A 72,089-nucleotide genomic window follows, 5' to 3' on the forward strand; every position below is an offset into this window, starting at 1 on the left:
GACTCGTTCGCCTGGCCTTTGTTTTTTCCTCTAGCCGCTGTGGCTTTCTCTGTTGGCTGATGGCTGATTTCCCCGCATTCTTCTGCTTCCCCATTTTTTTCCTCCGTGCACTTTGTCCTTTTGACTTGGCTGGAAGCAGCGAGACCGATGGTGCCGCGCAACCCTTGGACAGGGACAGGACAGGAGTGGGTCCGACCGAGAGACAGTGCCGGATGTCACGTGCGCATCATTTTCCAACAGCTTTGTTGCTGCTCGCTGTAATTATAACAAGGCGCAGCTTAGATTAGTTGGATGTGCTCCTGGCTGGAGTGGGAGAAGGGAAGGGAAGAGAAGAGAAGCTACATGAGCAACCTGAACTCTTGGCAACCTTTCGACCTGCGAACCTTCCGACCTGCCAACCTGTGTGCTGGTTCCGTTTCGGACCTGGTCCTGGACCTGGACCTGGGCTTTCATTAAACCAGCTCGCTCGCCTGCCCGCATGCGATTTTTATAGCTCCCGTTCACATTGTTTGGCGTGGCCGTGTTCTGGCCCTGTTCGTATTCGGGCCCTGCTGCTCCCTCTCACGACGCTACGAGTATGTGTTGGCTGGTTAGTTGGTTCGGGGTTGTGTTTATTTGGCTCTTTGTTTAGTGTATTTTCTGTCAACGTCAGCGTGATTAGTTGTGCCACATTGTGCAGGCTTTGTTCTCGCTCACTCTGGCCTGGCCTGGCATTGTCATCGGTCCATTGGGGTTACGGGCACACAGCGCACAAATACAAATAAAAACACAAATTTCCATACTCGTACCACACGGGGAGAAGACCGACCCAGTATCAGGTAATAAAAATTAACAAAACGCCGTGCGACACGAACTCGACCCCAAAAATTACATACAGAGCAGAGCCCGCCACTTGACTTGATTCTGGTGGCGGCAGCGGATGCTTACATCATTAACGGCATCGTTCTTCACACACGGCAACACATTAGAACACTTTAAGTTGCAACTAATGAGACTCCAAAACATAATTGTTGGCATTTAGTTAGATGAGCGGCGCCAAGTTGACAGACACCAGTGCAACACATCCACACATCCCTCCACACACACACACACATGGATACAGCCCCACTCTGGCACTCGAAAAGTGACACGGCATGAAGATGAAGCAAATAAACAGCAACAACAAAAGCACAAGAGGCAGCAAATACGCCATGTTGCGGCGAGCAGGGGACGCGACAGGGACAGAGCTGGACTGCATTAGGGAAAAAGCGGGACAGCAGGGGTGTTGGTATGGGTATGAAGCACAAGGTGGACAGGACAACGAAAACAAATGCACCTAATGACACAATTTCACACTCACACAGGCACATTCGGGTGAAATACGCACCCACACACTAACACCGAGGCAAACTGGAGCAGCCAAACGATGGAAACTGTTATACAAGAGCTAAGAGAGAGCCGAGATGCTCTCTCTTTTCGCAGCACTCGCTTCGTTTCGTTTCCGCCAAGGCAGCCGAGGCAGCAGGCGATGCCGATGCCGATGCTCTTGCGGCGAATCCGGCAAATGGCAATAGTCGCCGTCGGTGGCCAGCGCATCGTGCCAGTTGCCAGCAGCCAACAAAGTGAAGCAGTTCTGGCCCAGACCCAGAGCCTCGTCTGCGAAAGCCGGCAAGTGGCAAGTGACGCGAATCCTCTGTTTGTGCTCCTCCGAATCCCGGCTAATGTGATAATCAAAAGGGAACCAGGATTCACAGAAAAAAGTCCCGCATCTGGGACTTGCTCATCGAAAGATTGTTGTCTACTGTGTCGGGTATGTTGCACATGAATTTCATTTTACATTTGGGATTTGTTGACGCTGGAGCAGGAGCCGGAGGAGGCGGCATCTCAGCAGCAGCTTTTGGAGGATGGCTGGTGGCAGGAACCGGCACTAAAAGTAACGCCATCAAGTTTCAAGTTTCAACTTGTAACCTAGTTTTTTGTAATGCCAGACTCTAGACTCTGTACGTTCCCCTATATACGTAGTACGTATTACGTATACATGTTGCTGGGTGCAAAAGTGTGCGTGCTCGTGTTCATCCTGGCGCGCTTTTCTTGCACTTTACGTTGGCGCGCTGTTTTCCGCCAGTTTTCTCGGTGTATTTGTGTGTGCATTACATTTTCTTGGATTTTTCCGTATATTATTCATGCCGCCACCCAAAAAAGCACAGAAAACAAGAAAACAACTCGGAAAAGTGCAATGGCAGCCAGGAAACGACGGGCGGGCGAGCAACTCTGTGATTTGTATGAATGCTGCCATTAAGCTGACGGCGGCACAAGCACAACGACAGCGATTCCCTGGCACGGTCCTCCATTACGTGCCGCGGCAGGAGCAACAGCAGCCTGACTGTTTCTATAACGGCAACGGGGCGAATGCGTAACGTGAGACCAGCAATTGCCGGGCGAATGGCGCACGAGGCGTATGCGTGCTGTGCATGGGCCAAAAGTTTTAATCTGTACGCGTATTACACAAAAGTTGTACGCCTTCCTCCAATGTATTCAATTGCCTTGAGTTTTATTTAAAAAGAAATGGTGGCAGGTTCTCCTCGCTTATTTTGGTGTTTTTGTTTTAAATGACAAGAATTAAGATAACAAATTCGCAGAACAGAGCCGATCTGAGCCAAAGCGAGAAACATAAGCACGAAAACAAAGTAAAACAGCGTTAGGAAAATGCTGCGAAACTTTTTCTGTGCCGAAACAAAAGCCCGTCAGAGCACAGAACACGAGCGGGAAATTGTAGCGGAGCGCAAATAGAAAAGCCCCAACAACAATTGGAAATGCTTAAGCCAAAGTCGCGAGACGCTGTCAAAGTCAGGAAGCCGCGTGGCGCGGGCGGAAGTACCAGACAGGGCTCAGGGCTCAGGGCTAAGGCGCAGGCCGAGCTGCCTCTGAAAAAGTCTAATAAATTAAGCAATTTACATGAATTGTCGTTTGCTATGCAGCAGAACCCAACCCATCCACCTTTCTCCAGTACAACTCATTTGTACAGGGGGCCGGGGTTGGGGTTGGGCGTGTCGCAGGGCGACCAGGGATTTGTCAGAAGGGCAAAACTTTGCCACTCGTTGACAATGATTCGGGCCCCGGCAGCAAGAGTTTCCCAGTAGCAGCAGAAGCAGAAGCAGCAGCATCAGCATCAGCAGCCAAGGTAAATCCAAGCAATTTGTTTAATTTCATTATATTTCACTGTCGCTGATGTTGTTTTGCAGTTGCCATTGCCTTGTATGCGCTTATCTCTGCACATTTGCAACTTTTTCTGCTCTTCTCCCATTTTGGGTGCCCCACCAGTTGTTGCCTGTTATTTTGCCAACTTTTGGCCATGAAATTTATGTGCATATTTTGGCCATTCTGACTTTGAGTTGTTTTCCTTGTTGCACACGCAGTGCTAAATGTCAACTCGAGTGCTTGGGGCAGTAACCATATGTAGCCGGTGCCACTCCAGCTCCAGCTCCAGTAACTGTAGTTGTATCTGTATCTCTGGCTGTTGTCAAAGTTTTCTACGAGATAGCCAGCAACAGTTCAAAGTTTCGTTTTTGTTTATTTGTTGCTGGGGGAAGGCAACTTTGGGAGCTTAGAGCTAATTTTTTGCTTAAAGTCAACATGTGGCACAGAGACCTAATCAAACTATTGATGGTTTGACTGATTGTGGCAGCAGATGCCAGTGTTTTTATTGCGAAAGCGACAGGTAAAAGTTATACCCACACGAGGCACGAAAAGAAGAAAAAGTTTCCAAGACTTTCATTCCTTCATTTTGGCTTTAACTTTTCGGCAAAGTTTTCGCTTTCTATTTTCTGCCACAGGAAATTGATTTCTGATGGGCCCAACTCTCTCTCCGTTCCTCTAAGAAATGGAACCCTTTCAGGGAGAGCGTTTGACAACACACTTTGTACTGCTTTTGTTTTCGTTTCGATTGCGTCACGGCCTTGCCTTAGTAGGGGTCCTGGCCCGGAGCCCGGAGACCTGGCCCCTGTTAGGTGTTGTAACCCCTTTGACATGCGTAAATATTTTTCTTGCACTCTGTTTCCTCACAGTTTCCTCTCGCTCATGCTCCTTATTGATTTTGCATAAGCAGCAAGCAAGCTGCGGCGCAAAGTGTATGAAATTGAATCTCACATAAAACGCTGCAAGTACTTTGCATATCAAATCAAGTGTACGACACGTTGTGTGTCTTCTACAAGCATCTGACAGGGGGACTCTGCCCCGTGGAGTTGGGCCGCCTTGTGGCGAAAACTTCAAACGGAAGACCCAGCAAGATGCGAGATTAAGCTACACATCTTGTTTTCATTGGAAACTATTCGTCCGGGCTCTGTCTTGACCATGGCCTGGCAAGGGCAAAGTTTCCCTAGCCGCAACTTGCACTCTAGCACTTAATCAACAACAAAACTAAATGCGGTCGGTCAGTGGTGTTTCTGACCCAGGGCTTTGTTCAGAAATGCCAGCCCCAGCCCCAGTCCCAGCCCCAGTCCCAGCCCCAGCCCCAGCCCCGGCCCCTGACGGATGTGTAAATACTCGTTGCTGATGCCAAAGTTGCCAAAGGCCACATGCAAATGCTGCTGAAAACATTTTCCAATTGCATAAAGTTTCATTTTGTCCAAAGTACTCGAGCACCTGCTTTTGGTTTCTGCTTCTGGTTTTCTCTGCTTCTTGGGAAATGATTCTCTCCTCTCTTCCACCTCACCCAAATATTTCGTTGCATAATTATTTTTTTATGCCCAACGAAACACACATTTTGTCACTTGCTGAGGGTAAAATGGCATTTTTTGCGCTTATTTAAGCCATTGCATAAATTTCATCCGGAAATGAATGCCAAGCCACCCACACACACACACACACACACACATACACACGCGTATGTATGGGTATGCAAATTTACTTTGCGGCTGGAGAATGGTGACCGAGCCTGGGGCAAGTGCAGGAGCTGCTGGTCCAGACCATAATGTGTGCTGGCCCTTAGCGAAAAGAGACAGACGTGTTTCAGACATTTAGCATACTCGTATAGCCGCACACACATGCCGCCCCGCCACGCCACGCCCCCAATGTCAAAGTTGTCCAAAGAATGTGAGCAAAATATTTTGCGAAATAAGGCGCGAATGAAAAATTTATAAAATATTCAAATAAGCATTTTACATTTTAGCACCACGATAAGGAAATACTCATACGAGTACTCGCATGCCCTCTACCCGCCCTGGACTCATAAAAAATATCTGCGGCTGTGTGGGAGAGTGTCTCGCAAAAAATTACGGAAATATGCAAAATTTTAATAAAATTAAGCAAAATGCAGAAAGCATTCAGGGCGGGGCGGGATCAGAGCGGTGCGGTGTTGAAATTTCATCCAAACTTTTTTCCTAATGGAAAACCAAACCCTCAAACTTGATCCATAAAAGCCAGAACGTTTCAGCAGTGACTGCAAAATAAAACAATAAAAAATAACGAAGCAACAAGAAGAGCGGAAAAAATAACTATTTAAGTTTTAAGCGTTTGACGCTTTACAACCGCAAAATGTGGACACAAAGTTTCACACGCATTCCCGGTACCCCGCGCCCCTCCCCTCGTAGAAGTAGCAAGAAACAAGACGTCCCACGCATTGCCATGTTAACCCCGAGTTATAAAGTCAAGGATAAAATGCGAAAGTGCCGAAGTTTTAATTTAAATTTGAGCAGCTACGCACAGAACAGATAAAAAATATGATCTCGCGCGGGGAGCGAGCTCTCGCCTCTCTCTTTCTATGTCCCTCTGCCCCCAGTTGCCAATAACTCAGGGCGGGTCGCAGAACAGATACAGAAATTGAAGTTCTTTCCGGGAAAGATGCTAACCAGGAGAGAGAGTCAGAAAGAAAGCGCCGCTCCGCGCCGCGCAAGAGTTACGATGCCTTTGAGTAAAACACTTTCTGCGGTCGCCCGCACTCCCGCCCGCCAGCCCGCCAGCCACAGTCGAGCTGCGCCGGGCGTTATCTACATAACTCATACGCACTGTGGCACGCCCAGGCCAGGACAGGACTGGCTGGCAGTCGAGTGGCGGCACTTTCGCCCGCCACCGCTGCATAGTTTATTCGTGCAGGGAGCAAGAGCAAGAAGCGGGAGCAGCTAAGGGCTGCAAAAATTTGCAACACATGGCGGACGAAGCGTCCTCCTCCAAGCACTCGTACGAAAATACCCCACAGACACTCCCAGTTAGACACATGGTGCGATTTAAGCTTACGTAAATATGGCCACGGTTTCAGCTCTCCCCGTTCCCCTACACTCGTATTTTTTCTCATCTTGCCAACATCCTCAGCTCCAGCTGGCTTATCGACTTGCGCTGGTGGCAGGTAAACTCTTTGGCTTCTACCTGGGGGGCCGGGGGGTGCACTGCAGCACGATTCCGGTATTATCTATGCATGAGTGTTTTTAATTTCTCTTCTGGCTCCTATGCGGATACTACCCGCCCTGATGCTCTGATTAAGCTTCATCCGCCAAGTTATTTAAGGCCACTTTTTGGGTATGGTATATCCCCTTGCAGTATTTACCGCTTAAAAACTTTACCAAATTCCTCACTTTAGTTTTATTATTGGGCAAAATTCAACTCTTTTCCAAGTCTTAATCCATCAGTGTCTGGAGATGCTGCGCCTCCAAACAGTAGGCTCTCCATTTCATGTAGCTCACTCATCTCATTCACGCCCACGCAATCGACCGCTAAGAAGTGGCAAAGGGAGAGAAAGAAAATAACAACAAGGACCAGACTCTACTCCACCCATCATTTACACTAGTTTCCATGACACTAGCAGAGAGCTGGCGGGAGGGCGGCAGGGCGGCAGGGTGGTAGTTTTCCCAGCCATGAATGGCTGAATGACAGGCGCAATGAATGGCTGGACCAAGGACTGCCTACTGCGGACTGGACTGGGTAATGGGTAAACCGAAGCAGCCAGGTGGTGGTGGTGCCAGAACGAGTTGTGTGACTAATACAGAGGCATTCAATTGACACGCTGCTTGCCCCAACTAGCCGAAGACAATAGGCAATAAAGCAGCAAAATCAACCACAGCATGATGTGCATACTTTGCCACTAGCTCGAGAATCGAAGAGCGCACAACAGAGGCGAATACTTTGCCTACTTTGTGGCACAGAAACCACATGGGAGTCGTAAAACATCCGATCTGTAAGAGCGAACCAAAGAAAAAGTCGCACAAAAGTCACAAATCATTTAATTTTCCATACGAAAAAGTATTTTAAGAGCAGGGTTGACAGTCGCATAGGAATGCCTGGGTCAGTGCATACAGAGCTAAACTTTTCGATGGGTGCTGCGTAATTCCATTAACTTGGCAATTTTCAACCTGAGTCTGAGTCTAAGTTAATAAGAAGACCGCCAGGAGTTTCCTTATGTGGTCCTCCGCCACGAACTCATTTATTTTCTCGTTCATTTGTGTATGCGGAATTATAAAAAACGCAATAAAGAGGAAAACCTGAGCTTCAGACAATGAATGCCATGGGTAGTGGGTGCTTGGAGCTGCTGACAGCCAGAGCTGTCTGCTGAGCGGAGAGATGTGGCACATGAAATGAAAGTTTCACTACTGATTGAGTCAATGATGATGCCATTAAAAGTCGCAAATTGATGTTTTTGTTTCAAATGTGTCAGCCATCGTGGGCATCGTGTGTGTGTGTGTGTGTGTGTGTGTGTTTGTCTTTGCATGTGTGCTGGGTGTGTCCCTGTGTTTGTGTGTGTGCCAATTACAAGCGTTAGACGCTGTTGTTCGCATTCTAACAACGGAAACAAGCCAGAGATTTATTTTTGATATTTCCGCTTTGGTGAAGCAGCAGCAGCAGCAGCAGCGACAACAACATAAGGGAGAAACTTTTTCGATAAAAATGTAAATTTATTGGATATGTGTGACAAACAAGCTACCGTATATACATACATACAGAGACATTCGATTCAAATGCGAATGACAATAATGCTCATGTTGTCGTCGTTGATGAAGCAACCAACTGGGAAGGAGATATCGATGGAGCGGTGGAGCGGTGGCAAGGGCCTGGGGATTGGGGCTCTGCTCATCATGCACGACTTGAATCATATTTTTATGGTTTTTTATCGACGGATTTTGATATGCCAGCTAACAATTCATTTATTCATTTGGCTAAGACTCTGGCCCCGTCATTGGTTTTGTTAGTTAGTTGTTGTTCATTTCGGTGACATGTGAACTGACTTTTTAGTAGTTTCCGAGTGTTTTTCTTCTTAGCATTCCATCCGTTTTATGTAGCGTTACATGAGAATGTTAGAAGTAACAAAAAACTTTTGGCATAACATAAAAAATTTATCGCATAAGCACATAATTCCTTTGTGAGGCGATTTGTAAAGAAATAAACAATCTCGGACATCATAGCAGAACTCGAGACGAGACGAGACAAGACTTTGACTTTGACTTAGACATACACGTAGGTGGAATAGACAATAGACGGTATAAAAAACATGGTTTAATGGCCAAATTAAGTTTGGCTCAGACGTAAAAAGTTGCCTCAAGTGATGATGGCTAACATGGGTTTTATTGCCTCTGCTGGGATGTGTTGGTGTGTGTTCCAAAGAGTTTTTAGAGCTTCATGATATGTGAGACATTGCAGAGGATACACTCGTATTTCCCATTAGATAACTTACTCCAAAGCAGAACTTTATATTCACCTCATATACATTTTTTATGATTAATTATTTGCTTATTGAATAAGCAAAAATGGGCTAAAATTATCAGCAGACTACGCCATTTATTTCATCAATTAATCAGAAATGACATGCAGGGCAGCCAAACAAATGGCAATTAATACGAAATAGTTGTGTGTTCAACTTTTGAAATAAAGAGTAAATAAATTACGGAATGGAAATGCTATTTTTATAGCGAAAGGTAAAAATTAACACTGTTAAATGTAATTTGCAATGTAAACAACGGCCTTCGCATTCGGCTTGAAGTGCTGAAAGCCCGTGTTGCACGCTGGCTACAGACATCTCGAATCGCAGCGGTCATGACAAGGGAAGTGCAAACAAAGGACCAAGGACACCCAACACGAAGACAACGTTATTATGTTGAAATTATGCGCTACAAAGTCAGGCGACAAACAGAGAAGGGACAAAATGAGACAAGGAAGGGCTTTAAATGTCCGATCGGAGAGACCAATGTGGGGATAAAACATATTTTTAAATCAAAGCAAAGGGCGCACAAGGGGGAGGGGGGACCAAACCTTAACAAACCTAACCGCTATTAGGCCATATTGAGTGCGGAGTGGTAAGAGTGACGGCGGTGGCAAATCCAAAAAGGTTACAAATAGCTATCATAAAAACTTTATTTGTCCAAAGGATTGAAAACAAGAGTCGGCCAAAGGACAAAGACGACGACGCCCTATGCATGCGAAAGTCGATGTCCCATCCACAAGTACCCTGGGTTGCCATATCCTTTTTCCAATATAATATGGTCAATAGAAGGGGGTGCACGGACCGGGGGGGACGGACATGCGTGTTTATTGTTGTTTATGTGCCATGATGCTTTCCCCACAATTTCCAATCCTCAGACTCCTTTGATTTCGTTTTCGGGGCTTTTCGATTGCCTTTGTTTGCTGTTGTTAAAAAACATTTATGCGCCATTATCAAAAGCAATGCGACACCCACACTGATACGGCCAAAGAGAGACACGCTCACACACACAACCGTGTTGCTTATGGCGTTGGTCCTGGTCCTGGTCCTGGTCCTGGTGCCATTCACCCAGCTGATCTGGCCGGGGCTATTCGTATAGCATCTGATTATTGCCAGGGATTAAGCTATAATTGCGTATCGCATTTCGGTTATTTGTTTCCATTCCACGTCCACAGTGACTCCGGGCTACCCGCTAATGGGGAATAGGCTATATGTATTCCGGAATGGCAAATGCTTCGGATATCATTAGCGGCACCCCTGATGTTGCAATATGTTTTGATGAGCTTCTGAGCCCTTGAGCCTCTGCATTTGCTGCGCTTCATAATGTATAATCTTGATTTACCCTCCAAAAGTGTGCAGTCTTAAAGTTACCCCCACTCGAATGGGCCAGAGGCAGGGGTTGGGGGTGAACTCAATCAGGAAACCACATACACCCACACACACACACTAACACTCTCAGTGGAGCGTGTCGAGGGGTAAAACGGCAGCAGAGCAGGCAGCCAGCAGCTGGAATCGGTTTGAAAATTTCAGGCATATTTGGCAACGGGTCATTAAATGCGGAAATTGAGTCAACAAAAGCCAAAGACGCCAGGAAAGAGGCAGGAAGGATATACACAAGCCACCAATACAAACGCACTTCCCACACACACACACACACTCTCACACGTGAATAGAAAGCTCCAAAAGTCGGAAGTTTTTTTGGCATTGCTTTGCTGCTTGGCCTGGTTGGGGTCGCTTGCAAAAGTCAAGCCACATAAAAGATGCCTCGAATTGGTTACTCGTTTTTGTTGCTACTGCCGCTGCTACTGCTTGCCCTGCCTGGGCCTTGATTATGTAACCTTTGGCTGGGAAACGACCAAAGCACAACACATGCAAACCTCACGAATAATTGCTGCCCCAGAGAGCTCTGGGAACTGCCTTCGATTGGCTGCCAATAACAGAGAAACATAGCAACGCTGCCCTGTCCCTTTCCGGTCTGTTTTGTACATGTGTGTATGTATAACTGAGTGTGTGTGAGCGTGTGCTTGAGTCAAAGGTTAAACTGGGGAGAATGTGTTGATTGTGGGTCAAGCGTGAAAGCGGTCAAAACGTACTTCGCATTACTATATTTAAATTGTTGATTTTGTGCAAATGTTTCTGTTGCTGCACTGGGAATAAAAATGGGTTCAAATGTTGCTTTCAACACAGAGAAAAGACAAAAGAAATAAAAGAAAACTTAAAATTTTAGATCTATAATTCAAGCTTGTCAAATTCTCTCAAACTATTCTTTTGTAGCATTCTTTCGCTGAGTGTGATTTTTGTGGGACCATCCTCTCTGTGGTAGCCTTCCTTTATATGAATTCCTCCAGGGAGCATTTCGCTTGCTGCCTTCCCATTCCTACGAGTTCCTTATTTAACAGAAAAACCTCCTGCTATTGTGATGTTCATTGGAACGAGGGATAACAGACATTGGAATGAGATTGAGTTATAATTGAAATAATTGTTTGATATTTGGAACAATCATCGCAGCAGGTGAGCAGCTGTTCTGTGGAAGCCCCTGCTGTGCTCATTAAACTTTGGGCAACAGTTACACGTCTGTTGCCAAAGAAATGATTATAAATTATAACGAGCACACACTGGGAACATAAGCCACACCGCGCAGTCATAGTGCTACTTGTAGAATTGTAAAAGGAAATATATGTACATATCTGTGGCTAGTCGAAGGTGGATACAAGACAACCCCATCTCGCAAACGACAATTCCGCTGAATTGATTGGAATTGGGACTTGACCAGCGTGAACTAATAATTGGGTTAATTAGATGGTCAGGTGAGCAATGCGGATATGGATGAGTATTCCATTGAAGTCCATGGCCCACGGGAAATTCGCGACTGCTTCTGTTGTTGGTGTTGCCATTGACTACAGGGCCCCTGGATGGGGCAACAAAGAAGCCGCATGGCAACTGTGGTCGGCCTTAACCAAGTCCTGACAAAGGCATAGTCTCAGGCACAATCACGAGCCCAGGGCCGGGGTCCAGAAGCATGCAATAAACATAATTAAAACGCCTTAAATTTACGCTACAGAATGCCAAGAAAATTAACTTTTCAGCATTGTTGGCGACAATTTCAAGCAAGGCTGGAGGCTGCTGCAGCAGATACTTGCCGCCAGGCTGGTCCGCCGACACACAAGACACAACAAGTGCAATTAACATATTTTATCAATCTTTTTGTTCTGGCCGGGCCTTAAAACAACCCCGCTGCTGCCATCGCCACTTACGCAATTTAAATAACTCAAGTGGCAAACGACGCAAAAGAGCAAAGGACACTCGAAGCAGGCACAGGATGGCAGGGGCTGTTGCTCTTACTGGGCCAGTGGCAGTGGTAGAGGCAGTCAGCCAGGAGCAGCCACATGGACGTATGGTGGAGTCATCGCCATCGCCATCCACATAAACACATTAACACTTTGCGTATGGGCTGGGGTGGCGGGGTGGCAGGTGAAGAGCCGTCGGGGCGGGTCAAAGTTGGCCAGGCAACATTAAGCCCGCCAAGTATTTTCATTTTTTCGCATACATCGCTGATTCGGTGTGACTCTGTGAGTGGAGGGAAAGGAGGTGTGCAGCAAGGTCGCCTAGCAGCAGGCTCACGCACTTGGCGGATAAACAGGATCCGGAGGATATGCAGAGTCTGCCGGCGAGCCTGCCCCATAAATTACACTTTAATTTTGCAGCAATTTTTGGCCACGGCTTATAAATCAGCAGAGTTCCGCCGAAGGGGCGGACGACAGCTGCCGACTGCCTTCTGGCCGTCCGCTGCCTGCTGCCCCTCCAGCACTCATTTTGGCATCCTCTGAGCCACTCGCAATATTGAAATTTCAATTTAATTACATAGAGCGGGCCATACTCGAAAGGCACGACCCGACCCCAGGCCCATGTGCTCGAGAGCTGCCCGCAAAATGAGCTGTCGTTTTGGGTCAAAGAGCCTACAACAGCAGCAGCAGGGGCATGGGGCAGGAGTAGCAGCAACACCCTCAACAGCACCAGCAACAACAAGGTTAGATCTGCTCACTTGAACTGAACTGCTCGGCGGTTTGGCTTAATTTGTTGAGATAATTGTGCCGAAATTATATTATTATTAAATTCGCATCCGTTATCCTCTTTTTTTTGGCGCTTGCCTTTCATGCTTATTATGAAAATTGGATTTCAAGTGCTCTCTGTGGGTGGGAATGAGTGGGAGAGTGAGTGAGTGCTTGGGTAGGTGGGCAGAGGTCGAGCTGTGACCTTCGCTGGGGTTCTTCCTCTTTACGTAATTGGATTTTGTGTGAGATTTGGGCACAGAATAGAAGCAAAGGAAAATGCCAAATGTTATTAGCTGGGGGTCAGAGATTGTTCCGCAGAAGGAGAAGCATCTTTGAGGCCTTGGTATCTCCATCAGCGACTGCAATCCCTTTTTCTGAACCCAATGCCGATACAACACACTGTTTCTGTTCTGACCCTTAATCTTCATCTTATTTCTCTTGCCTCATTTATAAATTTCGCACGCTCGGCGAATCGCAGCTCGCATTAATTTTTCCCAAGATTAAATGCAAATGGGCGTGGCGGCAATACCAGCATGAAAAACGGAGCTACACCAACAATGCACATCATTCTCTAAGCTTCTGCGAAAGGCTTTTAATTAATTCGCGGCATTAAAAGTGGAAACAGAAGCCAGAAGTGGCACCAAAGATTCAAAGTCAAGTTGCCTCGCGGCATGCAATAAACGAAATCAGCAAAACGCTCGGAAAAGAACAGAGAGTGAGAGAGAGACAGACAGAGAGAGAGAGAGAGAGAGAAAATGTACATGAATTCACAAAATATGATTATGAATAAAAGCCATTCATGCAAAAGGCTCAGAGCAGAACCAACCGCAAATGTGGGAAAGTGCCGGGATGTGGGGCAGGGCTGTGCAACCACATGCCGATCGTGGGGCGTGCAAAATCAATTTTAAAGCGAATTTAATAAAAACGCATTTATGTGCATTTTGTGGCAATTAAGTGCAGCAAATTGGAGCCAACGAGCTGCTGAAGCCACAGCTACAGCCCTCATCTCATGTTGCTCTTCCGTGTGTGTGTCCGTGTGTGAATGTCTGAATTTAAATGCTGATGGAATGGGACTGATGGGGAATGCTGCACGGATAGCACGTGGTCCGTGCCGTAATTAAGCTGATGTGAAAATCTTTGACTTGGTGCGAACATTGCGAGCGGGCAATTAAATTTCAGCCCCCAAATACAGGAAGCTTAACCGACTGCACTCCGCAGATCAATGCCGAAAATGTCATCGACTGCGGCGACAGATTTATGACAATCCGAGGGTCTCACCTGACAGCTGGAAGGCCTGTCGATGCAGCGCGAAGATCCGAAACTTTGAAATCAACATTTCAATTTGTTGTCGACGCATCGCGTGGCTGTGCAGCAAGGCTGCCTCTCGGGCAATTTGGTGTGAAAAACTTGTAGCTATTTTTAACTCATCAACAACGGTGGCAGCAGCAGCGGCGGCAGCAACATCCACCCCGCAGTAGCAACAACGGCAACTTTTATTGCCCATGTGCTGGGCATGTCTCGGTGCCAATTGCATCATGGCAGGCGAAATGTGTCAAGTGAGCGGTGACTGATGTGGCGAGTAACAAGGCGAGGCCCTGAAGGCAGAGACACCCTCTTGCCCCCTGTTGTCGGCCCCAGGAGTGGCTCCTCCCAGGGAGCAGTAGCAGTAGCAGTGCATCCAAGAAGTATGCATAAAAATATTTCATTCAAGCACTCGAATTAAAAGTAACGACAGAAGTGGAAAGAGCTGGGGCTGGAGTGCGGCGTGGAGTGTGGCACTCCAAATGGCGTTGGCTTTATTCCCGCAGTTGTCTGAGACAGTTAACCCCACACACACACAGAGGCTCAGAGACACTGATACACAGATACACACGACATTCAGTCAGAGCTACTCTTGAGCTGCTGTCATTGTCAATGTCTCCAGACAAATGCGCCTGGAATGGTAGAAGAAAGCGTTCTTACTGGTTGGGGTAGCAGTGGGGGCAATACTTTTCCTGGGGAGGGGGTGACCTGGGTTCCCCCCACCCCCCCACAATAATACGTTGCACGCGCAATTCTAATCTGCTTTTAATTAAAAGCAACGCGGAATGAAAGGACTCTAAGCGGCTTTCTCCCGCTCGCTCCGTCTCCATTTGGCTAATTGTCTTTCGTTGGCGGCTTTTGTCATTTGTCTCTGGCCCAAAATATGCCAAAGACAAGCATGCAGATACATATGTGACAATTTTCTGCCAAGAAGAATGGCAGGAATGACAATTACAATACGAATGTTTTGCCACACTGACAGTGACACATTAGGAATGGCTGGGGCTGAGGGGCAAATGTTAAGACCAATAATTATGTCAAGGAAAGCCGCAATTGGCTAATTAAAATGAATAGAATTGAGTACGGTTGGCAAGTAATTCTATGCGCATTCATTTTGGAGTTTTTATAAATATTTCCAGCTTTTGTTGCATCTCAATCTGCTCTGCTCCAAACTACGATACACAATGATGATAAATGGCAAAATATCATGTAGAATCAATCAAAATGTAAAAATGGTTGGTCGTTGTAAAAACACTAGGTCCCTGTCAAACACAATTAATTATGAAATTCATAAAACAAAGCCACAGGCATACAAAAAACCAACAATGGCAGCCATAAAAGCGTCAGAGGATGGAAAAATGTATGAAAAATGCGACAGACAAAATTATCATTCATAATAATTTGTACAAACAAACAAGACCAGGGGGCTGGGCTGGGCTGAGTGGCGAGGGGCGCAGATATGGGGGCCGGGCCTAGAGGCTAGGTGAACAAAGGACAGACTGGGGATGGGTCTGGGGTCTGGGAATGGGTCGACAGATGAGTGCTGGGGCAATAGAATGTTTCACGCAGAGGCAACAATTACAAAAAATGATGTTTTATTTAAAATACCAGACAGCGGCAGTGGGTAGCGGGTAGCGGGTATAGCGGGTGAAGGTGGAGCCGGGACAGACGGGGAATAAAAATAACAATGCTGCAACAGCAGTGATAATGTTGCTGGCAACACATGTTTTCGGCAGCAGCAGCAACAGTGGCAGCATCAGCGGCGAAAGAAGCATTGCCACCGCAGAAACAGCAAGTAGAGCGCTACAGATGGCATTACGACTATGAGATACCCAGTGCTTTAATATTTTTCTTGTTACCTATAGTTTAATGGAAATTTACCAGTAGAAAAGACCCTAAAAACCCTCTTAGAATAAGTACCAAAGCGATGGATATTCTGCCTTGTAATTTCTAGGCGTAATTCGAATAAAGGGTTATTGATGAATTTATATATAATATGTGCATATATGTATACTTATAATTGAGGTAAAATTCCGACAAATTTCATACTTAAAAGTACATTCTTCTATCTCAAAGTCCATACATCATACCAACAGGAATACAATACACCCTAGGCTTAACGAGTACAGGGTATAACAACGGCTGGCAGCATACATTACACACCCGTCCCCCACCTTTAAAAATCCCCTCTTTTCAGCCGCCTGTGCGCACATTTTAATCAATAAACAAACGTGAAAATATGACAAACAAATTAATAATAAAATGCAACAACAGCAACCCACAGACACAGACACAGACCCCGACAATGACAAAATATTATAAATGAATCGGAGAGAGGTTCGACAATGCAACAGAGGCATATAGTAGGGTGAAAGAGGAATAGGGAAAGAGGGACAGGGACTAAATATAGATGCAACGCTGTTGCCCTTCTGGGGCGCCTTCGTCGCCCCGCCCTCCTTCCTGCCGACTAATTGTGACAATTTGGTCTCACACAAATGGCATAATAAATGTTGAGCAGAGGAAATGATGTGTGAAGTGCAGCAGATCCCATGCAAGGGGTTGAGGATGAGTCTCCCCCTCCCCCAATTGATGACCAAGCGGAAGTGATTTTTGGTTTCAGTGCACGATTTTCCATCAGAAAATAGGATGATGGGCTGATGCCAGGATGGGTGGGATCAGACAATGGCGGTGCTCCCACCCTCAGCAATTAGCCAAACTTTCTATGGGGCCAGAACCAATGCCGAATCTTTGTTCAGGCAGCAGTGAATGTGTGCGGGCTGCAATTGAGATACAATGGGAGGCAGGAAGCGTGCAACTCTTTTTTCCAGCGCTGGGGATCGCAGAGAGCGACTGAAGGATTGGAAATAGTGTATTTCCGGCAGTGAAGCGCGCATAATGGAGCAGCACGGGAATCGGGAATGCCATAAATAATGCAAACCCCATTGATAGCCCCCCGGCGCAATATCCAAATTCAAATTGGATGCCATTGTTGCGGATGACAGTGGCAGACTGTGAGACTGGCGGACGACTGACTGGCTGCTAATTAGCCAGCACTCTCCAGTTTGGGTCGCATTCTTGGCCGCGGGGCACGTTCCGCCACGGCGATTGAGTAAGGTCAATGGGCAGGCCAGGCCTAATCGCGGGCGACAGACACTGCCTCATAAATCAGTCCGGAGCGGCAAGGTCTCGGCACGTGACGATCGCTAGAATGTGCTGCCGAGTTCTTCGACCGACTCCCTGGTGCATTTGCCGAGTAGTCGTATATTATTTATCAGGAACTTTGTACACTTTACGACGAGCAATAAAATTAATATTTTGCCTGCCCCCCGCTTTGTCAACAACTAATTGAAACATTTCTCCTCTCTCTCTCCCGTTGCAGGGCAGGAAGAAGCCAAAGAACTGGTCGGGCGTGTGCGAGTACGTTGCAGCAGATGAGGCATATGAAGCAATTAGGGGCAACACTAAAAACGCCTATAAATGTCGAGTGACAAACAATTTCGCGGAAAGGCCGAGGCCCAGGCCCAAGCAGGCGACTGACTGCCACCGACACTTTCCAGGCAACATGTTGCTGAGAGGCATCCGCGGCAATTGACAACAGCAACATTTGCGGCATTGCCCCGCTCGGCAGCAGCAACAGCAGCAACAACAACTTCGTGTCGCAAGCAAACTTCGTGCGGCATTCGACTCCGACGGTTGTGTGACGCGTTCGCTGTGCGGCACAGACAAAGACAGAGAAAGAACGAAATGACGCGAGTATCAGGACCGGGAAAAGTTTCGAGTGCTCAAGTGTGAAAAACAAATGGAAAATACATACGTAAACAGCAAATCAAATTAGCGAAGAAAATCAAAAGAAATACGTAACCAAGTGCGTGTAAAGTAAAGGGGAATTTTATTTAGTACAGCTCCCAGAGAGCAAAGAATCAAAAACCGAAACGAAACGAAACAACAAATATCACTCCTAATTAATGTCTAATTTGAAGAGTAGTCGGGCGGCATTCAAGAGGACAACAGCAACAACAACAGCTCGCAAAGTGGCCAAAACAACGGTGACAATGTGGCAGACGCTATCAACTCTATCCACATCACTCACGGCGGCTATCCTTGGCCCGGGGTGGCCCCCGTCGCCGTCCCAGTCCCCGAGCCCGCCCGGTTGCAGGTGCGGGGTGCATCGCCTGAAGGGAAAACTGCGAGGAGCCAAAGCCAGCACTTACCACGCGGAAATGCAGAGTCACAGAGTCACAAGCAACATGTTGCCATCAACAGACATCGCGACAGCAGCGACCGTCGCGCGTAGGTGTCGTTGTGGCAGCCACATCACCGTCACCATCAACAACAACAACAACACCAACAACAATAGCCACACTATCAAAAAAAACAGCAACATTAGCGGTGGCAGCCTCCTGCACTGGCTGCTGCTGCTCTGCGTCTTCTGTGGTAAGTAAGAGCCATGGCCATGGCCCAGCGCAGTAAGTGACTTTTAACAAAATGCGCTTAAATGTCTCTGATTTAGTGCGCCACGCCCCACAAAAACACAAAAAGGGACAGACACACCGACAATCCAACAAACCGCCAAACTGAAGTGATACTGGGATGTGCGGACGAACAAAAACTGCAGCAGTTTGGGCCCTTGAATAAGACACAGATACCCGTACAGTGGGAGACGCAGACAGAAGGACACAGAGTGGGGCTGAGGCAGCAACAAAAAATAAATAAAAACGCTCAACACAAATCAAGATGAATTTCCGTGCATTTTTGTGCAGATTTTTGTAGAGCTTTGGCCAAAACAAAAAATAAAAATACAGACATGGCCAAATGAACGAAGGCGACGTGTGTGTGTGTGTGTGTGGTTGGATTTGGTTTTTGTGCCACGTCTAAAACGCTACAACTGCCACAGCACGAAAAAATGGCTAAACAGCAAAGGAAAAACATTTGAAAATAGCGCCAAGAAACGGAGGAAGATTAAACGGCTGGCAGTGGGGCAGGGACTGACTGGGAAAAGGGGCACGTCAGCAGCGATGGCAGCGCAATATAAATTGACTCGTGTTTTTCATTTAAACGTTTTGCCCAGTCTCCATCCACGTCTCATCCTTGGCTGCCTTCAATAATTTTGCCTGATTCTGCAGCAGCATCACCAGCAGTAGCAACATCAGCAGCTGCAACTGCCACTGCCACTGCCACTGCCACTAGCACTGCCTGGACGTTGCTGTTGCTGCCACTTAAACCTGAAATTAACTTTGGCCCACGAAAGTATGCAGCGGAAGGAAGGAGGCAAGAGCACGGCAAATCAAGCCACGTGAGCTGGTCTCATGTGTATCTGTATCTTTTTTCTGTGCATCTGTGTATCTGCTGCACTGGATTGCTTGATTATTTCGTTTGGAAATTGATGCTGCTATCAATTATAGGAAACCACAAAAGAAGAGCAGAACGGCAGAAATGAATTCGGTTAGCAAGGAGCCGGGAGCGGGGTACAGATATGGAACCACGGCCAAGAGTAATGGACGGCTGCTGGCCGCTGGCTGAATGGTTGGCTTCGGTTCGGTTTTGGCCTGGCTTTAAAGCCAGCGCTTTGTAATCCACGGAGGCGGTGGGGCAAAAGTGCTGTGCAATGCTAAAATAAACTGAAATCAATTTGGTTAAGCCATCTTCCAGCAGGGCATGGCAAGCCATACCAGACCAGAGCATGGAAGGGGTACACCACCCACTTAACTAATCAGGATAAATAAATATTTATAATTAATTTAAAATATAAACAGCCAACCGAAGCCAGTCGCAATTAATTTTGGCCAGTTGTTGCCAGTGGAGATTGGAGGGGATGCTAATGGGGTGGGACTGGGGGTTGGTGGTTGGGGGTTGGGGGAAAACTTTCATTTTGATAACAAGGCAAACAAGCAAAGTGCTCATCGCCGAAGACTCGGGCATATGAATAAATGAATGAATGCATGAATAAGCAATCAACAATAATGGCCAAAAGCAACGAAAGACGGACAGATACAGATGCAGAGCGAAAGAGAAAGAGAAAGCTGGGAATCGAGAGAAATAGTGGGAAGCGAGATGGCAATATTATGAAAATATATGCACAACGAAAAGGTTAAGGCACGAGAGACGTTCAAGGAATGCCAATGGCAATGGCAACGGCAACGGTCAGCAGCATCCAGCGAAGGAGCAAAAGAGATGGCCAGCTAATGAGTTGGCCAAGTTATCAGGTGTCGATGTTGGGGTGGGCTGGGGTTGGGGTTGGAGTCGGGGTCGGTTTGGCGCCTGGGAAAAGTGCCTCTGGGTCCGCGAGCCGCTGAGGGATGCCTGGATGGAAAGTGCCTGGGCCTGCGCGTGCTTAATGAACTGCAATCAATGGCCAGTGCCAGTCGATAAGAGCCGAAAGGCGACTGATTGTGCGTGCAACATGAGGCAGACCACAGCACACGTACACATGCACACACTGACGTACTCAGACACTCTTCTGGACCGAATGGACGGACAGACAAATTGATAGCGAACGATTTATAGAGCCCTCATGCTGTTGGGTCCAGTTTGGCGCATTAATTACGCACATTTTGTTGAAATTTATTTAAACCAACGGCCCAAACAACGCCCCTTACCACACATATATACCCACAGACAGAGTGAGAGAAAGCGAGAGAGAGAGCGAAAAAGACCCACACCTGATTATAGCTTGCGTGAATTGGTTTTGGGCGTGAAATTGCTTTCAACATTTAATTACAAAAGGTTCGTGTGGTTTATTTTTGGCTCATCAGCCGCACTCAGCCACCGACAACACCCCTGAAACCCACCACGCAACACATCCCCACCCCTTGCTGCACTGCAATTTGTTATCAGAGCCGAAACACGCAACCGACTGACACCCAAACTACGCTACACCTTTGTTGTCTTTGTGTGAGTGTGTTTTTGGGCCAAATTAAAGGGATTAGGCCAAAGGAATCTGTGTGGCAAGTGTTGCGGCTGCTGCACAATTAGCCACACAATCAATTTTATAAAACATCTGGGATTGGGATAATCAACGGCCCCGGGATCGATCCAAGCGAATCATACGGTTCAGTTGGATAGAATACTGATTGAAGCACCTCAAGAAATTTTATCAGAGTTCGAAGCAATCCAGGGGCAGCACATACATGTCTCGTAAACTATAAACGGCAATAATATTGTCAGCAATATTAAACACGACATCAGCCATTGATGCAGGCTTTTGTGTGGCAACTGTGTGATATCAAATATAATTGAATTGATACGAAAACATTCTGGCGGGGCGTCGGCATCCTGAAGCACCAGCCAGGACAACAATGGACACCCACATGGCAGACATTCGTTTTTATGTTTATTGGCAACACGGACACATGCAAATACGAAGAAGCTCAAAAGCTGCAGATAAAGAGGAAGCGAACGATGAAGATGAAGCCCGAGATGGAGCTGGAACTGAAACGGATGGCACATGTCCTCTGACAAGCTTATTGATGACTGTTCGCCCAATGCAAAAATTCCTGTTTTCGCTCGACTTTAATAAAAATGATACGAAAATATAAATATAAATATGGAAGGCAACCAAATGAGCAGAAAAACAGATACAGGACAACACATACAAATATTTCCAAGTAAATACAAGCTTATTTTTGTCCTAGAAATGCAAATAAATCCGACTTTTTCCCTGTCTTTGGGTAATAATGTATGATTTATCATTTTCTTTTCTGCTGAAAGCTGGTCTGCTCTGCTTTTAATCAAATTATAATGCTCCATCATCGGAGAAACAACGAAGAAAACGTCCCTGAATTTTTTGCTATTTTTAGTCGCCATCTTCTCGGATGCTCTGTGCCACTCGATAAACTTTGACTCTGCCCAAATAGGATCTGAGTGCATTAAAATCATCTAAAAATATTTTCGCACACGCAGAAGTTGGAATTAGCAATAAATGTTGACCGAAAATGTTAGTTGAATGGCAAGTTTTCAGAGCGCATAAAAACTATAAAAACTTTTCAGCATTTCAATTCATAATTCAACACATAATTATATCATGCCAGTGCCCAGCTCTCTCTCTCTCTCTCTCTATCTCTATCTTTCACTGTTTTCTGTCCCTGTCTGGCCTGGCCTGGACTGGCCTGGCGAAATATGTCAGCAACTTTTCAAAACTGTAACAGCGCCAATTTGTCTACAAAAACGTTGACCGTAGACCACTCTCAGACTCCTCCTCACTTCGTTCCAGCACTCCACCCACTTCAAATTGTAATTTCAACTCAAATTTTGCTGTTCTAAAATTATGCAAATATATTCTCGCTTTTCTGTATATACATACATACGTTTGTATGTATGTACGTACATGGAATGGTATACTGCTTTTGCTTATGCATTATGCTAAATAATTGCAAGAATTTGTTGTGCCTGTTGTTGGCGCGGAAGTTATTCGATATTGCTGGTCCTTTTTAGCATTTTGTGCGGCAGAAATATTGCGTTAATTATCACAAAAACCCACAATATATTTTACATACATATATCTCTGCCCCAGAGCCATGAGCGACTGTGTGTGTCTGCGGGATCCTGTTTGTCTGTGCAACCGCGCAATTTATATATTTTTTTGTTAATTTTGTTCGTTGAGAGGGCGAGAAAGCGCTTAGGGGTGACTGCGGCAATTGACAGCCGAGCGGAGAAAACAAAACTTGAAAACTAACATAAAATATTTAAGACGCAAACTCGACTTCGTTCGCCTGCCTCCAGCCTCCAGCCTCATGGCTCATCTATCTCGTTCTCTTCCTGCCTGGCGCTGGGAAGTATGCAAGGAATTTTTTTCGCCTTGAAATTATTGCACATCATGCTCCAGAAAGCCGCAACGGGATAAGCAGCTGGCAAGGAGTCGAGGCAGTACCCAATGCAGCAAGAAAAGAGGCAGGAACAGGGCTGAGAGCCAGACAATAAGTTAAATTAGTTTGGTAGCGACGTGGCGTCTGCCACAGTACTCCCGCCTCCTTCCAGGCTCCTGTACTCCTGTTCTCCTGTTCTCCTGCTCCCAGTGTCTGCCGCTCTATATGACAATAAAAATATTACCCATAAATTATCACAAGTGAGTTCATCACATGGCTTGCACTTGCTCCTCCATTGAGTGCCCCCAGAACCGGTCTCGTGTGTCTGTAAAAAGTTCGTCTGCCTCTAGTTTGCCGAGCAGCTGCTCCCCCATCTCACCCACGTCTCCACCCATTGCATTTACCGCGCTCATTTGTAACTAAATCTGTGCGAGCTCAACTCAGTTGCGTGGCTGAAAGTTTATGAGTGTGCGAGTAGCCCCCTACCTACTCCTAGCATACGTTCATACATATGTATGAGTGTGTTAGCCAGCGGCGTAGCTATTGCTGATCCCAGAAAGGGGTACACGGTTACTTGGCAAGCGAAAATATTCCAACAAAGAAGACTTATAATATGTGCTCTAAAGTCATACTGTCCGCAAAAGAATAGACTTTTTAATGGAATCTATAAGGCTCTGGCAGTGCTTTGGACGACATGCATGAAAATATAAAGAGGGATAGTCATCTTGATCAGCTCCTAGAGCTACGCCCGTGGCACTCACTCACATACCCGAGTGTGTTTGTGCAACTGCATATTGTCATAATGGTGAATGCATGATATATTGAATTTTGCAGTCAATAAACGTTTTATGATCACAGCTGCACATATTTCACAATTTTCCTCTCGTTTTTTGCTCGTTTTTTTCATCCTTTGTCGTGGCAAAGTTGCATAAAAGTTGCCAGGGGGCGGTAAACCGTTGAGAGCAATTGCAAAAATTTAAGGTCATTATGGGTTGGGTGGAAGTTGATGTTGGAGTTGCGATGGGATGGCTTTAAATCCGGATAAGCTGCTGGTGCCTTGGTAAGCCTGAATTGATGCTCTCGCTTAGGGCATATCCCTGGCAATCCATCGAAGGGCCATAAAGTTTTTCTTCTTCCGTTTGTTTCTGGCTGCCAGACCAAATCACTGCTCGCAAAAATTCATCATCGCTCTGCTCCCAGCGCCTAGCCGGAACCCCCAGTGGGGGTGCCATATGTGGCATATGTGCCATGTGGAAATCTGCATCAGCCACTCAAACTGCAGGGGCTGCCGTAAACCTAAGCCCGGCCTAATTTCCGAAAGGCAAATGGCCGTAAGGGCCGGGCTTAAGCTACGGCCAGGAGTGCGAAAAAAAATAGTAGGAATAAAATGAAAGAGAACAGAGGAAGAAAACATTGTGGAAGCTGTCGATGAAAATGAAAAAGAAGTAGAAGTAGAAGGAGCAGAAACAGCGCAACAAGCAGCAGTCAAACGGATATTGTTTCTCGAGAGGGTGTGGCAGAGGCGTGGATGTGGGCGTGTGGATGTGGGTGTAGGCATACGATTCCTAGTAGCTGTGACGAAATTGAAGCAGACACGAGGCGCAGACTGCCTTGACAGCATTGATTATGCTGCGTTGCTATCACGATTTCTATTTGAAACCAGGCACATGTGGAAAAACAACACAAGAAAGAGAAAAGGCTGCAGAGAAAGGGAAGGAATCAGAGTGCGGATCGCTTCAGAGGCAGAAGGATTCAGTCAGAGTAAGAGAGCAGAAAAAAAAGGAAGCAAAGAGGTTTACAACTTCTCGTAAGGCGGCTTAAACGATTTGCGAGTTTATGGAAAGCCAAACACACTTTGAACGCAAACACACACATGGAAGTCGTACATCCATATGGCTATGTGTGCGACAATCTGTGTGCCTGGCTGAGAGTGTGAGTATGAGCGTGTGTGGGTGTAAGGGGAGGGGGATAAGCAGAGGGGTCGGGCATATTGTAAAACAAATGGAAAATTGCTTTTTGATGTAGTCAGTCAACTTTGCTCTGCCTGCTGCCATCATCGATGCTGATGCTGATGATGATGGTGTGCTGTGCTGTGCTGCGCTCTGCCCGGTGCTGATGCTTGGTCTGGCTGGGAACTCTTAAGGCTTTAAGCGCCTAAAAGTATGCTACATGTCATTTGCATGTTGCACTTGCCGGGCGGGCCCAACGGATGCAATTCTTAATCCAATGGATTTGTGTGCGAGAACCGAGAAAAGGACGACGAGGACAACGACAACGACAACGACGTAGCATAACGTAACTATGGTGATGCAGCCAGAGATTCAATATTGTTTTACGCTCCTGAACGACTATGCAAATGCGTGTCCATGCTGTGGCCGTCAGGCTGCCGTTTGAGCCGACACCGAAAGCTTTTAAAATAAACAAGGGAACCCCCTTCAGTATGTAGCAATATCGACAGCCTACAGCCAACAGCTACCTGTACTTGAACCCGAACCAGAGCCAGAGCCAGAGCCAGAGCCTGCCCGGGTATCCTTTATGACGCCGCATCAATTTGAATAAATCTCATGGAACGCCCTTCCTTCATCTCCCTCTTGCACTCTTTCAGATGCCGGGCAGGCGACACTGCGCGATGTCAATCTGCTGGTGCAACCGCCTGCGGTGCGGCGCGGCCAGTCGGTGGCTCTGCGGTGCGACTACCAGCTGGACGGAGCGCCACTCTACTCCATCAAGTTCTACCGCGGCCAGATGGAGTTCTACCGCTACACGCCCGGGGAGTATCCGCACACGAAGGTCTTTCAGTACCCCGGCATCAGGGTGGACGTAAGTCAAGTGTGCCGGCCATTGGCCGGCCATTGTGCACCGAAATGAAAATGTTGCTCTTATCCTTGCAGGAGGGCAGCTCAAACGCCACCCTGGTGCTCATACGCAACGTCAGCTTCGGCCTGTCCGGTCAATTCAGCTGCGAGGTGACTGCCGATGCGCCGCTCTACTCCACGGCCACGGCCTATGCCCAGATGCAAGTTGTGGGTGAGTATCCGACAACGACAACGACGACGACGACGACAGAGTTCTGTCTCATTAGCGGCGTTCCAGGGACAGCACAGCATTGACATGACAGCCACAAGCAGTGCTCTAGTGCTCGACAATGGTGCAAAGCTGCTCTGTTGTTCCGCTGGCAGCAATTAAAATCCTGAATAAACACTCTACAGCCAGAACCCTCGTTCCGCTGTCTTGCGTTTCAAAGTAAAGTCAAGTGTACCGTTTAAAGAAGGTCTCTTTCATTTCGTCCTATCAGAGTTCCCGGAGAAGCGACCGCAGCTGTTCACGGAGCACACCCGCTACGAGCCCGGCGATGTGCTGCGCGCCAATTGCAGTACGCCACCTTCGCGGCCGCGGTCCGAGCTCCGCTTCACCATCAACAACGTGCCGGTAAGTGAGGGTCTGCCCCAGCCCCCGGCAATTACGAAGCTCGAGGCTAGAGGCTGGAGGCTGGAGGCCAAACGCTTTACATAATGCCAGCTCAACTGGCAATTAAGACCTCAATTCCATGTATGCACAAGCATTGCATTGATTGCTAATTAATGTTTTGTTGTCTCCACTTTTGGCTCTCCAAATATGAAGGGGAGAGGGAAGGGGGGAGCAAGTTTAGGGATGTGCCTAATTAAACAGCTTTGAACAGCCTAACGGCATCGTAAATCCTATATAATGGCATCTACCACTTGCTGTGCTCGTTCCGGGCACATGTGGCTCCGGTTATAATCTCGGGCGACGTGCCTCACAAAATTTGTTCTTTATTTATGAATATGGTGTAATTTAATCAGAGCCAAGAAACCGAATTAGAAGGGACTCCTCATCTTACCTACTTAATTAAAAGTCGTCTCCCGGCAAGAAGCGGCTCAACCTCAGTCTCAACCTCAAACCCAAGCCCAAACGCAAACGCAAATCCCTTCCAGGCAAATGAAGTCAATAAACCAAAAAGGGTTGCCTCTGCCTGTCTTCTGATTTGATTGTGCGATTTCCCTTCTGTCATTTATCATAAAGATTGAGGGTGAGTGCAGGATGAATGGATGGGGGGAGTGGAGTGGAGCCCAACATGTGACGGCAGAGTCATATGCATATACTCGTGCGATATGGGGGGCTGGAACATCATTACTCATTCGAGAGCGTTTCCATTTCTGCATCAATTCTGCGACTGCCGCTAATCAGTTGCATAAATCAGGAGTAGAATGGCAGTCCCGTCCCGGACATTACGCCCCCGGGTATCATTTTAAAGCAAATCAAGGCGTTCGCCATTTTCCAAATAATCGTAACATTTCTTTGACCGCAGACGCAAACGCAGACCCCGGGCAGTCCTAACCCGAAAGCGTTTTTTTCTGTTATTAATCATAGCCACGACATAAAATAAATTACGTTAAACTTCGGGCAAAAACGAATTTGCCGGACGGGACAATGGACGAGGGGACAACGGACAGAACACAGAAGACAGAGGACAACGGTTTTCAAATGAATTTACGAGATGAACAAATTTTCAGTTGACACGCCCCGAATTCAACTTTCTTGGATTCGCTCTCCTCTGGCCCAGCTAAGAGAAAACTTATTAAACGCTTCATAAATTTTTATATTATGTCTACCCACATCATCAGACATAACGTGCAGCAGGGCGACCTGCTTCGTCCTTCGTCCTTCGTCCTTCGCCCTCTGCCCCGAGTCCGTCTGTTGCTTTGTCTCTCTCTGTCTTTCTCTTATCCTGTCGCTTTATATCTGTCGTCCCGCAATAGTCTACTTTTCGGGGCACACACACATGCTTTCACCGTTCATATGCAGGCCGTTTAACATTTTATCTAGACGCCGCTTGGCGCTTGCCGCCTGGCGCTTGCCGCTTGGCGCTTGTCGCTTTCTTTGAAGCCAGGCCAACTAATGACAAAAGCCGAGACAAAAGTACGCTGCTGTGCGGCGGATCGGGGTTCTTGGGGATTGGGAATGTAGGGTCTCCTCAGTCTGTCTTGTCACATAAAATTTTATATCTACTTTGTTTATGTTGGCCCAGACACAGACAGAAGAGACAGAGCATCGTGTACACCATACAGCATCCATTCTGGCGGCAATGGCCGTGCAATTTAGTTTCATACTCGTACGTATACTCGCATTAGATGCCTTTTTGATATTGAATTATGATCTGGCTTCTGGAGCTGTTCACGCTCTTTAAATTAGATGGAAAGGCCGGGATAATGCTCTATCTCTTCTCCACTGTGGCTGCTGTCACACAAAACAATGCAATAAATAATTCTGGCTGAAAGCATTGACCCAGCACGTGTTGAGTTCGAGGCGAGAATCCAACTCGAGATTAAAGCAACCTCAATGTACCCCCAGCCCAGTCAGGCGGACAGGGAGAGAGCACATGAGAGCATATGTGTGACCCACTGAGACAACGGGTGGCTCACATGGGGATTGGGATGGGGGTGGCGATGGGGATGATGGAAGATGGGGAAGAAAAAACTTTAACGACCAACATAATTTGTTAAAAAGTTTCTGTCATATTAATGGAAAAGTGGCTCAAAATGTGTTGGTCTTCTTGCCTCGTGCTTTTTTGGGTGATTCATGGGAATTAGTTGGGATTAGGGACTGTCGTGGCCAGCAGCAGCACCAGCAGCAGCATTGGGGGTACGATACGGGGGCCATTAGACATTTGGATTTGTGTGGCAATCGATTTTTGATAAATTATTTATTGAGCACAGAAAACTAAGAACATAATTAAAGCTTAGCTTAGCCGAGGCTTTCAATGCTGTTGATTAATGGATGGCCCGTCCTGTCCCACGAAGGGAAATCGATACAACCGAAAACTGAACGAAATAGACGAAACTTTAAAAATCTTCTGCAATTTATGGTCTGTATAAATATTTGTTAATTTTCATATAGTCTTCTCTTTGGGGGAAGCCTGTTCTGTTGAGTTGCATATTTCGTTGCGTTCTGGCAAAGTTTTTCCCTCAATTTGCATAATCCTTTCTTGGCAGAAATTATCAAGTCGATATTAATTGCCAAGGCATCACAACAGACTTGGCCAACAGAGCACAGACCGGCCCAGACCAGACCACACCGAAGATAATGTACGAAAATAACAAAGTTTCTGCAAGCTCGGCACTGGGCCATGCTAATGCTGTTGGAAAACAATTTGCCGGCAAAATGTTTAGGCCAGCAAATGCCAAATGTTCATTTAATTGCCCGCAGGGGTGGTCCGCAGAGGTGGCGGCGGCGGCGGTGATCCCATAAAGGTAAATCACAAGAAATATGAGGGTATTTTCACTTTTGGGTCGCTGCCCCAGCCACATGCTTAATTAAAGCGCTTGGCTTCTTAAGAGTTTCTCGTAAATTACACGGCATTAAATTGGTAGCGGCAAGGGCTACGAAGAAGGCAGCAGGAGGAACCAGATTGGCAGAGGAGGGGGTTGAGGGCGAGGGTGAGGGTGAGGGTGTGGGTGCGGCAGAAGGAAAAGCGAGAGAAAACTGAAAACGACTTTTTATGTCGCTGCGTTTCGGCTTTTCCTGTGCCAGCCAGCATAAAAATAAAAATAAAATTCAAATAAAATAAAATAAAAAGGCTAAGCCAAAAAACGCACAAAACCCGAAACAAAATGTATATGTATGAACGTGTAAGTGTGTGTGTGTGATGCTGTTGTAAAAAGGGTTAAAAGGCGACCAGCGACAGCAAAAACAACAGGGACCGAGCGAGAGGCGAGACGAAGCACAGCAATGAAGCGCTTTTGCTTTTAATGTTGCGTGGTGGGTGTGTGGATGGGGCAAGGTGGGCCCAAAGGTGAAGAGGCAGTGCGAGATATCCTTGAGAGCCCTTTACACTAGCAAAAAACTGATCAAATTTACACATTTTATTGGAAATACAACTAAATTGTTCTGCCAAAAATAGATTAGGAATGTTTGTTGGAAAAACTCTGCTAATCCCCTCCAATAAATTCAATATTATTCAAAAGAACTTATTCTGCATTTAAAATAGAATTTTTAAATGGTGAGATTCATGACTGTCTTCTTTGGCTCCTTTGTTGATGACTCAGCCGAACTGCCTAGACGTTTTTTCCAAGTGTACCCTAACTGACCCAAAAACTGGCAGACCTGTAATATCTTACACCTTTTTTACGGGCAGGGCGCGCAGGCAGGCCAAAATACATGCATAAGTAAATGGAGCTCAAATGAGTTTGTAAGTGGAAATGAAATGCATATTTATTGTATTTAAATTGCCAACGAGTTTTCGCTGGCCTTAGAGCACGGCTCAGGCTGTCATGTGAACTTAGCTGTGAGCGGAAGGCAGGGACGCAGGAGGCTGGTGCTGAGGATGAGTCAACAACAGGACATGCAGTAGAACGGAAATGGCAACACGACCGTTTTCAAAATGGCGTCTGCATTTCCACTGCCAACAGGCAGGGCAACAATGGACGATGCGCCATTTGCGACTAAAAGCATTGCACGGCAGTTTAGAGTTTTCTTTTCGCACTCGGCGGGAAAGATGCGCTAAACGGAAATCGTGGTATGTGTGTGCGAGAGGGAAAGCTTAGCCAAATGAAGCGGAAAGAATGCACAGGAGTGACGCATAAGCGAACTATATATCGTATAACTGTATGTGCGTATAGTACATCTCAACAATCGAGGCGCATGTCGCATGTCAGTGCGGGGGAGGCAGAGATCTTCTGGTGCTGCTGGTGTCATGGCGGAAATGAAATTTTCAGCGCTACCACAGACACGCAGGAAGGCTGTGATGCAAGCATCAAATAAACAGTTTGCATAGCAGCAACAAGAACACGATGCAAACAAACTTCAGATGGACACACACATACGCACACATACGGACACAGGGACTGGGACAGGGACAGGGACACTCTCAAACAAAACGCCGGACACTTGCAGAGGCGAAAAAAACCAACCAGGCGGATGAGTGACTAAGTGTCTCTTGATGTTGTTGTCATTGTCGTTCTGTTGTTGCTGTTTCTGCTACGGTGCAACATTGAAAACTCGTTTTTAAATGGCAAAGCCCAGCAGCAGCAGCAGTAGCAGCAACAACTCTTCCCACAAGCAACAACAAAATATGACATGCCATGTCCGTTCGCTCGCTTTCAGTGTCCGTTTCCTTGGCTAGCATTGCAGTTGCCATTGCCAGCTTCCCTGCCGCCTGCCACTGCCCCTGCGAATGCTCCCTACCACTCGCCAAGTGGCTCTGCTCAGCTGTGCTCTGTCCGGCTCGACTCTGTTTTGCTGGGCCAAGGCTCGCCACTGGCAGCCAGCCATTGCCACAAGTGCAACATGCTCGTAATAACCCCTCCGCACACATACACACCCACTGTGGATGGGGGGACCAGGAGACAGACGACAAATTGCCATTCATATGCAGTCGGACAAAACTCGGAGCGAAACATTACGTTTTATATACACTATCAAAAGGAAGCATAGCTGAGGTCAGATGATAGTACCGTCGAGTGGGACCATTCCCCGCCCACCACCACGTTAATGTTGATCAGATTTATAACCCCATACGATCCAGGCATGCCTTTGTATTCCAATTTTGATCGAGATCGAGAGACATTATCCAATAAATCACATAAAAACGTGGGCAGATAACCCTGTAATTTAAAAACAATTTGGGCCCAATCCCAAATATTTTTGTATGATAGAGAGGGATATTTGAGGCTATAGCTTTTCAGTGGTTCTATTTTAGGTACACTATAATATGCGGACTTTATAGGGTATATTTATTTCGACATACAGTATTCGTACTGTTTTCATGCCCTTTTTCTTTTTTTTGTTATTTTTCCTTGCTGCATGCATGCTGGAACATTATTTTCTGACTTGTGCACGGGGGCGGAAGCGGTAGGGAAAATCAGTTGCAAGTGCAATTGCAGCTGGAAGCACGCCATGAATAATTTAAGGCACATTTTGGGGGAACGGCACCGACGCCGGCACTGGCACCGGCACCGAGCTTCAGGCAGTCTTTGATTAGTATTCAAATGACAAAAAACCAAAACAATATTGTGGACGCTGCGATTGATTTGATTGTCCTCTTTGTACTCTGTCTCTTCCCCCCCTCTCTCCGATAGATACCCACGGAGGAAACGCAGTACATACGAACGATTGACAACTTAATAGCATCCCGGCTCAGTCTGAAGCTGCAGCTGCAGGCGGTGCACTTTGTGGCCGGTATTAATGGCCATGGCAATGGCAATGTGAATGGCAATGGCAATGGCAACGGCAACGGCAATGGGAACTCCAATGGCATAGCGAACGCACTGGTCACCGGCAGCGGGAGTGGGTCTGGCGGAGGCCTCGTACTGCGTTGTACGGCACAAATTGGCGATCTCTATCAGGAGTACAAGGAAATCGAGTTGGGCACACCACAAAAGGATCCGGTGCCGGCAAGAGGTAAGCCACAACTGCAACAGCAGCAGCAACAGCATGTAGCAGCCGTAGAAATTGCATTTTCTTGGCCATTTCAGTGACGCTGTCATCGGGCACGGGACTGCGCAGCTTCTTGGAGGCCTATTTCACAACATCTACGGCGGCTGTCGCCTGGCAAGGGGGCATAACTATCTGGCTCTTATCCACGCTGGCTCTCGTGATTAACTGCAGCCGAAGCAGCTAAATGCAGGTGACATGCAGCCCATGCAGAACATTCGAATTGGCTATGGGTCTGTTCGGGACACGGATGTTGCCCGGATATGGAAAGTGTATAGCCTAAGTGATGGGTGTTATCGATAGCGCGTACGATTAGAGCTCTCGGCCGTGAACCGCATTAATTATCTCTCGTGAATGCCATTTGATTTACACACACACACACACACGTACACACACACTCACACACATCCAGCAGTATGCACGAGTATATGTTCATGCGATTCCTGTTGAGTACACACGCGCATTAAACAATAAAACTGTAAATATTTGCTTTAATGATGTAAACGGATACACGTAAATGAACTCGCACAGACACATAAAAACACACTGAAACACAGACACATACATGTACGACTAATTGTTAATTAATGGATTATTTAATGACGCATAAAATATTGGATAAAGTATTAATGTTTCATTTGCATTTAGCTTCCACACAAGCAAATATCAACTTAAAGTTTAAGCCATGAAAATCGTCGAAACGATTAAAAAACAAATGCAACAACAATTGTAACAAATAAAAATGCCAATGTCAAGACAAACAAAATACATTCAAACCAGAATAAACAAGCATAATTAATCAAATTAGTTTCGCCGCTGACTTTTTTTTGCAACCTTCCAAAGAGTAGGTATTTATATTCTGAGCAAATGTTTGGACTTGGAGCTTAGCCAAGAAACTAGACTAAAGCGGACCCAGTAAATTACAATCGCCTGAATTTTATTTCTACTTGGTAGTAGGCCAATGGAAGCCTATAAGAAGTTTGAAAATAGAGCCCAAACGAAGGGACATGGCATTTACACAACTTTCTATTCCCGATAAAGGTAAGCATTGTGTTTTTATTACTAAATCTTGTAGTCTTTTAATCGTCGTAGGCTTTTTAGGCATAATAAATGTTAGGGTGGTTCTTCCAAACCATACATCAGGTCCTTACACGAATGGGACGCATCATTATTTGTACAAATGTAATTGGTCGGTATTGTTGAAAGTAGGTCCAAGCAATGCATCGATAGCATTTGGTGTGCATCTCCTTTTTCGCGGGATACTTGCCGTTTAGGTTGCTGTAAAGAAATCCGTGTCATATTAACTGATCATCTGAGTTCTGAGCCTCATCGACCAACCTGGTATAGCAGTTGTTGTACCACCAGCCGCCCCAAAAGAGCTTCGAACAGTCATCTTGGCCTCGGCCGTTGTTCTTCCGGTCGTAGGTGGAGAATGGCATGTTCAGGTGGTACAGCATTCCGTTACCCGCCTCGCCCCTGTACTCTCCCAGGGAGCGGATAGTGTAGTTCTTAGTCAGGCCGAAAATGGCAAAGCGATCGTACATAGCATAGGCTCGAGTCCCCTCCGTGTTTTGCATTAGAAAAAAAATCTCCGTGGGCTCCGACATTGTGATGCGAAAGATCTTCTCCAGTCCGTACCAGAACTCGCTTTTTAGATCCCCGAATCCGTTCTGATACTCAACCCAATTCCTCCGAAAGTCCACAGTGTTCTCCCTCCGGCGTTGGATCACCGTCCAGCCACCTCCAAAGAAGCTGGCCACGCACCGCACTGTTGAATTTTTTTTTTGGCCCTTAAAGAAAGTTGTATAGAGGCCATCGTTCTTGGCCATTGTGCAGTCGTCGAGAAATGTCCCATAGTGTTTAACTTTGATGCTGCTGTAATTAGTCACCTCCTCGGGATCAGGCCTGTCTTTTCCATACCTCCGTTGTCTGTTAGCCGCACCTACGCCAAGCAGCAATAGAAGCAACCAGTGGCGCAACATTCTCGATCGGACTGATTGGACATACTAAAGTTGTTGGCTCTGCTCGTTATGGTTCGATTTAAGTATTTCAACGGTAAAATTTATTGAATCAAAGCGTTACTTTTATCATTATGCTCTTGGTGAATTGCTGAAATACCTACCGGCTTTTCATCGGCATTGTTCTTCTTGTCACAGACGTAGAAGGGCATTTTTTGATGGTAGATGCTATTTTCTACAGTGCACACTGCAGTGTGGGTAGTCAACCTCTTCCTGCATGCGACTTAGGTTCGGCAACACAAAGAAAAAAGTAGAATAGCTCCCATATGAAATACAAGTTTTTTTTGGTATTTGTTGCAGCTTTTCAAAATTAAAATTATTACTCAGTTATCTCAAAAGCAATGCACTTTAAATTTAGGGTCCGGGCTGAAAATTCCAGTCAGTCAAGCATTGCCAGTCAGACCTAAGGTTTAAAAGATTTTTTAATTAAAACCATGTACAAATATTTGTCAACATTTCTATTCATTTCCGAAAAGACTAATTTCAGTATTCAGCTGAGCTCTTTAAGATTTAACACCGAGCTCAGCTGCAAGTCGGAGACTTTTTCAATCGATTGTCAAACAGAGCAGCAGCTGCCTCATTTACAACTCAATTTACGACGCGTTTCGCACGCGTTTTTAGCCGCCCCTGCGAGTTGAATGAAAGTACGGGGCATACTTTTAGGCGGGGCTGCTAAATAAACTGCTTGCAGAAGTTGATTGGAGGGGGCCGGTCGGCAAGCAGTGCATATAATGCAATTAAAATCAAATATATACGAGGCAGGCGCCGCGCAGAGTAGTTTTGCACTTTCCGAAAAAGTCATTAAAAGATAAAATCACAAAATCAATTAGCCAGAAACTTTAGCTGACTTTGTTTCTGTCTCTGTCTATGGATGGTCTGGGCCTTCGCTTGGTTTTTGGGGTTGAGATTGGGGCTTGGGCCGAAATTGAAACTGGGACCAGGCCTGGGCGCCATCTAGCCTGACCATAAATTGCAACACTTTTATCGTCATCCCAGGCCCGCCTGCTGTTGTCCTTGTGTCCCGGTGCCGGTGCCGCCTATTTCTGCCTTTGCCTCTGTCTCTGCCTCTGCCTCTGATGGTGGCAGTTGCACAGTTGCACAGTTTCCGATTTCCGTTTCCGCTTTGCGGTGCTCGCCTTGGAGCTGGCGTTGGAGCTGCCACAGTGCTGGAGCTGGCTTTTTATTTGCCGCACACTCGCTCGCCTCGGTGCTTGCATAAGTGGGCAGAAATCAGCTCCTCCACTTGGCCAACAGCGTGGCCTGCTGCTGCTGCTCCTGCTGGTGGCCATGTATTTGGTTTTTTGGCAAACGCATTTTTTCATTACTTTCGACTGGCCCACGGCCAAGTTGTGGCCCCGGCAGGCAATGGCCAAATGGTTGATGGTAGATGGCAAATGCATTTGCTTGTATGTTAACGTGCATCATTCGAGCCTCTGGCGAGCTGCCTCTGCCTCTGCCACTGCCACAGCATAAGCCTCATCCTTTGCCGGAGGTTCGGGGCAGGACAGCAGCCAACCGAGCGAGTTCCGCTCGCATTCTCAGCCACGCCCTCGGGCAATGTACACAACAGAAGAAGCAGCAGCAGAGGCAGAGGCAGAAGCAGCACCAGCATGAAATATTTTTATGCAATTGAAACGAATTGCGAAAAAATGATTTATGCCACAGCATTAAAGCCCAAATTGGTACACTCAAAAGGAAGCAGTTCTGATATATGGTCATACGATATGCTTCATAAGGCAACAGGGATGATAACATTATTAAGCCGGGCCAGACTCTGCTCGTAATGAAGCCAACGCTGCTGCAATGCGAAGGAGGGAGATCCGATTTGGCCATGAATGCCATTTTTCAGAAGCGAAAGAAAGCTCAAGTACTTGAATGGCTTTTGGTAATCGAAATATATAATTTTTGAAGAAGAACACATTCAATTCCCCCAGTAAATTCCCTGAACTTGTAATTACTGCCATAAGAACTTAATTGTAATATTTCCCTTCCTTCCCTTATTTCTGGGAAATACCACTCAGTGTCAGTCACATTCCTGGACAAACGGAGCCTCATTACAGGTCAATTAATTAATTGAAGCCTACCAAAAAATAGCCGAGCTGCTCCACAATACGGCCATAAAATTGAATGGACCATCCTCTGAGCACACTCGTACAGAGAAAGCAGCACAGACAACGGACAGCACAGAATCACATATCCGGGGAAGGGAAGAACGATGGCGAGCCAACAAAATGAATTGCTATAATCACTGAGGCAACAGCAGGAGCCACTCGGCAGACCAGGACTAGGCACTCAAGCTGGGAGAAGATGGAGATGGCGATGGAGATGGCGACGGAGGGAATCCCCATCCACATGCAATGACATATTGTGAAAGGCATTTGATTCGACTGGCGAAGTTCATGGCTCTGACCATGGCAGTGGTCAAGCGGCCATTTGAATTTGACTTTTAATGGCAAATGAATCTCTCCGTTTGCCTCTGATCCGTGCCCACTCCTCGTTTAGAAACTTTTTATGAGTGTGAGTGAAAGTTGTGTCTAAATGCTCCTTCCATTTGTGCATACAATTGCTTCGTTAGAATTTAAAACACGCTCATTTCATTTTAAATGCATAACATACATATGACATATACTCGTAGAGTGATGTGGTCCACAAACGGGGGTTAGGTTAAGCCTCCTAATGGTTGTATGACACAATTTTTGGATTATGTACATATGTATGCCCATAGAAATGGACTTCTAATGCTCGAAGCTATACTTATCCGGATGATTCCATCAGCTAGAACTTTACTAATTCAACTACGCCAGTGCCGGTTCATACATTAGCATAAATTTGGCCAACCATTGTTGTGGGATGAGTCCTGGATCAGGCATAAGGGGCATGTGTCAGGGCCCGATTGATGCCATGAATATTTTATTAACATCGGCACGCTCCACCCTTCGACACCAAATACTAGTAGATCGTAGGGGGGATCGAAGGGGACTCCTGTTTTTTTTTTATATATATAATTCCAAGCCTGAATTGGGCAAATGAGATTTTCGCACGAAATTTGCATTGGATATTGTTGGGGCCAGCTACGTGCAGCCGGCTGACAAATCGTCATTAATAAACCCTCCTAGAAGAGTGACTGGGTGACTGAGTGACTGAATGACTAAAAGTGTGTATGAAGGTGTGCTATTTTTCTGTGGGCGTGGCAACAATGGCGCTTCGTTAGTGCAGCAGAAGCAGAAGCAGGAACGGCAATCAAAATTCAATTTATTTAGGCACACAATTCGATTTTTATATCTCCACGTAATTTTGCTTTGATTTTTCTCCTTTCGGGTTTCTTCTTTTCGCATTTCGCATTTCGCATTTTATGGAATTGAAACTTAATTGCAATTTGCTACACAAAGCAAATATTCAGTGTATGAGCAAACTGGAATGACAGCTAATAAAACTAGCAATTTAATTAATAATTTCGCAAAACTGTAATTACACGGCATAAATTCCGATGCCAAAAATAGCCAACCAGCTAATTATACAACCTAATTTATTTTATTTGGTACCCAAAAAAAAATAGGCAGACAAAGGCCGCTAGAAAGCTTTGCGAAAATATATTATCGCGGCAGGCTAATGTAATATATACTCAAAACACACACCGATTTCATTGTTGTTCTGGAAAAATTAAATGTAATTTAATAAACCGAAATTGCGCATCTATGTATCTTGTTTGCTAGCTTTAGCTTCCAGCGTACTAATTTCTGTGCTGTACTGTGCTGTGCAGTGCTGTACTGCGTGTGTGTTTGCTCTAGTAATTTGCATTTAATTTCGCTTTATGCAAATTTTAAATTATATTCCACAACAACCAACGATTGGGACTCGTGTGTGGAAGCCCATTTAATTAAATAGACATAAATGCGAGTTCAGTGCACAATCGCAATCGCTGGCCATGCAAGTGATAAAACCAGCATCAGTCCCAGGGCCCTCGGCCAGATCCCGCCCAGATGCCGCGGAAGCCGCAGTATTTAAGCGCCGTTTAAGCCCGCTCGACTTGCGGCCCATCATCGACCTGTCAGGGTGCCAGGGGACGGCGACGGTTACGGGGAATGACGATGACGATGACGACGACGATGACAGCCGCAGCGCTGCGCAACAGTAGCATGTAATCAACAGTCGAACAAATGGACAGACTCTCGGGGACAGTCAGATATATATGTATGTACGAGTATGTCAGGACAGGTCTGAGTCATGGAAGTACTCGACCCCAAAGGCCGCAAGCAGAAACAAACACTTTTTGAGCGGCTGTCAACGAATTCAGTTTGCTCTTTCAAGCGAAGAAGCCAAACAAGAAGCCACAAATATCTTTAGGAACTTAATTCAAAATTGAGAATAACAACAATACAAATTATCTTCTTAGGAATATTTTTCCATAATTCGAAATGGGTTTGGAAAAAGGTTGTTTATTTCTGAATATAGTTTAGTTTTAAGATTTTAAGTCCGATGGCATCATCACTCCGCGCAACCAGTTGCATTCCAGAGGATGATCCACCAGCCGCCTCTCTGTGCGGGCACACAGACGGACAAATGTTGGATTTTATTTTCCACTTTGTCATAATTGTGGAAATGGCAGCGTGCCGTGCCTCTGGGCACACGATGTGGAAGGCGAGTGTTGACAGTTAATGCTGGCAAAGCTGTCAAAGGTCGGGACTCCGGAGCTCGAGGTCCGGGCCAGTCGACCACGAAATGCAGCAGCAACCGATGCCCAATGCTGATCCGGAGCGTTTTAAAGTTTTCAATTTACGCACATGCTTACGTTCTGGGGCACCACCATCACGGCGTGCAGCATCACGTAGTGTCGGCAGTTGTCTGCACTCAATGCAAGTGCCACAGTCGGAATGCCTAATTGTGGCATGAGCACATGCAGCAGCCAGCAGCAGCCAGCAGCCCCGCCCACGCATGCAGGTACGTAAGCTCATTACGCATACGCCGTGTGACAACGGAGCAAACAATGCCAGCACGAGGATGAAGACAGAAACATCCAGAGCAGCAGCAGCAGCATAACCACATCATAAACGATGGGACCACAGTCGCACGCATGAATTAAGCATTCCGCAAAAGTAACTGCAGTGCAGCAGCAGCAGCAGCAGCAACTGTAATGCGTGGCAATTGCCAGGGAGTTTTGGCTCGCTGGCAGGCCCGACCAAAACACGTACTCGCCTCGCCATGCACGTCATGACGTGGTCCTGTCCGGGTCTTGGTTCTGCAACCTGCATCAGTCCCTGCCCCTGCCCCTGCCCCAGTCTCTGGCCCTGTCCGGGTCATGTTTGCTTACTGCGTTGGCGGTGTCGGTGGCTAACCTTCAGTTGAAGTTCAACAGCGTCGCAGGTGCAGCTGCAGCTGCCTCTGCTGGATGCTGAATGGTGTCAGCTGAATGCTGGCATCCTTACGATTTATCATGGACAATAAAGCCGAACCACGTATCCACGCAAAGCGCGTGTCGCCGTCTCAGAGGCGATCGATTCATGAGCAAATTTATAAGCGCGAATTCTCCTGGCATGTCTAAGCCAATTGAAATTGCATAGAGCGAGTATTTCTTTGGCAATTCAATTGGCAATTGTCAATGTTATTTTATTTGCGCGCCTTTCCGTTGCCTATAAATTCTATTCTGGTCAGCAGAAGCAGAAACAGAAACTTCTGCAGCAGCCAGCAGCCAGCAGCCAGCGCATGGAGTACGTACATTTTTGATACCTCAAAATGAGCTGCACAAGATGCAGAGGAACAGTGCTTATACTCCCCTCTAACTAATGGGCAGCGCGGCAGGATATACAACAAAAAAAAAGAGCAAGAAACATTCCCCACAAGACTCCCAGGCCGCACTAAATTCAGCCGTAAGGACAGCAGTGGCAGCGGCAACAAGGATAATAACTTCATTTCCGTGCCCGGGCAACGTGTTGTCCTGCACGGCAGTGTATTGTCCTGCCAGTGCTTAGCGTCTCGTAATTGTTTTTTATTTCCTTTTTTACGTCTGGTCTGCCCTGCACTTCTTACCTTAAAAAAACGTGAAATATTCCCGTGCAATTCCGATTTAGTTTTTTGTTAACATTTGTGCAAAATATTAGTGTGCTTTGCACACTTGCTCCGTTGCCTTGTCTTCCCCTCTGTGGTGGACTTCCGTTTTGTTTTGGTTTCTTCCTTTACCAAATTTTATTTACGCATTTTATTCGATTAAAGCCGAACTGCTCTCCCCCAAAATTGCTGGCAAATTTAATTTGACGAGGATATGAAACGGTAGCCTTCGCCTTCCAGTTGAAAGCAAACCAATGAGGTAACCGATGCTTTGTGGCCCAAGGCACAAAGGGATTTCCTTTACAATTTTTCAATGAATTTAAACAAAACTTTGGGCAGAATACTTCATAGTTGTAGTGTCTTGGGCTTACCTGGGAGATAATTTGAGTAGAAATCCGAACCAATCCGTTTCTAGCTGGTTCTCTGATGGATGCAAAAATTATTCAAATAATTTCAGGGGCTTATGCATATTTTCCAAACCTAATATTTCCATTTTCACTCCAGGCATCTACGATTATATGGGAAAATACTTGTTCCTACGGTTGTAGATGCTGCGTTCGGAGAGCAAATTATGCGAACAACTTTACGGAAGACCTTACAAATTATTTCTGCATTCAATTAAGCGAATCTTTAGAAATTCATGCTAAATTCTTGAGATTATGTAAATAAGAAACTCTACAAGAGCACACATACTTGTAAGCACATGCCTGCGAGGATGTGGATGCGGATGTGGGGTCTGGGCGAGAGAGCACTTGAGCAAATTAACAAAATTTCAATCACACTTCATTAGCAGAGAGAAATTTGAATGGCGGTTGGCTGCATAGGGGGAGATCCAAACAGAACTACAATGGTGGCAGAAGAGGCACAGTTGATGGTGGGATGGCTTCTGGGACGACGTGTGTCACAGCGCACCGCACATTTAGCAAATGAAATATTTCAAGTGCGTTGCGGTAGAACCGAAGACCGGATGCGGCCGAAACCGTTGATGGTGATGCGGAGAATTAGCATTTAAGCTGATGAATACTTAAGCAAACATCCGAGTATGCCCTGGCAAACAAAAAACTGTTATTTAACTGCTGATTCTTGAATTAACCTTATTTGGATCCTCTGTGCTTCCACCCCCTTTTTAATTACTTGCAACAGATGCAGACGGCCAAATATTTCCCCAAGACTTGAGCAGTGTTTGGCCAGCCAGGGAGCTATATAAATATTATAGGATGCGGTGAACAGATAAAAACCTCATTCATAGCTGCATAAATTAAGATTTTTTTGGAACGAGAGGTGCATAAAACACTAAATGCTCTTAAAAATATTGTGCGGTTGCCTGGCCCCGACGATGCTCTACTCCCATACCATACCGTCCCGTCCCATTGACGGCTGTCAGGAAGCGATGGCGGACGTGGCAGGCGGTGGGGCAGATGCCGCAGGTTGCGGATGTGTGTGCCACGACTCCACATATTGCCCATGGCGCCACTAAAATATTATTTCATGGAATTTGCTTAAGGATGCAGCGGCGGCAGCGGCAGCCAAAAAGTTTGCTTATCCTTGAAAGTTTATTTTGTGCCGGAAATAAACAAAATTGCGCTCGTTTGGATCCAACGAGCCGCACCACCCCATTCCACAGAAACCAAGCTCACATGTGGGGTGCGCTGCTGCAAATGCATCATCATAATAAGTGGTTACCCGAGAAGAGGGTGGCGTGGCACAGCAAACAGGTGTGGTGTGGTGTGACCGACTTGCTTTATTGGCCGCTTCAAGTCTTTAAGGAAATGTGTACGACATCTCGAAGTACGAGTACGAGTGCGAGTAGCCTTGGCAGGAGCACCTTAGCATCTGCAGAGGGACTCTTCACTGGGGAGCGCCGGCGGCGACTGTTCGTCAGGCCAACTAAAATAAATACACAACGTTGTAATTTAGAAGAATATTTGCACAGCAATTATTTTCATAGCAGCGGCAACAAGGCCAAAAACAAAAGTGAATTGTTGGCCAGAGCCAGAGCGTCGAGGAGCAGGACAGGACCCGACCCAGTCTGGGACAGAGGCCATTACGAAAACATTTAATTGTTATTTTTACCAAATGAATGGCAAACGGCCCGCAGCACACGACACAAATTGCGGTGTGCTCATTACGACAATGTGCGCTGAAGATGAGATGGGGTTGGGGTTGGGGTTGGGTTTGGGTCTGTCGCTGTCGGTGGAACTTGGGGTCACATGCAGAGGGAGCTGCAGCTGGGACAGATAGACCACAAACGTTAACGCATCTGCCATCTTTCATGCTTGGCCTGACCCCGAGCCGGCTCTCCCACACCCACGGCCCACTTCTGCTGGCACTCTTCCTGCTTCTGCTTCTGCTACTGCTACTGCTACCGCTTCTTCTGCTGCTGCTGCATGACAAAGCTGCATTGTTGAGTCGACCTGCGGCTGTGTGGAACGCATTCAGGCGAGCTGGCCGAGAGGAGCACTCCATTGCGTGTGCCTAGAACATATTTTTTCCACTAATTAAAATAAACAAAATGCCAGAAACCCGCAACTGGCCAGCACTGGCAGCCAGGTACGCAATCCCATCCCTGCTTCGGAACAGGAAAGTCAGTTTGCGGCTGGTTGTTGGATGAGGAAAGTGGCACAAGGTTGAGCTTCAACCACACCGAGCAGCAAACGGTAAATAGCGGATAGAAGTGACCTGCCCAGGTCTGGCATTGACACGCTCTGATGCAGATCATACCCCGGGGCCCAACCTATGCGGTTACCAATTTGCTGGACCCAGTACCCAGTACACTGAACTCTGGCAAAAGTTTCCCTTTTAACAATTATCAACAATCAGCCGGAGACCTTTCAAATACCCCCTGGGCTTAATTCCCTTTAATTATCGTATACGCAACTTGGAAAACTGATTGAAAAGAAGAGGCAGCAGCAGAAGCTACAAGAAAGCTCTACACTGCACTGCACTGCACTGTAGGGAAGTGTTTGGGACACACACAACACAACGCAACACAACGGAACACAACACAACACTTTCATTACAATTTTACATAATAATTTTAATAACAACTTTTTAATTGCTTATTCATGTACCGCTAAGGAAAACTGCTGCCGGACAGGACAGGACAGGGCAGCGTAGCTCAGCTCAGCTCAGCTCTGTTCCCAAGGCTCAGCACTTCAGCCATGACCCACCGAACCACCCGACCACCCGACCACCCCAACCCCCGACCATCAACATAGCTCCTCCTGACAACGTCCGATCTTCGCTCAGGCAGCGGCAGCTTTGCTCTTGCAGCATAAACTTTTGCTTTTTAAATGTTTCTTTATTAGTTGCTGTAATTGTTTTTTGTTTCCTTCAGAGTGGTCTTGGAACAGTGAACACGGATTCAACAGAACTCTGAAGCGGTGGCTGCGGTTCGTTGTTGTTGTTGTGGCTGTTGTTTCTTCATCAAAGAAATCGAGACTCGAGTCCTCAGAGCTCAGTTCCCAGCTCCCAGTTCTCACTCCTCAGTCTGGTGCTGAAAGTTTACGCGAAATGCAGCTGCAACAAAGTTGGCAAGAAATAGCTGAGAACATTTTTGGATCTTTTATTTTACTTTCTAATTTTTTTTGCATTTTGTTTTTGTAGTAAGCGTTGCTTTTGTTTTTGTCTCTCGCAGGAACACCGGAAATGCTCCAATTTTGCGCCGGACCAGTGCGGAAATGCTTGCCAGCAAAAACGTGGGCGCAAAAAGGTTCTTCTTGCTATACATATTTATATATTTATTTGTACAGCCAAAAATTCGAATATATTTCCACTAAATTTGTGGTGGTGGCGTTATATAGTCGAATTTCCCTAAGTTGCGCACTTACTGCAAAAGGGAATATCTTTCAATGGGTTTCATTCCATATTTGAAGCCGGAAATTAATCAATTTAAGCGTTCACGACACGACTTGACATGCCGAAGAAAAACAGGTGCCCGGAACATTGACAGCAGCTGCATTTCACGACGGTGTAAACAAGTTCCGATAGGGCTCTTTTACAACCCTAACGGCAAGCAGAGTTGTACTCTTCGATTACTGTCATGGCGACGGTCATTCAAAGCTCGCAAGGCAGAAAAATAACGCCGTTTTGTGTCTTTGAAAACTATCAGCAAAAAACTACACAAACGTTCATATAAGGATGCAAACTGAAAACAAGCAAGCCGTACCAAACTAAATACAAATAATAAAGACAAAACGAAAAATTATATGGAACCAAAAATGACTGCCGCTGATGGAGAAATATATTTATATATATGCAATGGTATTATTCTGATTTTTGAACAATATAGTTTGATTTAAATCTAAAGCTAATTATTTTATGAAACTTTAATTATACATAACATACGAGTATAGCCTATAAAAATAATTTTGTATTCCATTTTCAAATACATTCATTGTATAACAGAAAAGGATTACGCTTCCCAGTGACTAGGAGATTCATGGGGATTTAGTATTTTGTGGCTGCTGTTTGTTTGACCTGGAGAATTTCGACTGTATTCGGCTGGTATTTATGTGTAATCGTATTGTAGCAAAACACCAGAAGTTGCAACTGGCCAGAAGTTTCTCCTGCGCAAAACTTTCTAGAGCCAAAAAAAAACATTCCAAGCCTGAATACAGACGCAAAATAAATAGAAAATACAGAATTCTAAAAAGCAACGAAAATACATACATATAAATAAGTGTACACAACTATACTTACATACATACATACATTTTTGAATCACAGCAAAATTAAAGAAAAGCATTTCGGCGACACAACATTTTATTCAGGCAGGAGTAACTTTTCGTCGAGGAAGCAGGAAGAGCGGTAAGTGCAGGGACTTAGATTTAACAGCTCAAGTGTTGGCTGTGCATGTGTTCTGGGAATTCGCTCAATCAACATTAACATGTTTGTCGAAGCAAGAATTGCAATTTATTTTCTCTACCAAAACTTTATTCTCTTTAAGTAAAAGGAGAACTTCGAGAGAATGGTGTGCGTGCATCATGCAGCGTTGTCCATGAGCCAACGTGGCGTATACGCAATCCCCAGTCCACAATTCAACGACTAGCTGATAACAGTTTAGCCCCAGTTAATTGCCACAAGCAAACAAGAGAACAACGAGCGAGCCACAACAACAGTAGCAGAAGACAAAGCAACGTGAGCTAGATGGGGTTAGGAGGTGGTGGGGTTGGGGGTCGCACAATCGCATATCTATGTATGTATTAACACATTGTGGGATCAGGTGATGGACGATGGCCATGATGTTGACATGTGTAAGTAAACTGGAGCACACAAATCGATGGCCAAGTGCACAGGCAGTGGGCAGAAACTCGACACATGCCACCAGTGGCAGCATCGGGCATTGACAGTAGCAGTGGAAGCGGTAGGGCAGCAGCAGCTCATTAGATTAATGACTCTGGTAATAGATTAGCGCGCATCGAAGCCGACAGTGGACGGACGACGAAGGATGGAGGATGGAGGACGGAGGCGACTGGCGACTTTGTCGTTGCCGTCACTATGTCTAAGCTGGCAACCAAACAGCAGCACGTAATTAGTGCCATAGGTCGTGAGTTGGACCGTGGACTGGGAACCGGGAACCGGGAACGAGATGGAGACCCAAGCAGACTGGACAACAAGCAAAAGCAGACTGCTCCCACCAAAAACAACAAGTAATGACAATTTGTTATAATATTTGATGAAACTAAATGACGTTAAATGCACATTTAATTAAGCATTTTAAATTTAAGCAGACAGCGGCCTTAAATTGCTCTTTAATGGGGTTTCCGCACAAAAACCAACTTATTCTCTGACCAATTCGCCTTGCCAATGTTCTTTATAATATCAGTGATAAGTTAAGCATCTTTGGCGTTCCGCTCCCCTTTGCGACAGCGTTCGTTGCATTTCAATTAGCCCCGCCGCTGCCGCTGCCTCTGCCTCTACGTCCGCCAAGAGTTGGGCCAGAGAAACCTTAACAGTTAAATATGTAAGTATATAAAACACAATTGTGATACTGTATGTTTAATGCTCTGCTTTTGCTTGTTTTAAAGGCTAATTTGAATAAATGCCAAAAGAGGAGAGGTTGTAAGGGAAAATACAAGATTTTTGAATGCCCTTCTTTAATGCAGGAATACGTATTATTCATTTAAAAATACCTGCATTTCTTATGCAGGATCTAGTATAGAATCGAAGAATATAAATTCTTTATTTGCAATGATAGCACTTAGAACATGCTCCTTTTCTAAATCCATAGACCCTCCTCGACAAGGGTATTTAAAATGACTAAAAAGAAACATTTGTAACTAAGTTTTTGCCCCACTTCTTTGGCAACGAGATTTGCATGCTGAGCAGGCCAAACCGAGCATCAACAGCCCGAACCAGAACAACAGGAACGGAGGAACAACGGAGCCAAAAGCAGGGCTCGGGCTTTGCCATCCATCCACTCATATTTTGGCAACAATTTATGCGCAAAAGGCAATGAGAACTTAAGTGATTTCAGCTGTAAGCTAATTGAGGGCTCTCGAATAAATGCCACAGACTGTGTCGGACTGCGGTCTTTGCTGCACCGCAGAGCATTGACAGCTTGGTTTTATTAACACCTTCATCAAGTTGGCTCTAACACGGAATGCGGCGGGCTGAAACGATTTCCCACTGCCAACTGGCGTTTGTCAATCTTCCAGACACTTCAAATGGAGCCGGTACAGGGAACGCGTGCCAGTGACTCAAACATGCTTCTAAGGTCGTCACCGATCCGATCCGATGTAAGCTGGGATCCACACTGAGCTCTGGCCCCGCACATAGCAGCACACGGGGCACATTGAATGGCTCGGCTTGATATGCCAATTAGAATGGAGCTCACGTAAAGGTTGTTTTTTAATCGGCGCTAGTTTTTTGTTGCTCCCGCTGTCATATTTAACTGCACCGGGCTGCGGACGGAGGACTGCCAATGCCGCTACCAACAGCGGACTGCTCCTGTCCGCCGACTCCTGCCGGCTACTGGCTACTGGCTACTGGCTACTGGCATTTCGCATTTAAAATGTCATGTTGTCAATCGCTTGGACAACTATCCACGCACTCCGCAGCTCGGACTCTTGTCAGCTTATGTGCCGCTTATGTGCGGTCTGTAGATAAGCATAAATTACGAATGACAGGGCAGAGTGGCGGCGTGAAGCGGCGGGGCGCCTTCATTAAATGTGCAACAGTTTTTTTCTGGACCGGACCGAGGCACCGCCACAGGAGCTGGGAACCAGAGTGCAATGTGCGCCAGCCAAGCCGACTACAGCGAGTTATTTGTAGCAGGATGTAGGTCGAGATCAACCTTGAAATCGAAATGGCAACTGAAACCGAAAGCAATGTCAACGACGCTGGGTGTGTCTGCTGACCGATTGAGAACAAGATAGAAGAGTAATTTAATTATACTCATGGCTGAAATTCAACTTGAAATGGAACCTGAAATGGTGCCTGCTTGAAATTGCCGATTGAAATTGAAAACACTCTAACCTTTTGATAGCAAAGTAAGTATCTGTTAAGTTATTTTGAGATCCCTTATCTTAGATTAGAGTCTAAGTAGAGTTTCACCAACTACGTTTATCTCATTAGAAAATCGGACTATTTCCTGTGTTTCATCTGCATATAATCATCCAAAGGCAAAGAAGAACTCCCCAAATGTTAATAAAACGCATTTCCTTGCCTTTAAAGTTCTTTACGACTAGAGCTAACAGAATCACCCACTTAAAGTTCACTGACCGAAACTCAACTTTTATAATGTTTTATTTAACACCAAATCTAAAAATTCGCATACGCTTAACGATTTGTATACCCTACAAATGCTAAAACTGAATACATATACAACAGATTTTTCAAGGCGGTATTTTTTTAATGTAAGAAAACATTCATCTTACTGTTTTTCTAAAAAAGATCAAAGAGTGGACTCTTACATTCGTCATCAAATGTTGGAAAAAATAACTTTTGGAACTATTTTTGGTCAAATACGTAAAGCAATAACTGTCTAAAAAAGAGCAAGACGGCATTTCGAATGATTTATTTTACCCTAATAAGAGTATTACAATCTGCGACTATCCCCATTTGGGTACGGTTTCTAGTTTTATGTTATTTATATAACCGTTTATTTATCGTTTCTGTCACAGTTCCATCTTAGAAACTATGCGTGAGAAAAGAAAACAGGGAAACCATCAAATGTTTGCCGATCTCCATCGCCCAACTGTAATCTTAAGATATTTAATACCCGCGATCCCACTGTGACAAAGAACTTTCCGGGTCCGGCAACATTCAGCATGCCAAATTTAACACACGTTTGACAAATCAAGTAACCCGAAAACGAGGCAAGCAAAAAATTGGCCATAAAAGTTGTGTTATTGCCAGTGTACACGGGGTGCCCGAGGTATATGGTGTACCGCCTGCTCGAAATTCTCACATATAAATTGCTCGAAATCAAGTGTTTACCCCGAAAGGGGTGCAGGGCGGGGCTGAGAGAGCAAGGAAATAAAACCAAATGCGAAAGTAAATGAATGCACGATCCGTATGCGCGGGCTGTTCTGGACTTTCTCTTTTCAAAAGCGTGTAAATAAGATTTTTATTTTTATTATATTTATAACATTTATGTAAAGTTCCCGGGCGAGCACCCACCCCGGCCCAAGCAGGTGTGACACTTTTTTTTATTATTTCAGTTTCAGTTTCGCTCTTTTTCTCTCCGTTTCTTTTTGAATTGCGCGTTTTACTGACCCACTTATCACGCGGTGCGGCATCAGAATGAAGTGCCAGGCGCTGCCAAGGTTCCTCCTGGCAACAACTCTCACCCACCAACGAGGCACAGGCACGGGCACGGGTCTGAGCCTGAGTCTGAGTCTGACATTACATATACGTCATTTAAAGAGCAAAGGCAACTGTGCAAATATTTTTACGCTCGCATAAAACAATGGCCAGAGACACTGCGCCATTAACAAGCTGAACGAGAAAGGAAGGCAAGGCTGTCCTCTGTGTCCGAAGATTGAGATACCCTTGCGGAACCATCCATCCGATGGCAAATGTACACAAACAAGTCCCAACATACAAAACTGGCGAACTCGCTAGTACATAAGGGTCTAATATTTGTCTAAATTATTAAAAAGAATTCCACAAATCGTTCCTATTACATTATTCCTATCATTCAACCAAAATCATAATACTCCATGCAAGGGTATCAAAACAGAGGGTGATAGCGTGAGAGAGAGTAAAAGAACAAAAGAATCGAGCCCACATTTCGTAGGCCATGAAATTGTCAGCGAATGTGAAATTTTGAATAAAATGATGAATTTATGTGAGCCGCCGACGGGCGCGCGTCAAACGTGCGGGAATTCCAACACTCCAGCGAATCCGTGGCAGTCGACTGGTTTTTTTTTTCGGTGGCCGGGCGTGCATCTTGTAGATACATTTTCTGGCTGGTGCTGGTGCTGCGCCAGAACAAGCGATTCATTCAGCAGCAAACAATGGGGGGGCGGGGGCACACTCTCTGAGAAGGACCAGAAAAACAAACAGAATTTACTGAAAATATTCGCATATTCCTGTTCAACATTGACTTAACCCGAATTCGGCAGAGGGGCAGAGGTGATTGGAGTGCATTTACAGTTATAGTATAACCAATGATGTGGCCTGACCCAGAACCTTAAAGACATAAGACGGCTTTATGCAAATGCTGCCAAAACACTGTATATCCGCAATCCATCCGGGAGTGCAGTCACACGCACACACATTTCAGATCAGATCATTTGCTGGCAGCTGATGCGACGGATTACACAACTCCGGAATCGGATTCGTCGCTGTCAATATGACTTAAGCTGTCCCCAGCACCGCTCCACTCCGCTCCATTTAGCTCGGATCTGCCCTGCTTGTTATTGCTGATGGTAACGAGCTGCTTGGGTAGCCGCTGTGCCAACAATAATACTTGCAAAGCCCAGCCCGATGCTCCAGTTTTGCGGTCCCCAGCAATGAAATGATAATTTCCAACATCAACATCCCCGCAGACCGCTCCTCCGCTGGCGAGCACAAGAACTCCAATTGATACCACACTGGGGCGGTGAACTGGAGGACAATTAGATTTCTTGCTAGGGAAATTAATTATGCGTGCACATTTCAATTACCCGGCCCCGAGAAGACTTTCCAGTCTTGCTGAGCAATTAGAAGGTCAGGCGGACCCAAACTCAATTAACTTTTTTCGCGCTCTGTGCCTCTCAGCCTCAGCCTCAGCTGCAGCGTAAATCAACTTAAATTGTTATGGCTCTTAATATCAAGTATACGCAGGGTGGAATCACGCCTGGCATTTGCATGCCAGCGTCAACGGCGACAGCGACAGCGTCGACAACGTCGGACGGTCCCAAAGATTTATTGGCGCATTTGACTTGATTTAGCTTGTTTATGTTTTTGCCGGGCAAAACTTATGGCCAAGCATTATGGCCACAAAATGGACATCGAAGTTGTAGCTCAACCTGGACACTGCCACACGTTGCGTGTAGAAAGGTGTTGCAGCAACACTCTGCTCCCCCGCTGGTCTACTGCTCTTCCTGATGTGCATCATAAATTATTCTGATGTGCGTTTTAGTTGCCTCTGCTTCTGCTTCTGCTCCTGGTCCCGTTCCAGCTGCTGCCGCTGCTGCTGCTGAAAAATCTGATTGGTCCCGAGCAGAGATAGCTCCAGTCGGGGGCGTGACCAAGGGACGCTGGTGCTGCAGGTGTTAAATGTCTTGTGCAAAGTGCTAGACATCAATCCCCGACAGATGTGTGCCAAAGATGCGACTTTAAACTGACAATGACTCATTTGAATGATCCGGCATTTGTTTTGGCAATGCATGGGCCTGATCTCTGGTGGCCTGATTTGATTTTCCCCCAAAAGAACCAACAAAACCAAGAAATTAATGAGCATTCAGTGTCGGAGGCCCAGTGTCTGTGGCAGACACAACAAACTAATCCTTTCCTCTTGCATAAAACCATTAAGGTCACCTCACGTTGGGTGGTGTGTTCTGCGAGTCCTGTACTGTACCCTTAGTTGTTGCTAATGTCCGTGTCTTGTAAGTTGTCAGAGACGGGACAAAAACTCGACCGAATGCAGCGTCATTCATCACAACAATACAAAACCGGAGAGCTGGATGCGATGATGGGTCGAGGGGATGTTGGGACGGTGGGGATAACCAGGACAACGCTCGTCTCTGCACTTAAATGGCGAGCAACGAACCCAGACAAAAACTGGGAAAACTTACCCATTCACACTCCCCCCCCATCACCCACCCCCACTGCTCAGGCACTCCTGGCACCCCTTTTGTTTTTGTCAACATCCACATCCACATCCACATCCGCATTCCCCCGCAACGCAGCAGCCGCAGCAGCAGCACCACCACCTTAGTGGAGCTCACTTAAGCTGTCTCATGCATTTCGTTTCGCCGCAAACAAAAACATGCCAGGACGAATGGTAACTTGATGGCCCGAAGCCTGACATACCCTTGAACACTCATTATTCCCACATAAAATAAATATAAAATTGGAAACATTTTATTGAATTACTAACGAATCGAAATAATTTAACATATATTCGAATATTCAATTGCTAACAGCTCTGTACTTAAAAGGCGTATTAGGATAAAAAATAAAAAATATTGAATTGGCTTATTTCCAACAATTTTCTTCATATATGTACATACATAATACCCTCTGGAGGAAAGGGTATCAAAACATTTTGTTACTGCGCCCCAACAAAACTGTTAAAAAATTAAAATGCTGCTTAACAACTTTGCCGCATGATAAATGAGCGCAAATACACCAAAAAGGTGCCCCAGGCCCCCCCGTCCCATACCTGTTCCCATTGTTCGGGATCCTTTGTGTGGGCGTTGGCCGGTTGGGGGAGAGGAGAGGAGAGCAGAGCGGACCATTGTGGAATATTTAAGACCAAAGTGTCATCGTAATTACCAAAAATGAGCAACAGACAATCAAGTGTCTGAGTTGTGTTGTGTGTGTGTGTGTGGAGGTATGCAAATTGATTTTAATAATAAACTTTTGGCATAAATTGGGATGAAAGATTCGCAGAAGAGGGGCAGAACTTTACAAGCGTTGACTGAGGCCGTATCTGAATGAATCCCCAGAAAACGGCCAAGCTGAAATATGTATGTTTACTCTCTTTACAGTTAAAGAGCAAGCGCTGGCAGTTTCCTGAAATTTCGTAAATAAAATTAAAATATGAAAAGATTCAAATGAAATTCCATACACTTACACTTGCAGAGATGGCATCTCTTTCAGGCCGAAAATTGACAGAGTAATTTTCATATTTGTATGCGATATACAGTGCATTTCAGCAATATAATGCAACTCGAAATTGTAGCTTTTTGCGCGAGCTTGAATGGAATTTTTCAATGAGTAATCATTATATTTTAATGAAAATTAGTTAATTCCTTGGATCCTCTCTTTCTCTCAACTTTATTGTTCTGAAACGCACTGCACGCAAGCCCAAGAGTTGTTCCTTCCGCTGTCGCAGCTCTTAACTCTTCACGGCGGTGGCGTATCAAAAAGCGTACAGTGAAACAACAAACAAACAACTTTAAATTAATTTAAAATTATCCTCCCCGCAAAATGAAACAACAAACAAACAATGTCTGCTGACGGCTGACTCTCCGCTGTCCTCTGCCGCTGGCAGCCCCGATGCTGATGTGATTGCGGCTCATTAACATTAACTCGGCCAAGAGTGGGTTGGGGGCTGGCCAGGAGTCCTGACCATCAGTTACACACACCCTCACACCCATGCACATAACTAATGGTAATGGCTCACTTAATGTGCCGACGCGGCACGGATCCCAGTATTTGCGCAACAAATATTCAAAAGGTTCCTGGAAATTATTACAAAATATTTCGCTTTTACAGAGACCACACCTCAAAGGTACACAAACAGAACACACACAAACACCCACACTCGGCCACAGTCGAAAAGGATAATGAATAATGACAATAACAGAAGCAACAAAAAATGTCTGCTATAATAGTGGAAATATAAATGACAACATTATTAAAGAATCAGCCAAGGCAGAGCCGAGGGAGACAGCACTGGGCTCGTAACTGTCGCGTGTCCATTGAAGTGATGTCATTAAGTAAGCGTAAAACAAGTTGGAGCTCGTTCAACGGTAGTCCCGATCGGAAGATACCCCGTTAGCAGCACTTCATTAAGGGGAAATCATCAAATAAGAAAATAAACCTATTGAGAGACTGACGGATGTGCTTTAGGATGCAGAATCAGACCAAAATGATGCTCTTCAATATGATTAAAATGGACTTTATTTGCCTATTATATCTAGTCAGAAGAAACCAATATTCCCTGTGCTCTCTCGTGCACTCGTGCCGACTATAAAAAATAAAGTGAAAAAAAAAACAATTTAATTATTTGCAGGGCAGCAACGGCGATGACTATGGCCAGGCTCAGGGCTCACGGCTCACAGAGCATTGCAAATGAGTTGGGTAAAGTGCGGGTAATGAAAGGGAGAACGTGGACGAATTGAGAACTATATTAAAATACAATCAAAAGTTGTGTTTAGCCTGCCACAGCCATGCCAACAAATCTTTACACATCTTAAACAGAGAAAACAAGAAGAGACTGAAGCCCCACGGAGAGTAAAACAGAATGTATTGTGCAATGTGCAATGTACGGGCCGATTCTTTATTCAACCATCCCACGATAATAATATTTTTCGCAACAGTTAATCAACCTGCACATCCACAACAGATGATGTAATTTGCAATGAAATATCTGAATACATATGAATAAATTTTCTGCCCTTAAATTATGTGAAGTACGAGCACGACTATGGATATGCGAAGGGATGGACAGAACCATGCGAATTGTATGGAAATGGAGTTGAAAAACCCACCAGACAACCTAGCGTATGCGTGCTGAGGAAAAGAAGTGTTGTATGTGGCAGGATGGGAGACCACAATCTGTAACCACACACACAAATTTAGCCTAATTAATAAGCCAAAACAGAGCCACCTGACAACCCGCCCAAAACCGACCAATAGACGGCTTCCGTGTCCACACGAAATGTGTCATAATTTCTATTTATGGTCTGCCTGCGCCGCGTGGGCACGTCGCCTTTTAACATGATTTAATTTAATAAATTACAAACAACTCCTCGGTGAGCATTTGAAAAATTACTGTGACAGGCGAACAACGCTCAACAAAAAACAGAATACAGAACCAGCAATGAGATGAGGACAATTTTAAAGGGAAAAGCTAATTAAGTAATCATTTGCACGCCAGGGGAAGTGGATACCACAAACAGATATAATTATTTTTAGGGATATGTCATGGCACGGACTCAAAGGCTCCCTAATGTAATGGTAATGGGCAAAATGCCTTCGGGCAAAATCCTTTTGACAAAAATGTTCGCTTCGTTGACTTTGAGCTACAAATGAATTGCAGATATTCGAATAATTGTCAGGTAAGCGAATGCGAAGTGTGGTCCCCCAACAACGAGGAGCATAACATGCGAAAAAACATAGCTTTATGATCCCGCCAACATAACAATCTTTATGATTGCAAATTACAAACGTTAGGGCATAAAAATGCATCGTAAATACAACACTTAAGATATTATTTTTAAATGCCAGTCGGGCACATTACATGCCAAGAGCCAGTCAAAGCCGCAGAACCCACTGACCAAAGAAAAATGCTCAAATTCAAATCAACACACATAAGAATATCCATTTTATGATAAGACCACAATTTTATTACACACTGAGAACTGAGGACTGAAAAAACCTCCATAGGGACGCAACCAGAGCCAGGCTGCATCTGACAACCGACAAAAGCCGCTGTGACAGCCATTTACGGGCATTTCAGATGCACTCAAGTCACTTGTGAGATATTTTGATATGGGAACCATAGATAAGGCTCGTAAAATGGGGCTTTAAGGGGCCCAGCCAGGCGCCGTAAAATACAAAATAATGAAATCAAAAAATGCCTGCAAATGAAAACTTAATGATTTCATCTAATTATAGCCTAAGTTGCAACTGCAACAGGCTGTGCAAAGAGGGCGGAAAGAGGGCGGAAAGACGGCTGGCTAATTTAGTTAGCCGTCCGCAGTGCGGAAATGCCACAAACACTCGTCCGCACTCGTCGACACTTCACGACCGAGTCGAGTCCCAGGAGTCGGCAGACAGCAGTCATCATCAGCTAACTATGACAATCTATGACATCTGCTGACGTTCGTTCCCGAAGCAGGAGCAGCAGCAGCAGAAGCAGCAGCATCCGTTGGAGTAGCAGAAGTATCTGCAGGAGGCGCAATGCGGCTGTCTAAATTTAGATACAGCTGCTGCTCCGACTGCGCCTTTTATGGGCTTTGATCTTGGACCAAACGTTGGCTAGGTTTGGGCTCGCGTTCGCTTTCGAGTTCGAGTCTGACCAACGCTAATTGTCCTTTGGCATTCCTTCTTTACATCATCATCATCATCAGCGTCTTTCAGGCGTTCCGTAAGATTCTCTTGTAGCATCTACAGCGTCCTTCACAATACCAACGTTTATAATTGGTGTTTTCGAGTCTTTTGTGTCTATATTTAGACCCCAACCTGACCAAACGCCTTGATTATGTTGCTCAAATTACTGTAATTTGGACTAAGTAGACACTGTCTTTGATTTAGCTGATAGTCCAGTACTTACAACTCCGCATAATTCGTGTATGTATCCCTCAACCTTATCACTAACTGGGAAAAGTAAAAGTAAACATGCGGGTATTCAACACAAGCGAGAGCGATTTAAATGCAAATTCCATTCTGCATAAATTATTGAAAAAGAAAGGTGGGGAACTGAGCGAAATGAAGCAATCACCTGGTCCTAGACAAAGGCAATTAGCATGAATACGTCATCATTTTTTATGTTTATTAATTATGCCATAAAAAGAACAAAACAAGGGGCGAGGTCTTCCTCGTATCGGTTCCCAATGCAAAAACCCCGGACTCTATCACAGCGTGACCATCAAGGTGGGGTTTTGGTTTTGGCTTCTTGGAAGCTGTCGTCAGCTGGAGAACTGATTAGCATCGAATGAGGAACGACCGGCCACCAGCTCTTTCTCTCGCTTGAACTCTGATTTAAAGCATGCAAATTAGCACAACATTTAAGCCTCAGTTCGGGAATGATTTGAATATTGCCTAGTTAGGAAGACAGGAGATTGGAGAAAGAGCTATAAAAGCTTTATGACCGTGAAATACTCTATAAGTATAGAAGATCCATAGGTTCATACGAGCATCATATGTGCCTTGAAGATCACTGCCCGAATCATAACAGAACGCACTTTGATTGGTATATAATGATTTAATACGTTCTATAGACTTTTCTTGTTCTAAATAACTAAGAAATAAATTCTTTAAAGCTTAAAAATGTTCATAGATACATTTATTAAGAGAGATTCATCCCACTATTTAGTTTAACGCATAGAAAATGCTTTAAAGAAATATTTAAATTCCTTTTTAGCTGTTTTATGACTCTAACCATTTAGCTGTGATCGTTGACCAACTAAAGAACCCCAATTTAAGATATTTCTTTCATTAAAACAAAACAAAGTCGGGCTGGCTTTAATTACAGCGACAACCGGTTTATACCGTTCCAACAGCAACAGCTCAAGTTCAAGCAGTTCAGTGGGAGCGCAAAATATTTCTGGCTAAATCAATCAGCAAACTGGTAGCCCATGCCCAATTGGATGCCCAGCAACGATCCCTCTAGCCACAGACACAGTCCCAGTCCCAGCTCAAGCCCCGCCATAGCCGGCGGCGTCGGCACGGCTGAACATTGCCGGCAAAACCAATTTTTCTCGGTCACTGGCACAGAATTTTTCGACAGGGTGTGGGTACAAAACAACACCACAACAAAACCCAAAATAATTCAAAAAAATAAAACAACACAAGAGGCCAAAAACAACAAATACAATACTATAAACAATTACAGCACCAAGGAGGGGAATCTGTGCGGCACGTCTGCGACAAGTTTATAAAAATTCAGATGTTGTCCCGGGCCCTGCCTGGCCGGGGCGAGCTTCTTGCACTGGATTTACTTTTAATGGCCTGCCTTGACCGTATCCCAGTGGCAGTTCCCTACCGTCCATACAAGTCTGTGCCATTTCGTTGTGCTTTGCTTTGCTCTGCTTTGTTTTGTTTTGTTTTTTGGCAATTTCTCAATAACAATTAATTGGGGAAAGAACTTTCTATTAGCCACTGTCCGCGTCACCGTCTTGGTCCTCATCAGCATGCATTTAAGGCATCGAGTCGAGCGGTGAAAGTGCTGATATGGTGCTGATATGGGGCCCAGTTCCGCAATGTGTGTGGGCCTACACTCAAATTCGCAGGCTGGATGGAGTGCTTAGTTCTCGATAAGAACAATTTTTGGGGGGTTTCTTGTGGATTTCCCAGCCGAGTGGATTTCAGGGAAATAAAACATCAAAATGTACTTAACTGTATCTAGAGGGCTCGCTGTTGTTGTCAGACATTCTTTTGATTTCATTTTATTTGTATTTTTGAGACGTCTGGAGAGGAGAGATGTCGAGAAAGCCGCTTCTGATGAGTCACTGTCAGCTGTGGTCCAAGAAGAGTTCTCTTCTTAGAAATCGTTCGCTTATTTGTACTTTTTATTATATTATATTTCCCGTTCTGTTGTGCCTGTAAAACTGAATTGTTTATAGGCTGGAGGAAATGGGGTTACAGTATTTTTGAGGCTTTTGGCACGACTGTTCTTTGATGACGTTAATCGGGGATGGCTGGCAGGTAAACTACCTGAGGAGGTGACACAGCAGCCAGTCTAAAATTATCTGCCAAAATATTTCACAGCTGTAATCTAAAGGGATTCCTTCTGGAAGTTCCAAAAATTAACCTAAATAATATATATATTTATTTAGTAAATTCGTAAAATTATTTCTTTAAGAAATATCAACGGTTACAAGTAGACTTATATAATAATAACCCAAAAAATGTTCCTTGCTGATGACTGTTCTCAAAAATAACCAGAAAGAATAGTACTTTATCTAAAAGAAATATCAGAAAAATCACCTTGAAATTAAGGATGCAATTTCCTCAATGATAGCCAAAAAGAATAGGACAATAATTTGTTCAGACAAATCTCAACAAATTAGCCTGGATACCGCTAAATAATATTCATAAAAAATAATACCCTTGCTCATCTGCTTTGTGGCAGCAACTCCGTGTGGGCCCCCACCGGGAGCAGAATTTTCAATTTTCAGAAAGCCAAATTGGAAAATCAGTGGCGGCAACCAACCCGAACCACGGCGAGCCCCCGCTCCCTAAGTTGCTGGGGCGTGGAAATATTGAAAATGCTCGCATTATGATAATTTAATGCGTGTGATTATTGAAAAGCATAATAATATTTTTATGGCTCACACATTTGGGCCGGGGGTGGACTTAGGAGACTTAGGAGCGTGCGATGGGGAGATGGAAGATGGGCGATGCGATGCGATGCGTTGCGATACGGGGCTGCTCTCTGGGCAGTCGAGGGGAAAAGATGTTGGCAATGTCGTTGTCGCATTATTATTGTTATTACCAAGACACATTCTTTTTATCATCGCAGCGAAAGTGCCAATAATTCGAGGCAATTTATTATTTTAGCATTTGTATATCAAACACTCACACAGCCACTCATGAGTACTGCCATCCGAGTGCTGTCTTGGCCATTTGCGAATGCAAATCACGTGCGGGCATAAACTGGCGGGGCAGCAACAGAAACAGCAGAAGCAGCAAGAAGTCTGGGCTGTCCGCCTTCTGGCGCCGCCTGACACCGACACACGACGGCACGACGACACCTGCGCTATGCGTCTTGGGCTTCGAGATACAGATACAGATACAGATGAAAAGATACAGAGATACCCAGCAGCCTCCACAGCCACCTCCCCCATGATGCTCCATTGAACCTGACACCGATATTGAAATTTCTGCCGACTCTTCTAGGCCAGCTGGAAGTGTGGGCGTTTATGAGTTTGCCTGTGAGCGGCGGCGCAGAGGGGGAATCAAAATCAAGCCAAATTTAAATTTTATACGCAGTCAAGGAAGTGGTTCAGTGGAAAGAAACCAAAAGCAATACCAAAACCAAAACCAAACGAAATGTATTCTGTCAAAAGCTTTCACCGTAGAGCTCTCTTGGAATTAATTTCGCTCAGATAAATACATATATATATATGTACATATTTATACACATTTTTATCTTCATGTTTATGACAAAATCGTCGAGAGGATTTCAATTTCTCCCAATCAATGGGATGGCAGGGGATCCAGGCGAAAATCAGAGCACGTTCATCGCTGATATGGCAAATTTTCTGTTTTCTGGGGCAGATCCTTAGCCAGGGCTCAGATTGAATTGGCAATTGAAACATTCCGCTTTCGAGTGATGGAGGTGGCAAATCGGGACTGGGAGTGGGATGGCAGCTAATGAGCAGCTCTTGGTCCGAAACAAAAGCATCCGACGAAATGGAGGCTCATGAATCACCTGTTGCTCTGACCGATTCGGTGGCGGCTCTGACAAACGGTTAACAAATACGAGAACTCGTATTTTCCGGCATAAATCAAGCAAATGAGCGAACAAAACAAAAACCGCAAGGCCCGAACGAATAAAAAACTCTGGCAAACAGCTGAGGGCAGCTCCAGTTGGCCAATCGTAAGAGACAGGGCCAAAAAAGAAGCCGCCTGGGCCAGAAAGAAGAACGCTTTTGGCCAAAACCAGAATCAGACTGTGAGACAAAAAGAGAGTGCCAGAGGGAGAGAGCAGTCCGCAAATACAATTTTGCAAAGACAAAAGCGGCAGTGGCAGTGGCAGCGGCAGCGACGTCGACGTCTGGAGAATCTCCCCTCGGCAGAGGTTCGCTTACAATTTATGCCGATGCCGATGCCGACGCCGACGCTTGGCTGGGCTTTCATTACAGCGCGAATTCTGCCCAGAATCGGCAAAGCTCTCGCAGTCGCGGTCGGAGTAGCCGTCGCTGCCGCAATGGAACATCATCATGACGTTCATTAGCGGCGGCGGCGGCGGCAGCGGCAGTGGCGGCAGAAGAAATTCAGAATTCAGCTCTGCCACAAGGGACACGAGGGTATAAAAGAACCCGGCCCCACTGACCATTGCAGCAAATCTTTCTCGATTCGGTTACGCGTGCGCAATCTGCAGCAGCGCTCGGCAGATCCTATCCTGACGGCAGGATAACCCCCAAAACTAGTGAAGTGTTTTCCGTTTAGGTCATATCAGCAGTATTACGCGTGTGATAAACAATTCGAAAAAGTACCCAATAAAAAAACAATCAAAAAAGTGGTGAGTGCCATAAAGAAGTCCCGCCTGAAATATCTGTATATAAATATAAAATATTAAAAATGAATTTCAATGCAAATCGAAAATTGCAAAATACGACTACACCCGTATATGCACATTTTTTATGTCAATGCAATCAGAGCTAATAAATTCGGTTAAAACCTGAAATATAAATCAAGGACTGACAAAGTTATTACCAATAAATACAATAAATAAAATTCATATAGAAAATCAATTTGAATCATTGGCCATTGTTTCGAGGCTTAAACTGTTTCAACGAAATCTCAGCTCCCCAGAGTCCCACGCCTGGGCATCGGTCCTCGAACAAATTTGATTCATTTAGTCCCACTTTTAACTGAAACAATCCAGACAAATCACAGTTCTTCGAAGGCGGTTGAAACCTCTTTGCTATTTTTATGTCACTCTAGGACCTACATCAATCCAAATGGCCAAGCAGTCCGAAAAGGGACCGGCCAAACCTCAGAATCCTCAAGCACTTGACCAGAGTGCTTTATTGTTTAGAAGTGCAGAACTAGGGTTGTGAATTTTACGCACACGCATTCAAAATTTGAAGGTCGCTTCCAGTCCATCAGTCCATCCCCGAGCTCCCACTGTTGCCGCAGTTGTAGCTACAACAATGTAAACTTTAATTGACACCATTGTTCGGGCCACACTTTTTGCTCCATTTAACAGCCATAGATTGCCGCCGAGTGCGCTGACAGCCAGCGGGAGAGACGCACAGGACAGACAAAAAAAAAACCAGGGGGGTAGGGGGGTGTAAAAAACGTAGAACAGATAACGAGCGGCGTCCCAGTGGGGGAGATGGTTCCGTCTGAGCCATGTCAGTGCACAAGTCCATCAGTCACTCGGGGCCGGCGCGACACTTCTGCGTGGAGCAGGAGCAGGAGCAGGAGCAAGAGCAGGAGCTGGAGCAGCCATCGCTGACCAGTCATCAATTCCAGGCACGTTGTTCAAATTATTATTATGCGCAAAATCGCAAAAGGATCTCGCACTCCACTCCACTCCGCTCCGCACTCACTCCCTATCCCTCCTTGGTGTGTCTATATCCCTGACAGTTGTAGTAGTTACTGCTTGGGCCTGCCACTCGAACACACAATCAAGAAATTTAAATTTGATTCGTTGCGCAAACTGCCCAACATCAACAACAACAAGCAGAGCGCACTCAAGTGTCAAATGTAGGAAAGATAAAGGAAAAAAAAAGCATAAAAAAAGACTTACACACTTGCACTTGAATCGGAGGATTCTTTCCTGCTCCTCCTGGTGCTCCTCGGACGCGGTCCCGTTCTGCATTTCAACTTGACTTCTTGTCAGCTCTTCTGGCTCTCACTTTGGCCCTCGTGCCCATCCTCTTTATGCTCACTTTGTCAATTTGCTTGGCATTCTGCTTTAGTTTTCAACGATTCCCATAAATTAAATTGTTTGTCACAGGACAACATTGACAGCGTCAGTGGCAGTCCCAGTGGCAGCGTTAAATGTTGACAACTTTTGCCCAGCGATTTATGTGTGGGCGTGGCTCTAATAGGCGGCTAAGTTCCGTCAATGGCTGGTTGTTGTAAACAAATGGCAATACAATGCATCAAAGTCAATGAAGAGCAGAGCAGGAACGGGAAAGAGTGAATCCCTCTTTATTTCAGATATCTGCTGCCCAATTCTAACCTGTAAAATCAATAAAAATCAAAAGCGGAGAGAGGACTGTCCACTCTGTGTCTCTCTCTTACAGCAAACTGTAACAATACCACACTTTCTTTATACGTATATCCGTGGGTACGGCCAACCATCTGCATAGATAAGAATCGCACGGACAACAACCCAAAATTTTGTGAAAATTTGTTAATTTAAATTCCGTCCATTAACTCAACAACAACCACAGCCACACAGTCACAACAACTATAAATATTAATAATATTTGCACACCCCAAAGAAGAACCAGAAAGAAAAGTGAAATGATATCGTTTGTTGGTCATTATGCATTCCGATGGCTATCGCCTGCTCGTCTGCCTTCTGACCAGTTCACTTGTTCGCAAATTATGCTAATTTTATGTGTCAATTATCTGCCAATAAGCAGAGAGAGCAAAAGAGGGTCTGTGGCAGGGGGGTGCCGGGTATTCGAATAATTTTTTGGGTTACTTGGTCAAATGGGGACGAACCCTGAAGTGGCTGCTGCTGCTGCTCATGTGTAAACATGATTTGTGCCAGTCAAGTGGTCAAGTTCTTTTCATTTTTCTGGGTCTTTTGCCCGGCATTTGCATATTTTGTTTGCTTTATGCAAATTGCGATGAATTCGGTTAACGAAAATAAAACAGGAACTTACAATAGACCCCACAGAAAAAGCCAGCAACGCAGCCAATTAAGTAAGACCATAAAATGCATCATCTACTGTATTTTTTGCCGAGATCGACCTACTATTGTGGACTTCTATGATATCATAGCTGAGGCTATAATTAGCCCAGAATCCATGCGAAATCCATCAACAGTCAATAGAACATTCCGAACGAGTGCCAAGTTTCACACATTTCACATTTTGGCACTTGGCAGCGAAAGGCTTTCTCTGCCTCAAGGCAGACCGGCCCGATCTGGGTTCCATGACATGACTCCGCTCATGATGCAATTTCAATTAAAACGAGGCGAAGCGTACAAAAGGCAAACAAACAAACCAACAAACAAACAATGAGACAAGTAAGAAAACAAAGTGAAAAAATGTTAGACAAATAAGCAAAACGCTCGAATTAAACAATTCAACTTCAACTTGAACTCCGCAAACTGCTGAGGCGGCACGCGATACCCTCAATGATGTAATCGATTAGATGAAGCCATTATCCCAGCCCCGGCACAGGCACTCACGCAAACAGGTCTCCACACCACAGCTGTGACTCTTTCAGTATCTCTATCTGTATCTCTGCGAGCACTTTGCTAATGGGCGAAAGTCAAGATCGCTTTGATGAGAAATGAGAGGCAGACTTCTGGTCATGTAATTCCTATGCGATCAACTCAGACAACGCCACAATTCTTGCCCCATGAATCAGCATTTCCAGCTAACAAAAGAAGAGAGCGAAGAAATTAAAATTTAAATAAAAATAAAAAGTGTTACACTTAAATCCGCTTGTGGTCCGCTCTCGGATTCGTGAAGTGCTGAACAGACAAGCAACTCGGCCGGCTTTTTGCTGGGCAACATCTTCGGGGCAAGGCCCCAGACTTATGCAACGAGCAGTGGCAAAAATCTGCCAGGCAAATTACCATAAAATTTACATAAAAGCTTCCGTGTAAAATTTATTTAAAACAAATAAAAAAAGCTAGCAGCAGCAGCAATAGCAAGACGGAGAGGGAGACGCTGTGGTAAAGGAAAGAAAATGCACAAAATCCTGTGGACACTATATCTTCTGCTAGGCGGAAGCCGAGAGGTTGTCTTGTCAGGCAGAGCCATAAACATAAACATAAACTGCCAGCCGGGGCAGACAACAATTGGCAACAGGTGTAGGCCAAGCTGTGTGTGAGCCAAGAAACCAGCAGACCTGGCCTTCGCCTTCGCCCTAGCCCTAGTCGCAGTCTCAGTCTAGGTCTTGTTCTTGTTCTTGTGCCCTTATCTAATAACAGCAACGACTTGACAGCACAAAGGACAGAAAACGAGTGTGAAGCGGATCCCTGAACACGTGCTCCTCCAATTCCGACCAGGTCTTAGCTTGGCTTTGACAATTTCGGTAGCCCAGAAGTCGGAAACGGTCTTGGGTCATCCCCGGTGCCTGATCCCTGGTCCCTGTTGCCCAGTTGTCCTGTTCTGTTCTGTTCTGTACGAGTTGTAGCTCAAGCCGTTGGCTTTCGTCTGTCAATTGTGTGTTATTGTCCTACGGTGAGGTTGCTACGTGCAGGGTCCCGGCCTCTTAAGTCTTGTCATTGTGCAAATTTACAGTTTTTCGCCAAACGTATTGGGTTGAGTGGAGTCGTTTGGGGAAATCTTCGAGATTGTGCCATCAAATTCGACACTAAAAAGACAAACACGTTTTGTATTGAGCCCCGAAATGCCACCAGAGAGGGCCAGACTCAAAATTAGCCAAATGAAAAGGCTCCCTATCGGGGGGGCAGGACAGCCACTGTGGCCATGTGTGACCGAAATAAACCTAGAGAGGAAATTAAGTAATTATGCACTTGACTTGCCATTTTTACCATGCACCACCCAAGCCCAGTGTGCATTCCTGGCACTCCATTTAAGCCGGCTTTGGCTAGCAGCCGGCACACATTGTCCCAGTCGCCAGTCGCCAGTCGCCAGTAGCCAGTAGCCAGTACCCAGTACCCAGTCGAGTAGTAGTCGCAGTCCCTGGCCTTATGCAGATACCAATACCAATTTCAGCTTCTGCTTCGGCCAGATGTCCCCAAAAATGGCCTGTTCAAACACAAGCCATGCAAGCTGCCATTGACGGAGAGAATATTGGCCCATTGGCATCATGTTCGATTTTGCAGACACAGCGACGTTTTGTCTTTAACTAAATTATAGCTACTACATGGCCAGGGACTCTGGACTTCGAATTGCTGCTGGTGCTGCTGCTGCTGCTCCTGCTGCTGCTCCTGATCGGAACTGGAAGTGGAAGCGGAAGCGGAAGCAGAGGCGGAAGGATGGACAAAACGGGCAAAATGGCTTAAACTGAAATGTGCCAAAAACTTCAATGCCTGCAACTGACGTGATATCTCCAACCTCAACTTCTGAGCCGGGTCGGTGTCGAGGCTGGGAGTGGAGTGGAGTGGATTCTGGCTTTGCCTGGCAGTCAATAGTCAACTAAACTGCATCAAACTGCCTGCCAAGAGCGGCTGCTGTTTCGCCTGCCTTCTCCCTCGGCTACTCCTCGTCTCCTCGTTTCAGTTTCAGTCAGTGTGTGTCGACCGATATCGATATAAGGCATTACCTGCTAAACTGTTTGGCAGCATCACAGGTAGAGCCAGGCCGGTCTGGGCCTGGCCCTGGCTCTGGCTCTGGGCCGAAGCAGAGACAGAGACAGCATGTCAAACAGTTTTGCAATTGTTTCGGAATTGTCTCTCGTGCAAATGCAATTTTCTTCAATTTGATTGGGGCGGAGGACACGGGACACGGGACACGGACAGTGCCAATGCCAGTTGGCAGTTGGCCTGGGTCAGGGATCCGAGCATGCCATAGGTATCTGGAAGAAGAGTTTAATCTATTACATAAAACAAATTGCAGATTTTGTCGTTGTTGCTGTTGTTTCTCTTGACGATGCCTCTAAAATGGAAGCATGACATTTAAGTTACTTGCTTTTGCCATTTGTTTGTTTGTTACTTGTACGATACCCACTCCCCTGCCCCTGCCATCCTGGGGCGATTCAGACACCGGCCCAGGTGGTAATGGTCACATTGGCAGGCCGTAGATAAGCCTGATTTTTGTTCTGTCAGAGCTCCATTTCGATTTATGTCCATTGACATGAGTCACCACAAAATGGATCGCCTGGGACCAGATGCACAGATTAGAGAGATTTCGATGCTGTTCTGCTCCTAATTTCCGGCATGATGAATGCTCGTATAAATAAAAGATATGCAAAGGAAATTGCCTTTACATTGACTGAAAGAAAGAAGTGTTTCGACCTGGCACTAGGATTTTCCCATTAGAATAGATTATTTCCATTATCTGATGGTTGAAAAAAAAAACAGATTTAAGGGAAATTTCAACTTATTTTAATTACCAATTTTCAAACAAAATCGAGCTGAAAGGCATATGAATGCTTAGCGAATTCATAAAAACCTGATAAAGAAATCAGATGTCCTTTTGTGTGCTCTTCAATTCTTTATTTTTTCCGCAATTTTAATATCGTACGAGTACTCATCAAAATGCACTCCATCAACCAGACAATTACGGGCTCAAAATGCAACAATTTTATTACATAAAGCTTATGGTCAGACTAACAAATATATCAAAGCTAAAAGCCTGGAACATTCGCAAAATACCAGAAAAACAGCTGGCGGGCAGAGCCGAACTGGGGATAGACTCATACCCCACGATAGCCCCCTGCAACCCCACGATGATCCCAGAGAGCTGCCCCCGGTGAACAATGGCCCGATGTTGACATAATAAAACGCACATAACTAGCGCACAAACAGCAAGACCAGGACCAAAACCAGAACGGGTCAGAGGATGGGATGCAGAGGACACAAGGCCGCAGATGCCACAAATTCCGATTTTCACACAAACCCACACACAGAAACACCCTTATATGGTCAGTAAAAAATGTTATTAAAAAATATATCCCATAAAGAATGAGCGGGAAAGAGATGCGAGTCCGGGCAAAGCGAGAGAGAAATCATATAAAAGAGAAATCAATGCAAAACTATGGGATTTAAAAGCGCTTTAAATCGCCCAAGAATATGCAAGGCCATGGGTCATAAAATTGCGGTTTCATTACACAAAAACCTCAAGCATGACATGGCCACGGGACAGAGGAGAGGACAGATAGATAGCTGAAGAAAACTGTGATATTAAATCTACGACGGCATGTGCCTGACCAGACCGAAAAAAAAGAGAACTACACCAACTAACTTGTCCCCTGCATTCCAAAGAGCAGCCAAAGAGGACCCCGAAATCCGGATCTGAAGGATCTGCAGAAGTGGGAGCAGGAGCAGCCACTCAATACATTTTATGCCAGAGTAATTCAAAGTTAACGATGTGTAAATACTTAAGGGCTTAAAATGCAAAACCAAAACCCACGACGAGGACACCGACGACAACGAGGCTGGCAACCGAAAACCGCAATTATGACAACAGAACAGAACTGGGAAGGAGCTCGAGGGGCCTGGGTGGAGAGCCTGGAGTCTTGGGGTTGGATTTTGGGTACCCACTGGTTATGGCTAGCAAAAACCGATTACTTGACGTATGCACGACGTATCTGCTGGCCCTCACAGAGACTGTGATTTGTCCTTGGTTCCAGAAATGGTAACAAAATTGCAACCTCGTTTGTTGCACAAATGAGCCTCATTGTAAGCAAAGGGCGACAGGAGATGGGTCCCAGACCTGCAGCCACAGAGCCACATGGACATGGACATGGACATGGGCACAATATCCAACCGACAACGACAATTACCCGCCAGCAATATGCGTGAATTAACACCAGTCCAAGATAACTTTTATAACTTCTTCAGTGCAGAAAGCCTCAGTCGGCGCTGGACCTGTCTGGACCAGGGTCTCTCGGGGCATCGGCAACAACAAAATGCATATATTTATTATCGCCACGGCGAGATTGCAACGACCACAGCAAAAGACGACCTTGAAGAGCACCTGGCCGTGGCTACGTGATGCCCTCTGGGGGCATGTATTTTTGTTCCCTGCTTCGGTTCTGCTCTGCCGTCATCCTCATCCTCATCATCATCAAGAGCATGGCCAATAAATTAGCAAAGACCAAAGCGATTTGGTAAGGTTTTTATTGTCCTGGTCAGCGAGAGATGAGCGGCGGCATCAGGTGTGGATGGCGTAAATTGAATTAAACGCCAATGCTCGGGCAACTCAGCGAGTATCCATCTTCGAGTGGTGGTGCATCAAGTTCTGGGTCCTCCCAACTATCCGATGACCCAACTCAAAGCCCTCAGAGATCAAAGGAACTGCCTGAACCACCATAAACTACAAAAAAGATACGATTATGTATTGTAGGTCGCTCACTAGGGGCGGACCTTGTCTAGGCCCAAAAGGAACACGCCCACTCCATTGCTAAGCGCGTGATTTAATGAGTTTTACAGACACTGATTTATGCCTAATGACTGAGCCTAAATTGTTCTCTTGCCGCTCGGTTCCGCCTTTGCACAAACCATTCCTCGCTCTCCAAAATACATATGCAAATTAAGCAACTCAAACAAATGCAAAACTAAATTGCTTGAAATAAAACTTTTCGGCAGATTTAAGCCCCAAAGCATCGGTATGGCAATGGCATCGAGGGTAAGGAACGGGACGGGAACGGGGCCCCAAAGAATGAGAATCACATCAGAAGTGAGCAAAACAGATTTGTCACAAAACCACAACAGCCAGTAAATCAGCATAAAAGGCGAATGCAAGTCAAAACATTTCAGAAATTATGACCCCGGACAAGGGCCCCCGAAAAGGGTCGTCTGCCGCAAGACCAAGCCGCAAACTGAACGAGCCTGGGAACCCAGTCGGTGAAGGGGCTTCGTCGGGACTGGGCTGGAGGTGCAGGGAAGTAGTGTAGAGATGGGGGTCTGCTGTGGGCCAATGATAATTGCCCTGGCTGTGGGTGGACGAGATCAACCAAGCGTGCTGTAGAACGAAACAAGAAAAAAAGGTTAGCCCCCGGGGCCGAATTTTAAGATACCCTGACAGATCGATACAGTGCGTTCAATTATATGTATTTAATCGGAACAAAGATAGATCTATTTCATGTTTGTACTTTTGCTTGGCTAGGTTCCTTTTGTAGGTAAAATCACAATACCTTCTGAGAGAGTACAATAATAGAGGAGACTGCAAGAAGCATCTAAAAGCGAGCGAGTATCTGTGAAGTAGGAACAGCAACAGCAGCAGCTGAATTTCGTAAATGCAATAATTGCTGCTGCATCTGTGCGCTTCTGTGCGTGTGTGTGTGTTGAGTATCTGTGTGAGTGAGCAGGCTGAATGTACATACATATATGTATGAATGCATGCAGAAAAGATGCAAATCAGTCAGACATCTGGACACATGACCAGACGAATGACGGCGGCAGCCTCTCCTGCCCCCTCGTCAGCATAAATAAGTTGTCTGCTAGGGGCTTTGCCCAGCCCCATACTGCAGCCAACCTCCTGCCGCCCAGTGCCCAATCTAACGAGAGCTTATTCATTACAACAGAAAGAGAGGGATAGCAGTGGAGAGACACGAGTTCTTTCTCATCTTTTGCCATACTTGAGGATCCCAAATGTGTCTGCTGCAGGGATGGGATGGTGGTAAAGAGCAGAGAGTGAGGCACAAGAGCATAACAAACAGCTTTTTGTTGCTGCCTTTGCTGCTGCCTCAGTTGAGCAGACATTAGAAGAGTAGCCCACTGACACTTCCGTTTAGGCTTTGTTTTTATACCCAGTACTGCCAGAGCCAAGGGGCTTTTGGAACCAGTTGAAATAAATCTAACAGCCTCACGAAAGTTTTTCAACAGCATATGTACGAGTAAGTATGATTATTATCTCTGAGAATCGGCCGACCGATGTCCATTTTGTCTGGATCAATTCTGAGTCGCAGCTATTTTCTGAGTAAAGCGTATGCCCTAGTCTTTATATATTCTCCACTCAGTTCTTCTCTGTGTTCATGAAACGGTTGTAGCTCATGCCCCAAAAAAGAGATGAGGGAGCCTGCTGCAGAAACAAAGCAATTAAAAGCTTTAACTTAAAGTAGAGCCACACATTTTCTTGTTTGTTTGCTCTGGACGAATGTGCTCTTGAGAACATTTGAATGTTTTAAGCACACTTTTCATGGCTTTATTTATTTATGGTCGGCCAGTTTGATGCTTATTAAATAGTTTTGCATTTGAAATTTATTTCGGCAGAAACCCATCTTTTCTGGAGGGCAATAATTTTTGGCTTTTGCCTTCAAGAACACACACACAGCAATACACAAATAATTTACAAGCTCTTGGACTTTCACAATTCGTGTTCGTTTCATTTTCATTTATTCATATAAATATTCTAAGAATTTTATCTAGCATTTTAGACTTTTAATTGAGGCAAATTTCATTTAAATGGCAGATATAATGGCAGAGTATACTATTCAGAGGGAATTAGTTGATAGATGGTAAACATACTCCGCTTTTTTATTGTTTATCTATTTAGCACATTACCATTTAATGTTAAATGGTTTTGATAAGTCAAGAACCATCCTCTGAGACCTCTCAGAGTCTCTGCAAATGACAGGGCGTGTCATGCACTACCCAAAAACAAAACCTAGACATGCGTGCCACTCGTTCTGTGTGTGTGTGTGTGTGTTCATGCTACTTAAACTTCAGCAAAATGTTCTGTCATTTTGACATCATTACACCCAAACACATGCATTAGTTCTGCTTCAGTCTTGGCCATGGAATGACAAAAACGGGTGTAGGGGAAACTAGGAGAAAACTATCATGGTGTAGCCCGAGTGTTTTAGGCGACGTGAGTGAAGAAAAAACAAAGGAAAAAACGTTGTAAAAATGGGAAAACGAAGCAAAACTAACATACTTTGGGTGGCATAACTGCGGAGCGGAGCGGAGCTGGTGCCAGAACTCGAGGAATAATAGATTCACGCACACATACACACACGCACGCACGCACACACACACACACACTGGCCATGACAATGAGAGATGGCTTGGTGTTTGTGTTTGTGTTGCCGGGAAAGTGCAGATCAAATGCAGTTAACTAGCTTGTTGACATCTTCACACACAATTTCCCCGCAAACCACACTCGCACAACCAGATGAGTTTTTTGGTGCGTTCGCTCTTCTTTCAGCAGATTTTACCCAAGGAAAAAACTCAGAATCCTAAGCTCTTTTCTCAGCAATGTTGCAAATACACAGGACACCTGACCAAAAGATGACCCCAAAAATGTATATAACAAAGTAGGAGTACGAGTATATATGTAGTATATATGTATGTACCTCTGTGTCAGCCGAACACGAATGTATTTTTCATAAGTTAAGCAAAATGAAGAAAAACAATGTTGTTGGCCAATTGGATTGCCAGGGCCATGGCAATGCTACGTGCGTTTGCAACAAATTGCAGCATAGACACTCCAAGCAGCAGCACTCTCCCCTTTCTGCCCCCCTTGGCTGGCTGTCTGTGCTATCTGTGGGGCACTCATGCAAAAGTAAACGATTTTTAAATGCAATTCCACAAATGGTCCGGCCAGACGAGACCCGGCCCCGCATTGTCACAGCAAAGTTGTCAAAACATATTATATGGGCCGGTTAAATTTTAATGTCCAGTGGAGATGCAATTTTTAAAAGCATTTTCATTTTGATTTGCTTTGGGCCCACTTTGGCCAATCTTATGGAATTCCCTATGAAATATTTATGCCAGCAGACAAACACAAAAAAAAAACCAACCGAAACCAACCGAAAGTCTGGGTCTGCACTCATGCCTCCTGAGCACACACGTTCCAATTGAAGCCGAAACCAGATTTTACCCCTCATCGGGGCACATATGTATGTACCTTAGTGATCCTCTTGACTCCAGCCTGCAAATCCCAGCTGCTCAAGAAGCTCTTCGAGTGTGGACCAACGCCTCGGACCCTGGACCCTGGCCCTGGACCCTGAATCCGGACTGTTGCTGCGTGCCACAAGCCAGACAAACTATGCCACCGCACTCGCACTTGCATACTTTTGCGGACTGCATGCCAAAAAGGTGCTCGCTCCCCTAAGCAGTTCGACAGAGACGCACACTCTGGCTACTACACTGCAAAAATAGCTATTAGCTCTTGGAAATTGTCGAAAAGTATTATAGGAAAATTTGTATTTTAGGGAT

General features: G+C 45.5%; 3 protein-coding genes across 4 annotated transcripts in view; 2 read left to right on the forward strand and 1 right to left on the reverse strand.

Annotated features, from left to right (window-relative positions):
* The first annotated feature begins 1,577 nt into the window (after positions 1–1,577).
* Positions 1,578–32,798, forward strand: beat-IIb (beaten path IIb). Its single transcript, XM_001358301.4, has 7 exons — positions 1,578–1,789; positions 17,393–18,447; positions 25,420–25,634; positions 25,706–25,841; positions 26,110–26,243; positions 31,910–32,231; positions 32,306–32,798. Exons 2-7 carry the CDS (start codon positions 17,979–17,981, stop codon positions 32,449–32,451), a joined length of 1,422 nt encoding a protein of 473 aa, XP_001358338.4. The 5' UTR covers positions 1,578–1,789; positions 17,393–17,978; the 3' UTR covers positions 32,452–32,798.
* A 502-nt stretch (positions 32,799–33,300) lies between these two features.
* Positions 33,301–34,273, reverse strand: LOC6897110 (ficolin-1-like). The gene is made up of 2 exons (XM_002137258.3): positions 33,603–34,273; positions 33,301–33,542 (listed from the first exon to the last, which is right to left on the reverse strand). Exons 1-2 carry the CDS (start codon positions 34,244–34,246, stop codon positions 33,404–33,406), a joined length of 783 nt encoding a protein of 260 aa, XP_002137294.3. The 5' UTR covers positions 34,247–34,273; the 3' UTR covers positions 33,301–33,403.
* Positions 34,274–60,441: 26,168 nt separating this feature from the next.
* Positions 60,442–72,089, forward strand: part of Mur89F (Mucin related 89F) — a 48,000-nt gene continuing 36,352 nt past the window's right edge. For both annotated transcript variants that reach the window (XM_033385916.1, XM_033385917.1), the window contains exon 1: positions 60,442–60,620. The gene's annotated coding sequence lies outside the window, so the exon portion shown is untranslated. The remainder of the gene's footprint in view (positions 60,621–72,089) is intronic.

The sequence above is a fragment of the Drosophila pseudoobscura genome, chromosome 2 (genome assembly GCF_009870125.1).
Source record: "Drosophila pseudoobscura strain MV-25-SWS-2005 chromosome 2, UCI_Dpse_MV25, whole genome shotgun sequence".
Lineage (NCBI taxonomy): Eukaryota > Metazoa > Arthropoda > Insecta > Diptera > Drosophilidae > Drosophila > Drosophila pseudoobscura.

Coding starts and splice junctions, on each gene's coding strand:
- LOC6897110 (XM_002137258.3), bottom strand. CDS start 34,246: ATGTTGCGCCACTGGTTGCTTCTATTGCTGCTTGGCGTAGGTGCGGCT. Junction 33,543..33,602: donor TACAACAACTGCTATACCAG/GTTGGTCGATGA, acceptor ATTTCTTTACAG/CAACCTAAACGGCAAGTATC.
- beat-IIb (XM_001358301.4), top strand. CDS start 17,979: ATGTCTAATTTGAAGAGTAGTCGGGCGGCATTCAAGAGGACAACAGCA. Junction 18,448..25,419: donor GCTGCTCTGCGTCTTCTGTG/GTAAGTAAGAGC, acceptor GCACTCTTTCAG/ATGCCGGGCAGGCGACACTG. Junction 25,635..25,705: donor ACCCCGGCATCAGGGTGGAC/GTAAGTCAAGTG, acceptor TTATCCTTGCAG/GAGGGCAGCTCAAACGCCAC.